The sequence below is a fragment of the Zingiber officinale genome, chromosome 1B (assembly GCF_018446385.1).
Source record: "Zingiber officinale cultivar Zhangliang chromosome 1B, Zo_v1.1, whole genome shotgun sequence".
In the NCBI taxonomy this organism is placed as follows: domain Eukaryota; kingdom Viridiplantae; phylum Streptophyta; class Magnoliopsida; order Zingiberales; family Zingiberaceae; genus Zingiber; species Zingiber officinale.
The window spans coordinates 2,289,505-2,350,452 of NC_055986.1; the positions used below are offsets into that span (position 1 = coordinate 2,289,505).

At 35.9% G+C, this 60,948-nt stretch overlaps 8 protein-coding genes and 2 non-coding genes across 12 annotated transcripts; 7 read left to right on the top strand and 3 right to left on the bottom strand.

Moving 5' to 3' along the window:
• The first annotated feature begins 3,728 nt into the window (after positions 1-3,728).
• Positions 3,729-4,888, top strand: LOC122046630 (deoxyuridine 5'-triphosphate nucleotidohydrolase-like). Its single transcript, XM_042607416.1, has 3 exons — positions 3,729-4,129; positions 4,216-4,307; positions 4,377-4,888. The coding sequence occupies exons 1-3, from the start codon at positions 3,795-3,797 to the stop codon at positions 4,619-4,621; spliced, it is 672 nt and encodes a 223-aa protein (XP_042463350.1). The 5' UTR covers positions 3,729-3,794; the 3' UTR covers positions 4,622-4,888.
• A 2,255-nt stretch (positions 4,889-7,143) lies between these two features.
• Positions 7,144-20,722, top strand: LOC122046639. Its single transcript, XM_042607428.1, has 9 exons — positions 7,144-7,407; positions 7,546-7,607; positions 7,702-7,763; positions 7,969-8,751; positions 8,838-8,917; positions 8,988-9,082; positions 9,157-9,261; positions 20,162-20,250; positions 20,319-20,722. The coding sequence occupies exons 1-9, from the start codon at positions 7,248-7,250 to the stop codon at positions 20,491-20,493; spliced, it is 1,611 nt and encodes a 536-aa protein (XP_042463362.1). The 5' UTR covers positions 7,144-7,247; the 3' UTR covers positions 20,494-20,722.
• Positions 20,723-21,231: 509 nt separating this feature from the next.
• LOC121997336 (protein DETOXIFICATION 29-like) lies at positions 21,232-23,609 on the top strand. Its single transcript, XM_042552068.1, has 8 exons — positions 21,232-21,663; positions 21,750-22,291; positions 22,367-22,453; positions 22,535-22,591; positions 22,678-22,916; positions 22,992-23,110; positions 23,193-23,279; positions 23,411-23,609. Exons 1-8 carry the CDS (start codon positions 21,466-21,468, stop codon positions 23,480-23,482), a joined length of 1,401 nt encoding a protein of 466 aa, XP_042408002.1. The 5' UTR covers positions 21,232-21,465; the 3' UTR covers positions 23,483-23,609.
• Positions 23,610-25,543: 1,934 nt separating this feature from the next.
• Positions 25,544-30,861, top strand: LOC122046649 (adenylosuccinate lyase-like). The gene is made up of 10 exons (XM_042607434.1): positions 25,544-25,798; positions 26,009-26,164; positions 27,380-27,595; positions 27,694-27,876; positions 28,513-28,734; positions 29,163-29,279; positions 29,366-29,509; positions 29,698-29,799; positions 29,938-30,006; positions 30,442-30,861. Exons 1-10 carry the CDS (start codon positions 25,616-25,618, stop codon positions 30,673-30,675), a joined length of 1,626 nt encoding a protein of 541 aa, XP_042463368.1. The 5' UTR covers positions 25,544-25,615; the 3' UTR covers positions 30,676-30,861.
• Positions 30,862-31,385: 524 nt separating this feature from the next.
• Positions 31,386-31,459, top strand: TRNAE-UUC. The gene has a single exon. It is a non-coding gene; the product is annotated as a tRNA-Glu (tRNA).
• A 93-nt stretch (positions 31,460-31,552) lies between these two features.
• TRNAE-UUC lies at positions 31,553-31,626 on the top strand. The gene has a single exon. It is a non-coding gene; the product is annotated as a tRNA-Glu (tRNA).
• Positions 31,627-31,991: 365 nt separating this feature from the next.
• LOC122046658 lies at positions 31,992-34,765 on the bottom strand. Its single transcript, XM_042607445.1, has 2 exons — positions 34,187-34,765; positions 31,992-32,848 (listed from the first exon to the last, which is right to left on the bottom strand). The coding sequence occupies exons 1-2, from the start codon at positions 34,709-34,711 to the stop codon at positions 32,087-32,089; spliced, it is 1,287 nt and encodes a 428-aa protein (XP_042463379.1). The 5' UTR covers positions 34,712-34,765; the 3' UTR covers positions 31,992-32,086.
• A 1,767-nt stretch (positions 34,766-36,532) lies between these two features.
• Positions 36,533-43,225, top strand: LOC122046664 (casein kinase II subunit alpha-like). The gene is made up of 10 exons (XM_042607455.1): positions 36,533-36,904; positions 37,046-37,175; positions 38,490-38,684; positions 39,458-39,615; positions 40,210-40,300; positions 40,379-40,444; positions 42,352-42,434; positions 42,516-42,579; positions 42,649-42,717; positions 42,799-43,225. Exons 1-10 carry the CDS (start codon positions 36,618-36,620, stop codon positions 42,853-42,855), a joined length of 1,200 nt encoding a protein of 399 aa, XP_042463389.1. The 5' UTR covers positions 36,533-36,617; the 3' UTR covers positions 42,856-43,225.
• A 551-nt stretch (positions 43,226-43,776) lies between these two features.
• On the bottom strand, positions 43,777-46,619 carry LOC122046669 (uncharacterized protein At2g23090-like). The gene is made up of 3 exons (XM_042607467.1): positions 46,398-46,619; positions 46,255-46,295; positions 43,777-44,108 (listed from the first exon to the last, which is right to left on the bottom strand). Exons 1-3 carry the CDS (start codon positions 46,468-46,470, stop codon positions 43,989-43,991), a joined length of 234 nt encoding a protein of 77 aa, XP_042463401.1. The 5' UTR covers positions 46,471-46,619; the 3' UTR covers positions 43,777-43,988.
• A 1,193-nt stretch (positions 46,620-47,812) lies between these two features.
• Positions 47,813-52,239, bottom strand: LOC122046677 (mitotic checkpoint protein BUB3.3-like). 3 transcript variants are annotated; one of them, XM_042607479.1, is made up of 9 exons: positions 51,985-52,239; positions 51,764-51,894; positions 51,419-51,501; positions 50,574-50,828; positions 50,133-50,205; positions 49,696-49,776; positions 49,536-49,614; positions 48,954-49,054; positions 47,813-48,109 (listed from the first exon to the last, which is right to left on the bottom strand). In XM_042607479.1, the coding sequence occupies exons 1-9, from the start codon at positions 52,093-52,095 to the stop codon at positions 48,016-48,018; spliced, it is 1,008 nt and encodes a 335-aa protein (XP_042463413.1). In that variant the 5' UTR covers positions 52,096-52,239; the 3' UTR covers positions 47,813-48,015. The 3 variants fall into 3 exon arrangements, with proteins under 3 accessions (XP_042463413.1, XP_042463430.1, XP_042463423.1); XM_042607496.1 differs by having other exon boundaries at positions 51,764-51,856; positions 51,985-52,158; XM_042607489.1 differs by having other exon boundaries at positions 51,981-52,158.
• Between the last annotated feature and the right edge of the window lie 8,709 nt (positions 52,240-60,948).

Consider the following 60,948-nt stretch of genomic DNA (forward strand, 5'->3'; position numbering starts at 1 on the left):
CCAACGGAGGCACGACGACTAAATGCAGTTGTAACCAGAGGCGTAGCTACATGGGCCCGAGGGGGTGCGACCGCCCCCCTGAAATTTTGGAGACAAAAATTAATGCAGTAACTTTTAAAAAAAAATAGTCATAAATTTTAAAATTTTCAAGATTTTTTCACAAAATGTTCAATTAAAACAAACAATAACCCAAACCTCTTTTTTCTCTCTTTCCGCAAACCCTTTTTTTTCTCTCTTGATATTTTTTTCTCTCTCCCATTATCTACTTTTTCCCCTCTCCCCTCTTGTGTTTTCTTCCTCCTCTTAATCTCCTCTCCTTTTTTTTTTTTTTTTTTTTCTCATGTGGTCTTCTTCCACTCATAATCTCTTTATTATTTTTTCTCTAATCTTAATTTTACGCTCAAAATCCTTCACCGCACATTGATGTCGTTGTCATCCACGTTGCTATCGCCGCTATCACCAACACCGTTGTCATTTGCTGCCAGTGTTGTCGTCGTCGCTTTGCCGACGCTCCACAGCAAACACGTTTTGATTGAGGTAAAGTTTTCTTGCTTTATCTCTTTCGATTACGAATTTAAGTGTTGGAAAAACATATAGTGTTAATTTTTTATATATTTACAATTTTATTTGCTAGTTAAGTATGACAAATATTTATAGATATTGAGATCTTATGCATTTAATTTTTGATTTGTTATATGAAGGTGATCAATTTCATTGACGATCGTTCAAAATTTGATCAATTAAATCATATCATTTATTACTTTTCATCATATAATTCACTACAAGAAATCCTGCAATGAACGACGAAATTTAATTTTCGTCACTAATTAACGATCGAAATAAATTATGGTCAGTAATTTAGCGATAAAAATTAAATTTCGTTGTCAATTCCATCTTTATACTTATTTAACATATTTAATTAGCTACGAAAACTTAATTTCGTCGCTATTTTAGCAATAAAATAAGTTTTTGTCGCTATTTTAGCGACTCAATTAAGTTTCTGTCACTAATTAACTTTCTAATTAAGGTTTTTATTCTCAATTTTTCTTCCAACGCCCTAAAATCTTCCTCTCTGATCGACCTTCTCTCCGATCTCTGGCACGCTCCTCTCCTCTCCTCTTCGATCTCTGGCACGGGCATGCATCTCGCCAGTATGCACGATCTTCTCCCGTTCCCTCTCATCTCTTAGTGACTACTTGGCCGTGGCCTCACAGCGAGGTCTTGCTTTGGTTATAGTCTCACAGTGAGGTCTTTCCTTAGTTGCGGAATTGCAGTGAGGTGGCGAGGTTGGACGTGACCTCAATAGTGTGTCGTGGTTAGTTTGAATTCGCCCCCTCTGAATACAAATTATAGCTACGCCACTCTTGTAACGAGGCAACAGCGATCTCTTTGACTAAGAGCATCCACAATAGCTTGAGATATTTCTCCCAAGTATTTGTGGACCCCACTTCCATATCAACTTTCAAATATTTCACTATTCAAATATCTCAACTTTCATAATGAAATATTCCACCATCCAAATATTTATGGGTCTCACTCATCAAATATTCACTCTCAAATATCCTCAATTCTACAATTAAATAGTTCACCAACGACTAAATATTTATAGGGCTCACGATCATTTAATTAACTTACATTTAATTTTAATAAAAATATAATAAAAATATAAATTTAAGTTCATACAAATACAGACATTTTATAAATTTAAAATTAAAAGACAGAGATACACACCATATTTAATTAATAAAATACATAACGATAAACTACAATTAATAAACTAAACATTAAGCAGATAAAATAAACCATAGAAATTCACTACATGTTCAATTTTTTCTTCAGTTATTCACATATCGCTAGATGATCGTGTGTCCATTACGAGGAGTTGATGTGCTTGGATGAGTTGAACAACTTTCTTATTATTATTATACTATTCCAAATGCGCCATTGATTGTTGCATAGCCTGATTCAATTCATCAAGTAGGCTTACTCTTTATTTGCCTTTCCTCTTTGCTGTCTTCTGTCCCATTGGACGAGATCGGATTTCTCTATCATCTATATCAGCAGTTGTGTTAGGATTAAAAGAGTCAGTATGTGCACCTGATGATTCTGATGTTCTTGTTCTTTTTGTAGCCCATCGATCTGAGGATTGAGGAGCATACATAGGACTATCTTTCACAATTCTCCACCCATGCTCATATTGGAAAGTAGCTTTAAAAGTACTCTTGTATTCTTCATGAGCTCGTACCATCAAATCCTCGTCACTCCATCAGCTTGGTCGATCATTATACCATTTATTGTAAATTCTATTGTATCTATATTTTTCAATGAAGCCCAATATGATTTTGCTTTATTCGTAGTTCTCTTTTTAGCTCCCTTAGCTCGATTGGTATTGAAATATGCCACAACTCGTTTCCAAAATGACTCACTCTTCTGGGTATTACCAACTACTGAATCTTCACTCATAATTGTGTAGGCCGCTGCAAGGAGCTTATCATCTACTACTGTCCATACTGTTCGCTTGCTATGATCTTCATCTGATTCGTTGCCCATCTCTAGTATTTGATTTAGAAAAATATCGTCGGACCCTATTTCAGATGAGAATGGAGGGAATTGTGAATCGGGAACTGCATAAGGTGTATTTTTATCACTGTCATCTTCATCAACACTAGCTCTTCTCGATTCATTTGATTGAATCTCTGGTGATTAAAGCTGATTATTTCCATAAGATGGGGCTTGCATGAAATACTGACTACTCTGTCAATATTCTGGAGGATATGTATAAAACAGAGCTCGAGGGTCGCCACTCAAAGAATTTGGATAACTTTGGAAATTATGGTAATATGGTGGTGGGTATGGAAAATGTTAGAAATTTGGTCGTCGATATTTAGAGAGTTGAACAAATCCCTAAAATAATGACAAAATTTTTTATCCATCTCTTTAAATTTTGGTAGGCAATGGGTATGTAAATGATGAAAATAGATGAAAGAAAGGATGTATATATAGAGAGAAATTGAACGTTACCCAACATTTAATTTTTCGAATGTTACCCAACGTTTAATTTTTCGAACGTTGATTCCTCGAACGTGTAATTTTTCCAACGTACGCTTCATTTTTAATGTTTTAATCGTCTGAATTTAATTAATTTTTTTTTTAAAAAATAAAGTCACATATCCACATTTAAGGTGGGGTCCACCAACAATTAAAAAAATAAAACAAATAGTGGCAACCTATTTTTTGTGGGCCCACAAGGGAAAATCATCAGGCACTCATGAGTGCCCAGTGATTTTCATTACCCCCATCAAATATCCCTCACAATAAAGGATATTTGGGAGTGGAGGATATTTAAAAAAATATCCCCTCTAAATATCCCCATTATAGATACTCTAAAATATTTTTAAGAAGCGATACCTTGGAAATTATGATGATGATCATGAAATTTTAGTCGAACACTGCATAGATGATAGACGTCTTTTATCTCTCTAAAATGCACGCAGGAGACATGCTCCATAATTTTTATCAATATTTTCAAAAAATTTGACAAAAGAACTATAAGTGACCCGTTAAAAAAAGTTGATTTGTTAAAAAAACATTAAAAGGCTAAAAATAGAGGATTGAAAAAGTTTGAGAGCTAATTTATTTAGAAAAAAATAGAGGACTAAAAAGCAAATAATTAAAAAAGTTTAAGGGTTAGATAATTTATTAATAAGTTGACACATGGATTCAAATTGAAAAAGGAAAAAACCAAACAACCTTGCCAATTTTTGGCTCCAGATTCAAAGAAGACTGGAAACGGCATGGCGGAAACTTTGCCGCGAATACGAACCCTAATTTTTGGGTCTCTCGATATATATATATCTCAGAAGCCGTACCCCAATTTCCCCCACTTCCCCCTCCCGTCACCGTTCAGAGCCGTCTTCCAACACTTCGCAACAATGGCCTCCATCGACGACTCCACCAACGGCACCGCCTTTGACGTTCATGAGATATCTCCCAAGATCCCAAAGCTCTCTGAGAACGGCGGCCTCCACCGCAAGATCCATCTCCCTCTACTCCGTGTTAAGAAGTTGTCGGACAAAGCGGTCCTGCCTTCGCGAGCCTCTCCTCTTTCTGCCGGCTACGATCTCTCCAGGTATGCTGGTTTCTCATATTTTTTTCCCCCGACGTTTGGGTCGCCGAACGAATCATTCATGCAATCGCTTCACATTCTCGATGCAGTGCGGCGGCAATGGTCGTTCCTGCACGAGGCAAAGCCCTAATTCCAACCCATCTCAGCATCGCCATCCCCGCCGACACCTACGCCCGCATCGGTAATATCATCCTTCCACATGTTCGATGAAATGCCAACGTGAAAGATTATTAAAACCTGGTCCTTGTAGCTCCGAGATCGGGCCTAACATGGAAGAATTCGATCGACGTGGGAGCCGGTGTGATCGATGCGGACTATCGGGGGCCGATCGGAGTCATCCTGTTCAACCACTCGGATTTAGACTTCGAGGTGAAAGCTGGTGACCGAATCGCACAGATGATACTCGAGAGGATTGTGACGCCGGACGTGATCGAAGTTGTGGATCTGGATGCGACTGCCAGGGGAGAAGGTGGATTTGGATCCACAGGCATTTGATGCGTTGCAAAAGTTTGCTCCAACCTTCTCTGTTTGTGGAACTTGCCCTGATTGAGTTTAATGGTGGCCCGTGACTTCCTTGTTAAATCTTGTGATCTGCATTGATTGCTTTTTGTTGGCAAACTGGTATTTTGTATGCGAACTAGCAATGCACTCACTGCCTTTCTGACATGGTTTCTGCTATGCATTCTGACATGGTCAAAAGTTAATTGTTTTGATGGGAATGTAATCCTGATTTGGTGGTATCGATGGAATTTAAGTTGGCTTTAGATCTAATTAAACTAAGCATTAAGAGCTAATTCTATGAAATTTGAATAAATAAAGTTTGTAATGTGTCAAGTGTCAACCGCTTGCTTAGCATTCTGATCACTGATAGAAGGTGCCATGTTCATCACCTTTAGCCACTTGATATATCACTCATATACCTCAGAGCTAATGAACATTAGAAAAACAACTAAGATTCATTTAAAGTGGAACAATAGGACGACTAAGATCCACCAATTAACAAGCCAAGATAGGAGAGTTTTTCATGGATTAAAAGTCATGTTCTGCACTTGCATTTCCACTTCAGAGGTTTGTAATTGGATCTCTCGTCCACAGTGCTCCTGCAGGTGGTTCCTATCAGCTCATCATGCACTGTAAATGCAGGCACCAAGTGATCACGATCAGAGAATAAACAGAAGAAATTAATAATATTCTCTCAGTCACCAGCTGCATGTTCAATTATCTGATCACTTCTTCATTATAATTCTTCATCAGCTTACCCACATGAACTTGCCCGCAAGTGAAGAGCAGCAGCACTAACATGGAGAGAAGGGGTACTCAGTACTCCATGAATTTGACAGCGGCTGTGAACCGGAGCACTAGCCATTTCTCAAATTGAATGAAACAAGGTGAGACTAAATATATAACTGTTGTTTAGTAGTATTGTTGTAATTATTTGTTGAAAAATAACCTGGTGATCGATGCAGTGATGACATGAATAACGGCATGAATGGCAGCGACACAATTAGGTGACGAACAGGAGAAAAATTACAGCTGACACCATTAATGCTTGGTATTTGAGGTCAGAATGTACAGAGGAATATGATGGAAATAAGTTAATAGTGGGTTGCCCGGAGAGAAGGAAGGAAGAAGGCTCAGTGAAGAAGCGCATGTGCAGGGGCTGGATCTTAGCTAACCATTGTACTATTACCCCGCTCTTGTTTTTAATCTTTATAAAAATGTTCACAAATCTTTTCAAATTCTCTGATGGCAATGGCAAAAAGTAATTAAGGTCGTGATCGGCCTTTACAGAACAGTCCCGTACATTTTGAATGGGATAAAGTATGAAAACTTATTCAGTCTTAGTTGGATGTTATGAAAAGTACGTTATTGCTTTCATTTAACATTATTAACTAAAAAAAAAGGAGAATGCAAAAAAATAAATAAAAATAGTGTTGGATAATCTCATCATAGATAGGCACCGGAGATATAGGAGTAGTCCAAATTAAACTTACGAATTATGCTGTCAAGTAGAAAAGAAAGAATTATTTGGGATAACTAAGTTAGCTGAAAAACTGAGCTTCCTTATATGTCAGAGCGTAGAATTTCAAGTGCAGGGTCCAAGTGTAGAGTTCTGACTTCCCGAGTACAGACTCTCGACTTCTAAGTACAAATTTCCGACCACTGAATACAAACTCTCGACTGGAGAGTCCGAGTCGTAGAAAACTACAGAATCTAAGTTACAGACTCCCGAGTGCAAAGTCCAAGTGTAGACTTCCGACTTCTAAAGTACAGACTTCTGAGTACAAACTTCTGAGTACAGACTCTAGGCTAGAGAATTTGAGTTGTAGTAAACAGTAAAGTTCGAGTTATAAATTCCCGAGTGCAGAGTCCAAATGTTGACTCCCGACTAAAGAGTTTGAGTTGCAGAAAATTGCAAAGCTTAAGTTGTAGAAAAGAAGATGTCGAGGTTTGCTTTCAAGTAATTTTTTTTAAACAGATTTATCTTCCTCCGATGGTACTTTGAGGTTATGATGGACGTCCTTTTTCCATGATACAACGGTAGAACTACGTAACAACCAAGCACTAGTTATTCATGATGAATCAAGAAAGTACCCAATTATTATCATAGGCAAATCATCAAGTAGAAATAAACGACAGAGGAAAGATTTAGAGAACAAAGATTGAGGAAAATCTTTGCTATTAGTTTTTTTTTTTACTTTTAGTTACAATCTCCTTGTATAAGAGCTTAGAATAGTACTAATTGAAGTAATTTAGTTGGTGTATTCAGTTAGATAAATTTTACGATGACCAGTTTGACATTCGACATATATAGATATCATCTTGATACAGTGTAATCTAAGTCTGAGATTTACATCCCCGCACAAAAGTAATCTACTAATCTCCAAGTAGATCCCATTTATCAGATTCGACGGCCTACGATTTACCGCTCGATGCGTGCTATGCGGAAGTTCGTTGTCTTCGCCAAAGGCCGCTCTAACGGCTAGTTTTTTTGTCACATGAAAAGCCAACCGCATTCCTTTTCAGTCGTTCTTCGATCTCGCTCGATTGACCTCGATCTCGTTTGTTTGTCTCACGGTTACGATCTCAAGTTCTCTTGATCAATTCGTTCCCGGTTGGAATGGAGAGGCTCCGATTGGATTTGGTTAAGGAATCGGAGGTACCGACCAGCGAAGTGGGCGACGCAGTGTACGAGGAGATCGAGGCCCCCAAATTCGTCGACTTCACCGTCCCAGACTCCTCTCCTCCGGACGACCGCTCCTGGTTCTGCTCCCGCGTTGGTGATCTCTTGCCTCAACGATTCATATCAACTAGAGTTTTCGATTTTGTTTACCTTGTCGGAAGATTCTTCTTTTCCCCGGATATCTTCCATTCTCGTTGTAATTTTATTTAATTATTATGGCGATTGATGTCTATAGGTTGTGATCAAACTCACGAAGAAGTTGATCCTGATGCTCTCCTCAGAAGCTTTCGGCTTAGGGTTTGACTGTGTCATCCCCTTTCTGTCATTTCCCCCCTCTTTTATAGTTTTTTAGGTTAATAATTTACAATTTTTCTTTCATAATGAATCGCAGGTCATGGCAGCAAGAACCCCCAGTGCGCGTCGTCGAAAAGCATGGGATCGAGAAGCTCCAAGGTCTGGATTCTTCATATTTTGTGCTTGTTTTAATACCCTTGTACAGTAGAAAATTATGTTTAAAATTCTCATGTGGGTCCAAAATCTAAAACGAACCAGAGATTATAACAGCTTGATTCCAAAATGCCCAAAATCTGCCCATGCAAAATCCTTAAAGTGTAGGATTTGTGGGACTGAGCATTGCAACTTCATTTGCTGAAAATAGGGCTAAAACCAAGCTAAAGGACCATCCCATCTTGAGCTTGAGGTCAACCCCCAGTGAAGCTATGGCGAGAGCACATCATGCTGCGAGAAAAGGAGCAGTGACAACGTCAAAAATCCAAAAACATTTGACGAATCAAGAGGGATATCGGAGTATGAGACATCCGGGGGAACCAGTGGGTGTAGTGATGGACAAATCCGTGGTAAAGTCTTTGTTTGTTGAGACTGTCCCTGCTGCTTCAAGTACTATTACTAACAAGGAAAAACCAGAGAGTACTTCCACATCCAAATGTGAGCCTTCTGTAACAGAGGTTTGTATTAAAATGAAGACTGTCAAAGTTGCCAAATGCACGAAGAATGTGCCCAGCAGGTATCTCTGCATTACAAAAAATCCCAAGACCACCAAAGATGCTCGAGACTCTGCACAGACTTTGGTAAAGGCTCATGAAATTAGAAGTAAGATGAAGTTGAAAAGCGAAGCATCTTCAAAGTTATGCAATCCCTTGAATGAATCGGAAGTTGATAGAGAAATGGATTGTAATGTAGCTACTAATGTTGACAAACAATTTCTAGCTATCAATGCGGATAAAGAATGTCTGAACCCAGGTGAAATGTACTCAATAGGTGTAATAAAGTCAACAACAATGGATAACTGTCAGAAAGATATGAAGCTCAAAGTTTCTTGGATTCACTCTTCCTGCAAACCAGATAGTGGAGCTCAGAAAGTAGAATTGATGACTGAGGTAGATGATGATAAAGAAAATGCTCCTAGCACCAACAAGGAAAGGTATTTGTAGTTTTGTTTTAACTGACTTCTACTTCTTTTCTCCTCAAATTGATTAAGGGGAAGTTGACTTATGTTTTTATTGACAGAGTTGTGAGTTCAAACACTCGAAATCATGCAAGTAAGAACATCATATCCACAATCAGAGAAAATGTTCCCCAGAAGGCAGGTTACAGTTTGCCTCAGTATAAAATAGATAGTTGCAATTTCAGTGAACAATTGTGTATTTATACAGGCAGTTAGACCTCAAATCAATTCCACTACTGAGACTTCTGACCGAGGGAAGCATAAAAGGACAATTACAAATCCAAGGCCTTTTAGACTAAGAGTTGATGTGAGTCCCTTTGTCTTTGAAGCTTTAAAATAAACTTTGACGGATAAGGTTAGAATTTAGTTATGTTTTGACAGGAAAGGAGAATTCTTAAGGAAGCAAACCATGAAAGAAGGCTTCTGGTAGAAGCACAAGCTCAAAAGAAAAGTGAATCCAGTCTCAAGCATGTAGAAATGATCAAGGTTAGTAGTTGGTTGTTCTTTCGTAAAAATTATTTTAGCTTCTTAGCATATGAGGGTGAGTGTACTTCATTTGATTAGACCAAACTTAGCTCATAAAGGGATGGGTAATATTTGACACAAGAATTAAATATTATATTTGTAATACTCCCCTTCATGTGTGGTGAGTAAAATTCATGTCCCAGACACAATACATTCATTGATGAGATAGTTCTTTTTTCTAACACATGTAGGATTTAAACCTTGAACATTTTGCTATGATATCATGTTAGGATTGATTGACCAATCATTTGTCTCTAAAACCTGAGTGGCTAGAAAAGGGATTGATTACATATTTGTACGTTAATAGTAGACACGCCCAATTTTTAGACAATATAGTGTTGGGCGCTATGATAATACTTGCACATTATCATTGCACATCCAATCATTGCCCCTCTTTCAACGCATCACATTGCACTGCATAGGAGTACTTTGTCAACAATATAGATTCTTTAGCAAATTATCAAATCACGTAGGTAAACTTGCATATTACCCAAATCACGTACGTGACTTTGGAAATTACCAAATCATGTATCTCCTACCTTTTTTACCCCTCGTCCATGTCATGTGCTTGTCTGAAGTAGGAAAAAACAACTACATTCCGAGCCATCACAAACCGAACGACATTTTCTTACATCACTGACCCTCCTACAATTTGGCTTCTTCACCTCCACCGATGTCTTTGGTCTCCGACACTTCAAAGTTTGGTTCATATCCCGACTTCTCTGTCCCGGAAGCTTCAACGTCTGACTCTGGTTTCACCACCTTCACCACATTAGCTCCTTCTCGTCTCGCTGCATTAGCTCGTCCTTATCCCGTCGCGTGGCCTCTAGGACAATACTTCCATCCAACTACAAATTCTGCTTTTTGATTTGTAATCTAGCTACAAAATCAGTCATCTAGGACAATGTCGAATCATTCATCATCATCTCCAACGGTAATAACTTTTAGATTATAAGGTTTTTTTCAGCAATTTATGTGTTTTTTAAATTTTCATTTATTTTAATACCCTCATTATAATTGAATTTAACTTAGTTTTACGAAAGTTATGTGATTGAATTGTCTTAAGCACCATCATTTAGCTACTTCATGGAGTTTTATTTATGAAAACACATTATTTAAGGACAATCATCAACTAGGACTATTGTTTACCATTGGTTGGATTTGTATAATCATCTACACATATGCATATTTAGTTGTCATATATGGTTTATATTTAACTTTGTTAATACTATCTAGATGAATTGCCTAAAACATACGTAGTCTAAATAACGTATTTTGTTTCTTCTATTTCATACTTTCTACCTATGTGATAAGGATCTCTTAACCTAAATAGATTATATTATTTCTAACCTACCCATTATGTGCGTATAGATCTCATTATGTTGTTTTGCTTAGTTCATCAACTTAGTTTAACTTATCTCAAAATTTAATATTTTTTAGATTATATGTTATTTATTTTTTCATTCATTGTAATTCCCTAATTGTTCTATAGTTAGTGACTAAATTTAGTTTAAATTAGTTTTACAAAAGATATTTGATTGAATTTTACAAAGCTTGATCGTTGTTTTGTTATACGGTAGGAAATTAAAAAAATGACATCAAGTTTTGCGAATGAGGTCCAATTATCAACTTTGGAGGCAAAGTTATATTGGATGAGTAAGTTAGGACATTTTATAGAATTTTGTTTTGAAACTTCCACAAAGGGAAAGGGAAAAGGTCATTCAGAAATTATTCTCCATAAAAAACATATTAGTGTTATAATCAGTACCCCATTTGCATCATTCCTCAACATACCATAAATTTGATATTTAGGGGATTGCTGGTGAACATATTTGAGAATTGGGATTTAGAAGCACAAGTATTCAAATTTTCCAACATGGCTGTGTCCTTCACAACCAAAGATGGATTCAAATGTTGCTTGGAATCCAAGATACAAGCAAACATGTCCAGATGGATTCCAATGTTGTTTCTGGTGCATTATTTGAAAGATTTTTTTTTACAAGAAAAGAACTAAATCGATACAGATTGGAAAATCTACTAAGAATATATTCTCTCAGAGTGGATTCAAATACGGATGTTTTACTATTTTGTAAATTTTATATTTTTTTATATTTTTTCTTCTGTTTTGTTTGCTTCTAGTACATATAAGGTACCTTTAAGGATTATAGATATTGTCGATGATTTCAACAACCTAGAAAGATATAATTGAGTTGAGGCAATATATAATTATAGGCTCCTTAACTCTCAATATTTGCATCAAAAATTCCTAGCTCTATCATCTGTCTTAAATGAAGAGATCTGTTGGTCTACTTGCGGTGAGTCTTGATTAGTTAGTTAATTTATTTAATAAATATGTAATAGTATCTAATTGTTGAATTATGATACAAGCTTGGTTTCTTGAGCATGTCCATATTCAACTGGCAAACGTCGTAATACCGAGAATAAGTGGAGGTCTAATTATTCTCATAGAAATAAAGTAAAGACTAAGTTAGCAGGAGTTTTACATACCCAGGTAACCATTATGTGTATTTAAACTTATGCTAAATGCATGTTATATAGTTAAAAGTTTTTAATTAATTATGTATCGTTATTGATTTTGTAGATTATTGTTCATATTCTCGTTATCCCAAGGGAGTTTATTTACTTGGAACCTCCTCCCTATCCAATTTGAGTCTACACCGCAACGAAGTGAGACATCGATTGCACAATTTCATATAAACTCAGAGGAAGAAGTTGAATGTTCACATTGCATTGAAAAATAAAAATAAATCCAAAAGCTTACCCTCGAGAATGAAACTTTAGTTAAAGTTAATCAAAAATTAGTTGTCATATTGGAAAGGGAAGGTTTTCTTATCCAACTAGTTACTCTGTAGAAGATCCTCATCCTGACCTTGTTTTAACCAATGTGGCGTGGATAGGACGTGATAGAAATCGCTATAACCTCAATGTCACTCCTAAAGATACACCTATTGGCTAACATTGGTCCTAGTTAGGAAAAGGATCAGGAGAGAAATAGAAGAGAGTGAAGGGGGTAACTTGGTGATAAAGTTTTAGGAGGATGATTTTGATATGCAAGAAGAGGATAAAACTATATTAGTCACTACGAGACTGATGATGAAGAAGAGACCTATAAAATAAAAGGAAAGGAGAAGGAAATTAACACTATGAGATTGAATGCTATTAAAGTAAGTTAACATTTATGCAGTAATATTTATGTTGTTATTAATTGCATTTTTTTTAATTTGACTTTTTCTTTTGTTAAATACATTGAGTTGGATTTATTTGCAATATCTCAAAAAAAGATTAAAAGAAACAAAAAAAAACGAGAAGAAGATGTGGCTTACCGTAGAATTCCTTTAAAATTTGAGATGACCTACTTCTGAATTTCTATGGGAGGAAGGCTACTACGCATCAACAATAAATGCCTTCCTCACATGTGTCTTAGGCAACATATTTATAGACGGGGAAGTAATTGACTCTTATATTTCATTACTCTTTAGGAAAGTGTTATCGTCTAGTAGGTTGTATAATAAATCCATATATTGCTCAACCAGATTCAATGTAAAAATTTAACTTCATATTATAATTTTTTATTATGTTTGTGATATTATTGCACTAATTTACTATTATATATTAAATTTTGCAGTCAGCATACGAACATTAATGGGAAACAGCTTATATCAAATTATCAAAACAAATCCAGTTTATCGGGAAGTTAGTTGTTTTTATAACAATAAATATTGATCGTGCACATTATCATTTAATGGTCATGAATACCGAAGCAAAAAGTGTTCTACTATTATAATTCCTTGTCCTACAACTCTAAATATGATGTACATTTTGCAGAGCTAATTAGTATTAATTCTTTAAAATTTATATTCTAGCATTATAATATTTATTATACCTTTTTAGGAATGTTTTTGTTTATCCAATGCTCGCAAGTTTCTAGATTGAAAATATTTCAGTAATACTAAAGGAAATGCATGATGGATTATAACGCAACACTACAATTAGAACAACACAATACAACAATTTTAAACAATCCAATACAAGAACAACACAACACAACAATTTTAAACAATCAAATACAAGACCAACGCAATACAACAATAACAATCAATATTAACAAGAATCTAGACTAAAAAATTTCGATACCAAATAAGTAGATAAATTATCAATTTACAACAAACAAACATACTACATCATTTGATATACAAGAAATACAAACATACTACAACACATTAATAACAAGATTGACGATCCATTTTACTTTGAATTTACAAAATTTATTCCTAATGATTGATGCTGTAACCTTCACTCTAAATTTATGAATGTTTTTTTTTGCATGAATTTCATATTAATATTATACAAAAGATGTCTGATATATTGCATTACGAAGAAGGCATAATCATTCCTGCAGCATCACAAAATTAAAATACTAACAAAAAAAAATACAAAGGCAATGTACCAATGAAATTTACTAATAATGTAATAATTTACTTATGATAATATTTGTTTATGACAATCTATTTAGTAGAGGTTTGTCTAAAGACTGATAATCTTGTAATCCATTGTGCATTTCCTTTAGTTTATCATTGAGAAACATTTTTAATCTAGAGACCTATGAGATAGACAAAAAAAAATTCATAAAAAGATATAATAAGTATCATAATATTAGAATATAATTTTTAAAGAATTAATACTGACTAGCTTTGCAAAATATTCATCATATTTAAAGTTGTAGGATAACAAATTATAATGGTAGAATATTTTTGCATTGGTGTCGATCATTAAATGATAATGTGCACGATCAATATTTATATGTATAAAAATATATCTAGCTTTGCTTCTTGATCAATCAGATTTGTTTTGATAATTTGATATAAAGTTGTTTCCCATAAATGTTCATACGATGATTACAAGATTCAATATATAATCATAAATTAGTGTAATAGTATGACAAACATAATAAAAAATTATAATATAAAGTTAAATTTTTACCATGAATCCGGCTGAGCAATATATGGATTTATTATATGACTTACTAGACGAGGACACTTCAATATAAGCGTCAATTATTTTTCCATCTATAAATATGCTGCCTAATATACATGTGAGGAAGAGATTTATTGTCAATGCGTAGTACCCTTCCTCTCATAGAAACTCAGAAGTAGGTTATCTCAAATTTTGAAAGAATTCTATCATGTAAGCCACATCTTCTTCTCATTTTTTCTTTTTTGTTTCTTTGAATATTCCTTTGAGATACTGCAAATAAACCAAACTCACAGTGTTAATTTAACAAAAGAAATAGTCAAATTAAAGAAAATACAATTAATAACAAACATAAATATCACTACGTAAATGTAAATTTACTTTAATAGCGTTCAATCTCATAGTGTTAATTTCTTTCTCCTTTCCTTTTATTTTATGGACCTTCTTCATCATCAGTCTAGTTGGTGACTGATATAGTTTATCCTCTTCTTGCATATTAAAATCATGCTTCCTAAACTTTATTTTTAAGTTACCTCCTTCATCCTCCTTTATTTTGGTCCTCTTCGTACTTTGGAATAATGCTAGCCAATTAGGTGTATCTTTAGGAGTGACCTTGAGGTTATAGCGACTTTTGTCATGTCCTCTCCTCATTACATTAGTTGAAATAAGGTCAAGATGAGGATCTTCTGCAGAGTGGCTAGTTGAATAAGAAATTTTTTTCCTTTTCAATATGACAACTAATTCTTGATTAACTTTAACTAAAGTTTCATTGAGGGTAAGCTGCTTTTGGATTTGTTTTTACTTTTCAATGCAGTGTGAATATCCAGTTTCTTCCTCTAAGTCCATATGAAATCATGCAGTCGATGTTCCACTCCGTCGTGATGTAGACTCAAATTGAACAAGGAGGGGATCCCAAGTAAATGAACTTCCTCGGAGGTAGCAAGAATATCAACAATAATCTACAAAATCAATAGCGATATATAATTAATTAAAAACCTTTAACTATATAATGGTTACCTTGTAGGTCAGACTGTGCTAACTTAGTCTTTACTTTATTTTTACGAGAATAAGTAGACTTCCACTTATTCTCGGTGTTACGATATTGCTTGCTAGTTGAATATGGACATGCTCAAGAAACCAAGCATGTGCCATCAATTAACTAACTAATCAAAACTTATAGCAAGTAGCAAATCTCTTCATATAAGGCAGTGAGAGGATAAAGCCAAGAGTCTTCGATACAAAAACATCCCCAAATATTAAGAGTTGAGGAGACATATATATCGCCTCAGCCCAATTATAACTTCCTAGGTTGTCTAAATCATTAACAATATCTATAATCCTTAAAGGTAGCTTATATGTATTAGAAGCAAACAAAACAAAAGAAAAAAGATACAAAATATAAAATTTATAAAATAGCAAAACATTCATATCTGAATCCGCTTGGAAAGAATATGTTCTTAGTAGATTTTTCAATCTGGATTGATTTAGTTTTTTCATTGAAAAAAATCTTTCGAATAATGTACCAGAAGCAACATTGGAATCCATCTGGGATTCTAAGCAATAATGTTACATCTTTTAGTGGCAAAAGGCGACTACGCTTGCCCCCAGCGCCCCCGCCAACTCGTCCCAGGGTCAACACAGAAGAGGTAAATTACGGGTGGTTACTAGCCTTTGGAATAGTGACTGGCGCAGAAGAGCATCCACAATGGTTGAGAGTATTTCTCTCAAATATTTATGGTCCCCACTTCCACGTCACTTTTCAAATATCCTACTATTCAAATATCTCAAATCTCACAATGAAATATTTCACCGTCCAAATATTTATGGGTCTCACTCATCAAATATCCTTAATTTCACAATCAAATATCTCACCAATCAAATATTTATGGTTCCCATGACCATTTTATTAACTTACATATAATTTTGCATTTAAATAAAATTAATATATATTTTTAATATATTTCGTTTATCATTTATTCATAAATAATTTTTTGGACATTTATTCAATATAATTATTTTAATATTAATATTTTATTTAAATGAAAACAATACAACATCAGGCGTACACATTTTTAAAAAAGAAACTACAACATATGAGTTCAAATATTTCATAAAATTAAAATTAAATAACTAAATATTTCATATATAATAAATTAGTTATTTACTCATCACGATGGCATGTTTCCCAAATGTGTTCAACCAAATCATATCGAAGTTGATAATGCACTTGAATATCACGTAACTCGGAATTTCTTCGAATGTATTCAGCAAATTCACTGGTTGAGCCATGATTCACTGTGATAGTATCTTGTTCTTCGCGATCCGAAATCGATATTGCATGACTTTCGTCCTCCACAATCATGTTGTGTAAAATAATGCACGTATACATGATTTCTTTGCATTTATCCATAAACCAATGTCGCCCTGGACCTCTTATAATTGCCCAACGAGCTTGGAGTACCTTAAATGCCCGCTCGACATCTTTTCTTGTCGCCTCTTGTCTTTCCTTAAATTTCATTCTTTCGGATCCTGAGGACAGGAAAAACTCTTGACGAAAGTGGCCCATTCTGGATATATATCATCTGTTAAGTAGTACCTTTTGTATATTGTGTACCTTTCACAATAAAATTAACTTTTGGTGCATTTCCTATCAAGACGTCATTAAACATAGGTGATTCATTAAGCACATTGATGTCATTGCGAGATCCAGCAACTCCAAAAAATGCATGCCATATCCACAGATCGACAGATGCGACTGCCTCAATCACAATTGTTGGATAGCCATGATCGCCTCATGTGTATTGTGCCCTCCACACAACTGGACAATTTTTCCAAGCCTAATGCATGCAATCAAGACTTCCTAACATCCCAGGGAAGCCATGCTTTTGTTCATGCATTTCAAGCAAACGAGTTATGCCAGTTCCATTGGGTTTTCTTAAGTACTCACCTCTGTATATTTGTATCATGCATTGACAAAAGTTGGACAAGCATTCGAGGGCAGTTGTTTCACCCATTTGTAAGTACTCGTCAAATTGGTCGGCGGAACCTCCATAAGCCAGTTGACAGATAGCTATCGTGCATTTTTGAAGCGGTGACAGACATTTTCTCCTTGTTGCATCTTCCCTCCATTTAAAAAATCCACTAGGATGATTTTCCAAATCAGTGACTATAAGCAAAAATAACTCTTTTCTCATTTGGAATCGTCTTCGGAACATATCATCGTTATACACCGGCTCAACACAGAAATAATCATTGACAAGTTCAGTGTGTCCAGCTACACGGTCTCTGCTAATTGTCCTTCTTTGTGTACTCCCATGATAATCTTGCACGAACTCAGCCACTCTAAATTGATTGCGCACTACCATCATGAATAATACTTCACCGGAATTTGATATTGTAGGGCTCGTTGTCTCTTCGGGAATATTATGACGAACTTGAGAACTTTCTTCACTAGAATTTTCGTCGATATTTGAAGAGTTGAACAAATCTCTAGAATACAATGAGTGGAATTGTTATCCATTTTCTCTAACAATGATTGGAATTGTTATCCATTTTCTCTAAATTTTTGGTATACAATGAGTGTGGAATTGATGAAAATAAATGAAATGAATGATGTATATATAGGAGAAAAAACGAACGTTACCCAACGTTCGAAAAAAATGAACGTTGATTAACGTTCGTTTTATTTTTCTAACGTTCATTTTTTATTTATTTTTCTAACGTTCATTTTATTTATTTTTCCAACGTTCCTGTTTTTGATTTTTTTTTTCCAATGCTTATGTTTTCGAACGTTGGATTTTGTTTTTATTCAACGTTCGTTTTTTTTATAAGTTAGTTTGTTTTAATATTTTTTAGTTTAATTAAATTTAAAAAAAATTAGGTAGCCCACCATTTTGGTGGGCCCCACAAGAGGGGAATCACCAGGCACTAATTAGTGTCCGGTGATTTCCAATCCCTCCTCAAATATCTCCTACAATGGAGGATATTTGAGAGTTATCCCCACCAAATATCCCCCATTGGAGATGCTCTAAGGGAGACATATACCTCAGCGACATATACCTCAGCTATGCCGAGATTCGAACCTCAAATTTCATGGTGACAACACCTCATTCGCTAGCCACTAGACCGTCCCGAGAGGACAATAATGTTACATCTTTGGTTGTGAATAACATAGTCATGTTGAAGAATTTGAATATCTTTGCTTCCAAATTTCAATTATCAAATATGTTCACCAATAATCCCCTTAGATGTCGAATTTCTGGTATGCCGAGGAATGACACAAATGAACTACTACTCATCCCTTTCCCTTTCCCTTTCCTTTTGTGGAAGTTTCAGATCAAAATTCTATAAAAATGTCCTTAACTTACTCATCTAATGTAAAATAAATAACATATAATCTAAAAAATATTAAATTTGGAGATAAGTTAAACTAAGTTGCTGAACTTATTAAAACAATACGATGAGATCTATACGCATATATGGGGTATGTTAGATATGATATAACCTATTTAGATTAAGAGATCCTTATCACATTGTAGGTAGGAAGTATGACATAGAAGAAAACAAAATACACTATTTAGATTAAATATGTTTAGGCAATTCATTTGGATAGTATTAACAAAGTTAAATATAAACTGACAACTGAATATGCATGTGTTAGATGATTGTATAATTCCAATCAATAGTAAACGATAGTCCTAGTTGATGATTGTATTGAAATAATGTGTTTTCATAAATAAAACTCGATGAAGTAGCTAAATGACAGTGTTTAAGACAATTCAATCACATAATTTTCGTAAAACTAAGTTGATGAACTTAAACTAAGTTAGATTCAATTATACTGAGGGTATTAAAATAAATAAAATTTTTAATAACACAAATTGCTGAAAAAAAATTATAATCTAAAAATTATTACCTTTCGACATGATGATGGATGCTTCGACATTATTCTATATTAGTGATTTTGTAGTTGGATCATGAATCGAAAAGCAGAATTTATAGCTGGATGGAAGCTTTTGTACCAGAGGTCACGTGACGGAACAAGGATGAGATAATGCAATGAGACGAGAAAGAGCTAATGCGATGAAGCAAGAGTTGGACCTCGAAGCTTCCGGGAACAGTGAAGGATATGAACCGGACTTCAAAACTGTCGGAGAACAAAGATACCGATGGAGGTGAAGAAGTCAAATTGTAGGAGTGATGCAGGAGTTCGGTTGATGAAGCATTGAAGAGGACGTGATGGAAACGTTGGGATTGGAGGGAGAGTTAGGGTTTTGCGATTTTGCTGATGAAGTAGGACTTCGGTGTCGTCGGGAGTTTTTTTATCGGAAATGATAAAGTAGTTCGGGATGACTCGAGATGTAGTTGTTTTTTCCCCACTTCAGACAAGCATGTGAAGTGGACTAGGGGTAAAAAAGGTATATGATTTACCTTCGCGGTTGGGTAATTTGCAGTAAATTCTTTCCCACTTGTCCGTCCACTAGAAATAAAACTGAGCACAACTTTAATCAGCACAACTTCCTGGATAACTGCAGAGACGGTGTGGTGTTTGGAAGGAGCGGACGTTATAAATTTGAATACAAGTTGAGTCCAACTTGAGACCAAACTAGCTCAAGCTTATTTTCACATGGAGTCCACAAGCCCTCCTAATTAGATCCAAAATGAATGCCAAAGACAATGAATGCCAAAGCCTCCTGATAACTTGGCTCCAGCCCAAGTTTTGAACAAAAACAACAATTAGACTAGACCCCTAGAATGACAGTGTATTTATTGGGGTGTTAAAATGAAGTTTGATAATGAGACTTTGAAGATACAACTTTAAAGGAAGTGATATAATAATATTGTTGGGAATTCTGATTTTGGTTTTCAGGCAGTAATAACCAAGGAGAAATCCACTAAAAAGGTCCAGAGCAGGCCTCTGATGAAGGCACCATCAAGGCAGACATCCAAAGACAAAAGGTTCACGTCCTCAAAATTGTTACTCTGTGTAGATAAATTGAACTATTAAACATATTTCATTGCTGCAGTGTGACAACATTGAGGAAGCCACGCGATGCTAAACTAGGAAGAGATAGCAGCAAAACTGAGAATCATGGTGTTACATCAAAAGGCAGAAGACCTGCAACAGTTCCACGGGAACCAAACTTCCATACGATACATCTACCAAGAGGTTGCTCTAAAAGGGCGGAGTGGAAAAGTTGATGAATTTGTTCCAAAAAATTCAAAATTCCTTTGTACTAGAGGCATCAAATCCTTTTCACTCAACGGTTCCATTGAATATTTCCCCTGTACTCTTCAAAAAACTCTTTCAACTGTAAATTGTTAAATGACTTTCTAATGTTGGATCACGTGTTAAACTACGGGAAGGAGATTACAAAGTCATGTATTTTTATTTGCCTTAAAATGGGTAAGTTATGGATCAATGAGCCCTAAACTTGATATGCTTATATTTTATACATTCAAATTTATAATTTTCATGGAATACGAATTGCTGAATGTGCAGATATGGTCAGGTGGCCGTGAAACAAGTATGCAAATAACCATATTTTCCTCCCAAGTAGTTCCAATTAGGAGAGGTGGACTGACAAAGAGAAAACTAACCACAAAATGGGACTCAATACCTACTACGATGCTGACTTCAAAACATACTGATGAATCATTATGATACCATCTCCAAAAGGTAAAGGAGAACTTGTTGCATTTGACTTATTGATACCAGCAAGGAAATTGTTAAACAAAGTAGCAAGTAGGTAGTGGGGTTGGGTTTGGTTGGTGAAGGTTTGACTAAGGCAACCAAACAGAAGATAAAACAATGATTGGGTCCACTTAAATGATCATTATGTTGAAACAACTCACAAACTATGCCAGTCATAAAGGAAGAGCTAGCCTCTTTCATTTGGATGATGCTGAAACATATTATCTTAAGTTTAGTTGAAATTGAGATATCCTGGATTGAGACAAAGGTCAAAGTTTATTTACCAAACCAAAATTTGCCTATTGAGCAATTCGTCAGCAACTCCACAATAAAATACCATTATGCAATTCTGGTTGGTGATCTTTTTTTTTTAACATAAACAAATAAGATCAGGCTTGTTCAAGTGCTAGCTTCAATCTGCAAGTAGAGATAGCATCAATCCAAGAGTGATGTCCTAAAGCATCGAATTCAATTCAACCATGGAAAGCCTCTTGTTCAAGTGCTGGCAAGAAACAAAGAAGACATGGCGCATAGCAGGGCCGGCTATTCTTGCATCCGTCTTCCAGTTCTCCATTGGCTTTGTAACCGCTGCCTTCGCCGGTCATCTGGGCTCCGTTCAACTCGCTGCGGTCTCGGTCTCTCAGAACGTCACCGAAGGCTTTGCTTATGGAATTCTGGTATTGATTAGTATCAGTCAATCTGGCTACTTGTTCAAGTGTTCATCATGGCATTTTATAGAATGGAAACTTGTTATTTCTTGCAGTTGGGGATGGGAAGTGCCTTGGAAACCCTCTGTGGCCAAGCTGTGGGCGCAGGGCAACTTCGCATACTAGGAGTCTACATGCAAAGATCATGGGTCATAACCCTCGCCACAGCCGTGGTCTTAACTCCCCTCTATGTGTTCACAGCACCAATCCTGAGACTGCTGCACCAACCCAGTGACATTTCAGAAGTAGCAGGCAAGTTCTGCATCTGGGTCATCCCGCAACTGTTTGCTTATGCCCTCAATTTTCCCCTTCAGAAATTTTTCCAATCTCAGAGAAAGGTGTGGGCCATTACTGCCATCTCTGGGACAGTTCTGGCCTTCCACATCCTCCTCAATTGGATATTTGTGGTGAAGCTTGACCATGGATTACTAGCAGCTGCCATGGTCGGGAATGCCTCGTGGTGGCTCATTGTCTTTGCACAGATGATATATCTCTTATCCGGATGTTTTCCAGACTCATGGACAGGTTTCTCTGCGCTGGCATTCCAAAACCTGTCTTCCTTCTTAAAACTTTCACTTGCCTCTGCCATAATGCTGTGGTTGGTATCCTCGACTCGAAATCTTGATGAAATTTTATAATTTTCTAAAGTTTAACTTTAGCATTTTGGTTGCAGCTTGGAGCTTTGGTATTACAGTGCAGTGATCATTATGGTAGGTTACTTGAGGAATCCAGATATTGCAGTTAGTGCTATTTCGATAAGGTAAATTCTAATTTTTTGGGAAGAAAATCTTGTAAATTTGATTCTTTGATTCAGCCACAGCTTGAGCCTCTCTTTTGACAGCATGAACTATCAAATCTGGACACTTATGATTGCTCTTGGTTTCTATGTGGCAGTCAGGTAGGAAACTACTCGATCATTTGAAACTAGTGCAGTAAGTCGATTGACTCATTGAAAAAGCTACATGTTTGTATTTCTGGTATCAGTGTGAGAGTATCTAATGAACTTGGGGCTAACCGACCAAAAGCTGCAAAGTTTTCAATAGCTATCATTGTCACCACATCCACCTTCTTCGGAGTCATTTTCATGGCAATAGCTTTCATTTTCAGACAGCAATTGCCAAAGTTTTTCACAGATGAACCAGATGTGATCAGAGAAGCATCCAAGTTAGGGTACTTTCTTGGTGCTCTAATTCTTCTGAACAGCATTCAGCCTGTTCTCTCAGGTACTCTCCTACTCGATCGGCACTGAAGTCAAAAAAACAAGATCAAGAACTGATTTTCAATCTCAAATTTTGCAGGAGTGGCCATAGGAGCTGGTTGGCAAACCTCAGTTGCATTTCTGAACACAGCATGCTATTACCTCTTTGGATTGCCATTTGGAGCTATTCTGGGTTTCACGCTTAAACTCAATGAGCTCGTAAGATTAAGGAAAAAAGAGAGTTTTTTTTTTCTCATGATATTAACATCTAAATATAATCTGTTTTCAATTTTTCCTATAGGGAATTTGGATTGGGATGTTATGTGGAACCCTGTTGCAGACTGCTATTTTGCTGGTGATTACATTCAGAACTGAATGGCATAAAGAGGTACCAAACGATCAATAGTTTAATCTGTATCAGTTGACTTTTTGATGAACAAAATGAAAAAAATATATATCTATTGCAACAAAAACTTCTATGTTTAATTCATTGATAAGATTTCCAAAATACTATCGCAGGCTACTAAAGCAGAAGAACGTGTGAGAGAATGGGAAGGAGGAATAGAATTGTCATCGGCTCCACAACACTGAAAAAATGGGGGGAAAATGTTAAATGCCACGAAGAAAGAAGTTGAGATCTTCCTGAACACTAAGGAAAAATGTCATCTTATATTCTTTCTGACAAAAAAAAATATATATAATCTTAATAATTTTTAAGTGCCATTTTTCAGGGATGTCTTTGCTTACATATGCCTTTCGGGTGTAAAATAATATATATAATTGGAGAATATTTTTTTTATATTAATATTTTAACTACGATATATTATTTTACTATTTAATTAAGAATTTAAATTTTTTAATAATTAATTTTGATAAAATGTAAAATAAAATTATATTAATATATTTTTTCAGTAATTTTTTTTATTCTTTTTAGTCGTACATGATGGATAACATTTTGAGAGGAGAAATTTTTATAAATATTTTAGTGATATTATAAAATGAAATATATCTTTGATCAAATATAATATATGTTTTTATTAATTTAATATTTGATATAAAAAATTAAATAATTTTTTAATGAAAAAGAGTATGTTACAGTAACTTGTTATTCCTCAATTATTATATGAGTTTGACATACTTTACCAAATTTAATTTATAAGTATGAGATATTAATTTATATATTCATATATTATATTATATATAAAATGTGTAGTGGCATAATATGAAAAAATAATATGTGATAACGTCTTAAATGATGAGTGTAAAATAAGATAACTGGAGAATATATTTCAACATGAATTAATATTTTTTTTTCTATATTATCAAATTTTAACAAAATGATGATCTATCAAGAAATATCTCACGATTTTTATTTATGGAATGGAAGCAATTCTTTATTGCTGGGTTCTTTTTATTTCATTGAAAAAATCAGAAAATATTTTTACATAGTTAAATACATCCCTATACAATTAGTAAATTTACAATTATAGAATTAAAGAGTTAATAAAAAGTGCTATTTTTTTTAATGTAGGGCAAAAATAAAAAAGGCTTTCCTTATTTTGGGAATGTTCAAGTTGACATCCTATTTATATTTTCAATCTAAATCTTAAACATAAGTTGCTTTGGTTTTGGTCCTCAATTATAATTTTATAACGGTTACAATTAAGGTAACGTTTAGTTTTTTCTTAAAAATTAGAATGAAAATGAGAATCATATTATTATAAAATAAAAATAAGTATGAGTATTGATATCATTCTTAAAAATAATATTTGGTTAGTTGAATATTTTCTATTGAAATAAACTAAATTTTTTTTATCCGAAAATAAGAAAAAAAATTATATAAGCTAGAAAGTTGAATGTCAGTGAAAAATATAACTAGAGAGAATGATGAAAGAGAAAATATGATGATAAAAAAATAAATAGAGAAAAAGTGTAATGAGAGAAAATAAGGAAAGAGAATAGATGAGAGAGAGCATGGTAAGAGAGGATGAGGAGAAAAAAAATGTGATGAAGAGATGAATAAAGAGAAAGTGCGATGAGATAAAATAGGAGGAGAGTATATGACGAGAGAGATTGAAGAGAGAGAAAGTATAATGAGAAAAAATACGATGAGAAAAAAAAGAAAGTGTAATGAGAGAGAAAGTACGAGGAGAAAGAAAGTGCGATAAGAGAGAAAGTGTGATGTGAGAGAATGAAAAGAAAGGAAGTGTGATAAGAGAAAAGGAAGTATGAGGAGAGAGAAAGTATGATGATAGAATGAGGAGAGAAAGTATGATGAGAGAGAATAAGGAGAGAGAAAGTGATATAAAAGAAAAATTGAACAAATATATTAAGGGTATTTTTATCAAAACTTAATTCTCATTTTCATTCTCATTCTCATTCTCATGAGGAGGATGTGAGTTTCATCAATACCTAAATTTTTAATTTCATTATAAAATTTTAATTTCATTACTATTAACCAAATATAAAATTTAAAAATGAATCCATTTATTTATTTTCAAACTTTTAAATCAAACCCCACCTAAATTGTCACATATAGAACAAAAAAAAAATATATCACTTAAATAATTGGGGAAAAAGCCTCTAAAAATAATATTTTTGAAAGAAAAAAAAAACACACAGGGCCCGGCTGCCCGACTGCCCGTCTGCTTATAGGGCTGCCATCGCCGCGTCTGTCGCCGCTGTCCTGGTCTGGACTCTAACCTTTTTAGACCTCATCGATCAATGGACGTATTGGCCTCCCCAACCCCAAGAGCTTCCCGGGTTCGAGGCGCCTGTCCATCCCTCGCCGCCGGGAGTTCCTCACGCTTAAGGCCGAGTTTTCGCCCTTTCCTCGTCAAGTTCGGTTCGCTGCCTCCTCTACGGTCGTCACTAAAAGTGTCTTCTCCGATTTCATCTGCTGAAGAGGTAACTTTCTCTCGTTTATCGGTTGGGCAATTCTTCAAACAGAAAGTTTGCTCCTTTTGAGTGAAAGGTCGAGTTTTTCTTTTGTAAAATCGGTTTGGACCATAGTTTCCAAGAATAATGCTGTTGGACTGCTTCGTTTTGTTAGTCGACGCGATTAGATTTATTTAGTTTATGTAGTCTATTAATTATATGGGATCCTACTCACTTCAGGCGGAGAAGAATGACGCGGCTGATCTTGCCAATTGGGATTTGGCATCAGGTACAGTGTCATTGTCACCATTAGATGGACGTTATATGCAAAAGGTGAAGGATTTGCGGCCATTCTTCAGTGAATATGGACTGATCCGGTACCGGGTTTTGGTTGAGGTTGGTATTCTCATTCAACAAGTTCCGTAGCCTCATCCTTTTGTGGTTAATTGCTCTGCTACCTTTGAAGCTTGATTATGTTTTAGTCTACAATCTAATTGATAATATTATGACATAACCTGCTCTAAAATTAAGAACCAATTTTTAACTTCAGATAAACAACCCCTAAGAAGTGTGTTCATTCCATTAGTGAATGAGACAAACATTCGGTCAAGTGCTATTTTCTTACTGCTACTATTGGTCTTAGTAAAAACAGTAAGAACATATTTGAGTTGAAACCATTTTGTTGATAGATGGGATTATATGATTTCAAGTTTATAATTTTGTCAGTTACTCTGATTTTGATATGTCCCCAATATTTTTTCTTGATATGATCATCTTAAAACCTTACTGCTCACTAGATCAATAGGTCCCTACGGAACAAAGATGGAGGCAATGCAAACTCTCTTATACTTGTCCAATACTTCTTAGAAAGTATCAGATTTCTTTGTTAGGAGTTCCTATACAATTTTTAGAGCATATGTTAATGCAATGCACATTATAGAAATTTTATCCGCCCCATAAATGGCTTAAATATTATATCCATTGATTAGATCAGTGACATAAAAAATTTGTTTTTGAATTTATGTGAATTTTCTCTTCATCGCCATGGTGCATGCCAAATTACATTGTTGAAATTGTACTTTAGGAGACACTACTGTAACAATTGCTCTCTCTATTATGTCATATTTTACTTCTACAAATATATGCCATATTTATATCCTTCATGTTGATAATTGTTGTTATTGTTAGTTCTTCCTAGTGCTACTTGTTGCCCCATCAACAAGCTTTAATTGGTTTGATAATTTTATAAAATTTTAGAATTTCTGATTTTTATTCAATAAACATTCATTTATTGTTTTGATGTTTGAAAATATATGTATAAAATAGATGCAAAAATTGTTTTTGTAGGAAAAAATGTTAACAGGCAGTGGTGCCTATGCTTAAATTAAATTAAGTGAAGCTACAAGGGGCAAGGCTAATAAAATGAAACCAACCTAGATCAGTAGCACTTAACATTATGAATATTAAGTCGTTTAATTGGGTAAATGTTGAGCATTAATTTGTTTAGATACACAAATGACTGGCAATAGCTACGGTTTAATTGCATAAAAATTATTTGGTAGATTTCTTTAGTTGCTCTTATTTTGAAGTCATTCAGTTGGTTATCTGCAGGTGAAATGGCTACAAAAACTCTCTCAAATCCCTGAAGTTGTGGAGGTTCCACAGTTTAGTCAAGATGCTCGTCTTTTTCTGGAAAGTATTATTGATAATTTTGACATAACTGATGCTATAGAAGTAAAAAAGATTGAGAAAATAACTAATCATGATGTGAAAGCAGTGGAATACTTTTTGAAGCAGAAATGTAAATCCCATTCGGAGATTGCAAAGGTTATTCATTTATTTCCTTTTATTGTTTTTGTATTCTAACTCTTAGTTTATGACAATGCGTTTTATGACTCTTGATTATTATTGTATACTTTTTTCAGGTGCTTGAGTTTTTCCATTTTGCATGCACATCTGAGGATATAAACAATTTGGCTCATGCTTTATCACTCAAAGAGGCTCTGAGTGATGTTGTTTTTCCAGTCATGGTTGATCTGTGTAAAGAAATATCTACTATGGCTAAGGAACATGCACACATTCCTATGTTGTCTCACACACATGGCCAGGTACCATAGAGGGCATTGTAGTTTCTTTGTCGTTTGTTCAAGATAAGTTGCATTTGAAATTCTAATTTTTGTTGCCAATCACTGTTGGTTCTTACTGCACACAAGTTAACTTAGATTCCATTGTCTCACTATAAATTGTAGTATAATCAACAAGTTAATGATCGATTATTCAAATATGATGCAGTGTTGAGAAACTTGATGTTACACCTCATGCCACTTATGTACTGCCCAGCCAAGAATTATTTGCCATCATAGTTGCCCAATTAGATTCTCCGTTTCTTCAAATTTGCAATTACACAAGTGCCCTGTGCCCCTAAAATTTTGGAGTTCATTTTGCCCTAGATGAAGTTTCAAAAATAAGAACAATTTATATTCAGCCAAACTCCTATTCTAGAAAAGTGCATACAAGTTTCATGGTTCATATAAATAATGTTTTAGAGCTATAATTTCCATTTATTTATATGTTTCACTACTTTTTTTAAAAAATAAGAGGCCTAGAAATTAGTTGTTATAATCATGAAATACATTTCTAATTTTTGTTTTGATATGACTAGTTAATCATGTTGGCATTACCTCTTTTAAATGGTTTATTTAAAGTTGAATGGATTTTAACCTTTCTTTTTTGGTCAATTTTAGCCAGCATCACCTACTACTTTGGGAAAAGAAATGGCAAATTTTGCTGTTAGACTTAGTGAGAGAGGAAAGGCTTTCTGTAAAATTCGGATACTTGGGAAGTTTGCTGGTGCAGTCGGAAATTATAATGCTCATAAAGTTGCATATCCTGATATCAACTGGAAATGCATAGCTGCAGAGTTTGTACAATCTTTGGGAGTAGATTTTAATGCTTATGTAACACAGGTATTTTTTGACTGCATGAACATGTTCTCATCTACTGCTAAGGATTGTGTTCATTGATTTCTTCACAATGATATGATATCTTGTTGCTGGAACACATTGATTTCTTCACCATGCTTATGTAACTGCAGTTTTTACGAGTGTTGTCTTTCTGATTCTGGTCAAGGAAGCTTGTAATTAACACCATAGTAAATTTATTCGGAAGGTATACTTGGATGGATTAAAAATGGGTGTTAGTTCTTAATAAAATCCAACTTTGAAACTCCTAAGAAAGGATGAATATGTAGCATTGTAAGGTTTGAAATTGCATACTTTTTTTTTTTTACTCATTTAAATGTATTTCTCCTCGATTCTACTGTTTACTCATTCAAGCCATTAATAAGAGCAGTTCATGTGATTCTTGGGATTTATTTTTTTCTTTCCCCATGCAGATAGAGCCTCACGACTATATTGCAGAGCTTTTCAATAACATCATTCAGTTTAACAACATCTTAACTGATTTTGACAGAGATATCTGGAGCTACATATCTTTAGGTTACTTTAAACAGGTAACATGGTTATAGAGTTTAGAGCTTGATTTTTTGTTTTCCTAACAAAATGGATTGGTGAAGGATATCTCTAATACTGCTTGCAGATAACAAAGGCTGGAGAGATTGGATCTTCCACTATGCCTCACAAAGTAAATCCTATAGATTTTGAGAATAGCGAGGGTAATCTGTGCTTGGCTAATGCTATTTTATCAGCCTTGAGCATGAAACTTCCCATTTCACGGATGCAGGTACTTCCCATTTTTGTTCGGCAACTAAGATGCATACTTATGGGTATCACAACATTTTTGTTAGTAAGAACCAAGAGTTAACATGGACACCGAAAAGTTAATATCATTTAGTATTTTTTCATCCAGTTATAATGATTATGGAGGCTGATCTTCCTTCTATGATTTTTGCTACGTATTGTGCTCAACAGCGTGACCTGACGGATTCGACTGTCTTGAGGAACTTAGGTGTTGGATTAGGGTACTCTCTTCTGGCTTATAAAAGTGCATTACAAGGAATCAAGAAGCTCCAGGTATATAACTTGCAATTATGATCTTTAAGAGTCACCGGACGACCTTGAAGGATTGCAAAAAGTTTTCATCTGATTCAGATTGCCTGCGAGGATCATGTGAAAATCTAGTTAGTTCTGAATTGAAATGGTGCTTTGCAGGTGAATGAATCTCGTTTGAATGAAGACTTGGACCAGACTTGGGAAGTCCTTGCGGAGCCTATACAAACTGTAAGACATGCAAAATTAATCTTGTATTTCAACATTTCAAACAAATCATAGAATATGAATATCAAATTTCAAAAGTGCCACATGATTGTTTTATGATGTTTAGGGAAGACACTATAACATAGACTTGGTTTTCTATTGAAACTAAAGCAACCGGCAAGATTTTATCAACTCTTTTTTTAGCAGCATCGCTACATTGTAACAATAAGCCACTTGAAAGAGTTGATGTGTATCTCTCACCATTAGTTTATCTTTTGCAAAATTTAACTTCTATAGTAACTCTGATACTTAAATTAACTACAGAGAAATCAAGATGTAAATCTTCCGTTGATGTTTGTACAAGCCTATGTCACCAATAATACTTGGATTAATTACTCAAGCTCTTGTTATTGAATAAACTTAAGCTGGTGTGCCATTTGACGATTTTTGTATCATTAGGTGATGCGAAGACATGCTGTTCCTGAGGCATATGAGAAGCTGAAGGAATTAACTAGAGGAAGAGAAGTCTCCAAGCAAAGCATCAGAGAGTTCACTGAGTCCTTGGATTTACCTGAGGAAGCAAAAGCAATTCTCTTGAACTTGACTCCAAATTCCTACATTGGAGAAGCGGAAGAATTGGCCAAGTCTGTGGATGAGGCAGTGGATTTAGTAAATGGATTTAAGCTCCCTTGAGCCATCATTCTCCCGTGTTTTAGCATTCAACAATCTGTAACTTTGTATAATAAATGCAAATTAATCTTGTCCTTTTTCTTCTCTAATAACAGGCAAAATCTAACTTTTTGAGTGAAAATTCTGAGTGTTTAATTGAAGCTCATGATATCATGATATTATGTTTACGAAATCTTCAACTTTGGCAGAGTTCATCTCTCTCTTTTTTATGCTTTCCGGAATTATTATATTTTCAGTGTCTTATTAATGTTATTAATGTGCACACTGTTCTGATGGTTCTAAAAGGAGATCTTCATGCCCCCTGTACTATGGTTCGTGCCCCCTGTACTATGGTGCAGCGATAGGGTATCCAGGTAATCATCCAAGTATTTATAGTTCGAGCCCTAGTTATGATGAATTTGTAAAAAAAATTTCTCTAAATGAGGCATGCAATTAAAGGATGTTGGGCTCTTGTGCTATTTGTTACGAGCGCTTCCTGATTTATCTTGATAGTCGATAGAAAATTTCTATGGGATCGGATCGATCATTCCAGGTTCGATGTTAATTAATTTTTTCAAAGAGATCTTCGTAAAAATTTATATTAAGGCCTCCTTCCAAGTTTTATTCCATAACCTTTCCCATGCGCAATGTGGCTTTGGCGAACAACTATTTTTATTTCGAGGTTAATATGAAAATTATTGAATATCTTTATTTATTAAACGAAAATTCCCAATTCCATTGTCGTCTAGTCCGGTTAGGATACCTGGCTTTCACCCAGGCGACCCGGGTTCAAATCCCGGCAATGGAACTTTTTTTTTTAATTTGACTTTAACAAATAACACTATACAGGGACCTGGAATTGAAAGATAATATATTAATTATAGACAAGAAAATAGCAACATCCATTGTCGTCTAGTCCGGTTAGGATACCTGGCTTTCACCCAGGCGACCCGGGTTCAAATCCCGGCAATGGAATGTTTTTTTTTGTTTTCCCACCTTCTGTGTACTGTTTTATTCAACGGGCTAGAAATGCAGGGGAGCTGTCTTATTTTAAATTGATTTTTTAAATATACAATTATTCAACGAACTAGTGAAGTTCTACTTTACTTTCTATGGTACTCGTCTCTCAATCATTCATAATTTAATTTCTAACTATGACTTATTTACAGGTGCATTACCTTTTTCTTTTTTGTTTCAATATATGCAATTTTAACTATGGGATACATTGGAGGAGAAAATGTATATGGGAGATTAATATAAACAGACATTTATATATTTATGAGAAATTTACTTTAAAATGCTATATATAGAGGATCCAATTCAACTTAAAACATAAATCATAAAATAAAACATTTTGTTTTTTTTTTAATTCAAAACCTTTTCTGCTGCCACTGAAGTTTAAAATACAATAAACAGGAACTGTACATCTCCCTCCCTACCACTTCACATCCAATGTGAGAGCCTCAGGAGGTACAACAAGAGAAGGCAAATTTGTGAATGAAATGTTGGAGAGCAGGCTGCTCCAAGAAATAGAATCTGCGATGATATAAGGCTTCTTCAGATTTTTGACAAGCACAGGCCGTAGCTTTCTTTCCCCTTCCACTCTGGCTGTAGTTTCCAACCACACTTGGCTAACCTTTGGTTTCTGTTTCCAGTTTGATACCTTCTCTGAATTCCCGTTGTCATTGCTGACATCGTTCTCGAGCTGCAACTGGAACTTGACTACAATCTCAGAAGTAATCTTTGCTTTGGTAAAGCGTATGGATGTGTTGTGGTAGGACATGCTGCCTAAGAAGCCTCTCAGGAGTTTGTCTAACAGACCCAACTTCGAACTGACGGCGCAAAATGAACAAGATGAAATCTGTTTTGCATGGTCTTCTCTGTAACATCTTACCGGTAGCAAGTCAATAGTATCATTGGCTAGGAATGCAACTTCTATGTTTTCGAAAGAATTATCAGAGCTATAAGCCAACACAGATGCTGGTCCTATGACATTGACAGTCAGAAGAGGTGCACATGTGGAGTAGCCGAGTTCCCAAAACTCACTATGGTCTTCAACGCGAGAAGTTAAGCTTCCATTAAGTGAAAGTCCAATATCATAAGGATGAGTCAGAGAGATTCCTTCAGCACCCTCTATTTTCACCTTGATGCCACGGCCAATATTTATGTGCCTTATATCACTGAGAGTGACGTTTGACTGCAAAAGAATAACATGTACCAGATTCTATCAGATGAAAGTCCAATATCAACGAGAATTTTTGTTTCATACCGCATAGAGGGAGGAGGGTCTCTCTCTGTAAATGCAAAAGAAGTACTGCAAGTTCTTCAGTATACTACACAAATGTGAACACAGAGTGAATAATGATTAGCATGCCAACAACTCCAGATGAACGTTAGTTACTTAACTGGGATTACATTTACCTTTATCTTACCCTCATTCAAGATTTATAGGCCCAAGCACAGGATATTGATCAAGATAAATACATTGTGAAGTCAAGTCACATGATGATGTGGTTGTTATTGGGAGTGAGACTTAAGTTAATATAGAATGATGAAGTTAGTTGATGCAGCACAAGTAGGGATCATGGCCCTGAGCCAAAAGTTACAAAGGTGTAGATGCAATTGGATAAATCTGTCTGTCATCAGTTGATGATCTTGTAGAAAAAGAGAGAGAGAGAGAAACTTCAAATACATAATATCATTATTGAGGTCACATGGTTTTGCCCAAGTTGCATCATTAGTCCATATAAAATAGTGAAAGTTTTCTAGTTTAATAGTCAAAAGGACCATGCACTGAATGCTTGTATCATGGGCGTAAGCATCCAAGTTTCATGGGTATTTTTCTATATACAATAGGAATATGGAGAGGGAAAGACAAGCAAATATCTCAAATGGCACTGTCTTTTATCATCTATAGATCTTGTGCTCTCTCCTCTTCGACAAAGACTAGCTAACCCACTAGCAATATGACTCTAAGTAATGGGGGATGGATCGAGGATCAATCTAATGATTTTATTCTAGAACAACTCTACTCTCATATTCCAAAAAAAAGAATAAATTCTTTATTTTGGTAGCTTTTTAATTCTCATTTGTTCATATAATAATAGTGATTGAAAGACGCAAACTTCTTCAATCCCACATTTTTCTTGTCAGCAAACACCAAATCATCTGGTAATTACATGATAAAGCATAAAATTGGCTACCACGGCTCAATTTTTTGATTCAGCAGGCAGGCATAATAAATTGGTCTTCGCCGGTATAAGCAATTCAAGTAGATATAACAGTAGCTACCAATCTACTGACTCACCTATATAGCAAGATAAACAACAAAGTATCAAAGTACAGGGGATGAAGCTATAAAGCATTAAATAGCATCACGATAAACTGAATCAAATCAACACAAACAAGATATCACTCAACAAAATCAAATCTTGTAGAAAATCACAGACACAATAGGCCATTGAATCCGGATCTCATTAAACAAAAAATGAAATTTGTAAGAATTTGAATATGCAAAAAGGGATTAATAACTTACCGATGTCAAATGAAGTGACATCCGATCATCATCGCCTACATCACTGCCTACTCTGAGTTCAAGCGGTCCAATCAATTCGAATCCCCTGACGGTCGGCCTGAGTCCTGCCACAGCATCCCCAGCGGCCACATCCGATCCAAACTCAATAACCGCGCCATCCACCTCGTTCCACTCAACGTCCTCATCGTAGAACTTCAAGATCAGGGCTCTCCGGCCGACTCGGACGTGGAATTGGTATTTCTGTCTCGAGCCGACCCTGGCGCGCCCTCCACCCAAATCGACAACCCTCACCTTGGCCTCCGGTTCCCACAAATCCCTATCCACGAGCGCTCGGACCACCTCCCTCAGGAAAGGGCCCGGGCCCGGGGGCGAATCGGGCGGCGGGGGAGCGAGGGTGGAGGAATTGTAGAGGACAAAGAAGGAAGAGTTGAAGGGAAGAGAGAGGGCGTCGCAATCGGGCGAAGCGGCGGCGAAGAGGAGGAGGAGGAAGACGGCGACGAGCGATAGAGATGGTCGCGTGGCCATTTGATTTTCCCCAAATCGCGTTCTGTTTTAGGTAGTAGCGACGGGATTAAAGACGGCGGTGGAGTCGCGGTCATTTCGCGGTATCATGACCTTATCCCTCACCGCCACTAGAGATTAGTAAAGATCAGACGGCTAGGGACGTACGATACTAGAGTTTTCAAAAGTCAAACATTTTTATCTGAATGCATAGATTTCACCGAATCATAAAATAAAATATTTAATCCAACATTGAATCTAGATGATTCCAATCCAACATTGTAGCATTGCTGATTCATCTTGCCCCAACGATGAATCAGCAACGAGAAGAGTGATTGATGATTGTGAATCTTATAACTTTTAGGTCAAACTTGAAACTCACTAGGCCAACGACCTTGATCTTCTCCCAAGGGGGAGAGGAGGTTAACTCGGGCTCTATAAATAGCTTCCTAATCTGGCATAGAACTATAATAAATCGTTTACGTGATAAATAAAAGATGATAGTTTGTTTGTGTCCTATCAATTTATCTCTAGATCAATAAAGATGAAATAAATCACAGACGATTACTAACCAGTAATACAGATGACAAGACATGGAAGGAGACATGCTTGTATAATAAATCATTCGTGAACAAACATGAAATTTTATTCTAGAACAATATTTGTGAATCTTAAATTAAACTTAAACTTAAAAGAAATAAACTTAAATAATTATTGATTCGGTGTAAGACGGGACCCGCTCAGCAAAAGGGTCAATGACATGAGGATGATCAAAGTCAAGACGGTCAACATCTAGATCGTCATCGTCCGATCAGAAGTAAGAGAACCTGATCGGATATCAATACAGCTCGACTCCAAACCCAGCTTCCGACGCTCAGAAGACCAAGTATCAACGAATCCAGATGCCTAGCAGTCAATCCGCTCGGACTTGCCTGAAACCTCAGAACCAACAGAACCAACAGAGTGGAGTCACAATCGAGCGGACAGTGGAATGATGGCCGAGCGGCTCTCCCGCTCGTCCCAAGGGCAAGTCGCCCTGATGGCTGAGGGCAGGCCGAGCGGCTTTCCCGCTCGACCCCAGGAGGGGCAGCCGCCCGAATGAAAGAGGATCGGCCGAGCGGCTCTCCCGCTCGGCCCAGAAACAGACAAAGGGAGTAGATGATGATATCCTTCTGGGAACCAGTGCCGCCGACATGCGACATGGTTGATGACATGGTCAGGTAGAGCATTATAAGACGGAAGCTTCCACTGTTTTGTCAGAGATATGTTCAGGTTGTTAAGGTATGACGTCAGAGACGCTTTTCTGACACATCTTTTTAGGGTATGTTTTGAGAAGTGTGCATGCCTCAGAAGCGTGCACGTGCTCTCTAGGAGTCCTATATAAAAACCCCCAAGTTTCGATGGAGGTATGAAATCTTTACCGTAGCTATTGTTACGTTGTTGCTTTCACTTCTCTTCTTTGCTTGCTTATTTCTACCGTAAGTGATTGATTGGAGCGTTAGAGGGCCAACGCCGGTGAATCCCTTCCTGACTCGGCACTGCCGTCTTATGATTATAAATTCATCTCATCGGAGATCCACATACATTCAACAGAAACATCCATTGCCTCAACTCTCGAACATGATTGATCATTATTAACAACTTAATTTATTTTATACTCGATGATTTAATTTAATTATAATAAACTTGATTATTTACTGCCTAATGCATTTGTTTTTTTTTTAATATGAATCTTATTTTTTTAAAAAATATGAATCTTATTAAATTGTTATTTTTAACAAATAAATAAATATAATTTTAATACGATGCTTATTTATAGTTATACGCAATATTATCTATGACAAGCAAGTCTCCGACTCTCCGCCGACCCGCCGCCACTTTTTTCCCCACCTTTATATTTTCCTCCTATTTCTCTTCTATTTGTGTTCTTATGACCTTTGGCTCTCTCCGTTCCTCCCGTTTCCTCCTCCCTCGTCGCCTAGCAATCCAATCCTTCCTCCATCTGCCTGCCCTCTCTACCCTCGTCCCCAGCTCCATTCCCGACCCTCTCCTCGGACTCCTCCCCCGTCCGTTCGCCGCCGCAGCAGCCATGGCGCAGAAGATCGGCAAATCCGTCCGCCGGCCAGGCGCCCCCTCCCTCGCCAGGGTCTATGCCGACGTCAACGTCCAGCGCCCCAAAGATTACTGGGACTACGAATCGCTCACCGTCCAATGGGGGTAAGGGCACCCGCCTCATCTTTGTGCATCTTCTCGCCCTTGGCCATGATTTGAACTGCTCTTTTTTTTTTTTAACCTATTTACAACCGTCGAGTGTTTCTCGGTTCTGAGGATTCGAGGATTTGTCGATTGCTTTCCTAGGGAACAAGATGATTACGAGGTCGTTCGGAAGGTTGGGAGGGGAAAATACAGCGAGGTTTTCGAAGGGGTTCACATCACGAATAATGAGAAATGCATTATTAAGATTCTAAAGCCAGTCAAAAAGAAAAAGGTATCAAATTTGTCGGGTTTCATGCTGCTTTATCTTTGAAAGAGCTTTTTTTTCCTCCCTTTCTTTTAAAGAGCAAATTTGTGAGCCACAACTATGGTTTATAAATTTAACTACATGTGTAACTACTATCGTTTTACCGATGCATTTTGTTATCAGTGGATATCCTTAAATTCTCTAATCACGATATATTGGACAACATAAAAAGTAGCATTTATTCATAAGGCTAATGATCCATGCTCACCTTTTTCTTAGACGCAACCAAATAATTCTAATTACTTTCTAAATGGCATTATCTGTTTCATTTTGTTGTTAGTGGATATTCTTAATCTCTTCTAATCAATTTTAGCTTTCATAACACCAAATTTATTGGGGAGCCGTTTCATTAAAAAAAGTAGCATTCAATTAATTTAGAGATCCTTGAGATTTGTTTGAATTTCATTGATATTTGTCCATAGACTAACTTCCCATTATTAGTTCTTGCTTAGAAGCAACCAAATAATTTTAGTAACTTGCTAAATGATTTGTTAATTGAATAATTTTTTATTATCTGATTAAGTTCATTCTTTGAGTTTGGTGGATCAGTGTATGGAACTCGTGAGATTACATTTGCTTCAAACAGGATGATATTTTTCCTATTTAGTCAGCAGCAAGGACTCATGCGTGGCACCCTTTCATTATTAAAATTTGTCTATGAACAAACTTTCTAAAAGTCCAATTTATGCTTTGAAATAAGTAGGTTAGATAATACTAATTTGGATGATGCTACTGAGTTTAGTAGTGATTAATGCAGCTTCATTTTAGAATGTAGATTTATTGTAATCAGAGTTGATACATTCTGACTCTATGCCAGGAGTATCTTGACAGATAAATTTGTCTATTGCAGTTAGGGGCTAGTGGGTTGGATATGATCAAACAGATGGGCCTTCATACAGAGCTTCTGCTAGCTATCCAACCACACTTTTTACTTGCACTAAATAATTTGATTGTTCATAAGACAATTGTGGTCACTTGCCTATCTACCTTCATGGAATATTAGCTGAGCAATATTATTAATCCTCACATCTGTGATTGAACATATCTATTACATGTTTGTTAACATTGCTTGGTTGTTTAGACTGGATGTCTAATATATTTCTCTTTTTAAAATCTCTTCTCATTAACATGGTTATCTCAATGATTTTTATGGTGTTTGCATTTGTATTCTCTGTTAGATATGGAGGTAGATTTGCTCAATGACATCATACTTCTATTTGCTATCTGCAATTCCATTCTTTACAATGTTATGATATATATGATTACTTTCTTGTAATGCAGATCAAGAGAGAAATAAAGATATTGCAAAACCTTTGTGGTGGACCCAACATTATCAAGTTACTTGATATTGTCAGAGATCAGCAATCAAAGACTCCTAGTCTGATTTTTGAATATGTCAACAACACTGACTTTAAAGTTCTCTATCCAACATTATCAGATTATGATATTCGATACTATATTTATGAATTACTAAAGGCAAGCTTATCCTTCTGTTTCACTGAGCTAAATGATGTTATTTTTTCAGTTAAAATGATGTGATTAATTATCACAATGATATTAGTTGTGATATTGGTATATTATAATATAATTGAAGTGTTTAGTTCAATCAAGTTTCCAGGAAGTTGTACTTTTTCATATGCTATTTTCCCCTGCCTTTCCATGTTTATATAGCTTTCAAGTGGGTTCTTGATTGATTAGCTGTTATACAGTTGAGAATATCGAGTGGTTTAATCAATTGGAGTAAACTAAGATTATATTGTGCATGAAAATCCAATGCCAAATAGTTGGGATATGCAGATTTTTTGTTGTTAATTGTAGTTTGCTTCATATATTTCGAAGTGTTGACACAATTATTAACTTCTAATTACTACAAACAAGGTCCAAAATTAGTTGTATTTGATTCATGTTGATAGTAAAGCTAAACTAAAATTGTTCTTCGATCCTCTCAAGTATTCTTTCTTTCTGACATTTGACAATAATGTTTTGTGTAACTATAGGAATTAAATTGCTAACATATATCCATACGTTTTCTAGATTAGCAGTCTGCTGATTTATTTATTTATTTTCAATCTTTTGATTTGTTTTCATTTATAACTCACAACATCAGCCTTTTAATCTATATAATTTCTGAAAATATTAGATTTGTGTCTACATGTGCATGTGGCCTTGTTGTGTTTTAGTTGACACCTTTTAGTAAATTAGTTTAGAACAAGTTTGTTTGACTTTAACTTTTCCAGGTTCTTGTGTAGGCTCTTGATTATTGCCACTCCCAAGGCATCATGCATCGGGATGTTAAACCTCATAACGTTATGATAGATCACCAACAAAGAAAGCTTCGTCTTATTGACTGGGGTTTGGCTGAGTTGTATCACCCAGGACAAGAGTACAATGTGAGGGTTGCCTCAAGGTATGACGCTATTAATTGGTTCCTTATTATTAAGTTTGCATCATCTCCTTTCTTGTTGCAAAATGAAACCAATTTCATCATGTGTTGGCTTATCTGTAGGAATCCAAACCTTTGGTGCTAGCTCCATTGATTAATGAAAGTTAATCTTGTCATTCATTGGTTGGGATTTGGAAAACACAATGAATGTGACCAATTCTCAGGGAAAATCTTTTCTAAAGGAAAAACAATGAATATGTCTTTGGAGTTCTACTTGTCTTCTTTTGCATGCATGTTCTGATCGAATTTAGAAGAGCAATGAATATGAAACTGAAATATTTGATATTTATTGCATTGCATATAAAATTTCCCTCATTAAAAGTAAGGCACTCACAGGCAATACATATGGCTTTTAGATTTTGCGGAGCAATACTGAACTTAATGTTTGTACTAAGCTTCATTAGAGCTCTGACAGAAAGATTCATAGAGCTCTTGCTGAATATTACAATTTAATTTTGATGTTAATAAATGACTAAAATGCAGTAATATAGATGGAAAAGAAGGTTTACAAGAATTACCGTCATCTTGGATTAGTTAATAAGGAGCATTTTCCTGCAGGTACTTCAAAGGCCCAGAACTCCTTGTTGACTTGCAAGATTATGATTATTCACTTGACATGTGGAGCCTTGGTTGTATGTTTGCTGGGATGGTATGTGATAACTGCCATATCATTCTATTGTTATGGTATGCCTGTTTCCATCTGCTTAGCTAGACTCATGATTGACAGATTTTCCGTAAGGAGCCATTTTTTTATGGACATGATAATTATGATCAGTTGGTCAAAATAGCAAAGGTATGCTTTTAGCTTTAAACTATATGTGGATGTTAATTACAGTCTTTAGTCGTGGGTAGATGGTGTACATTTTATGTTATATATTGGCCTTCTTCAGAGTTTTCAGATATCGTTTAACTGACGCAATAACCAATCATCTAAGTTATCTTATCTCTTTTATTCCTTAACACCACCAAAGAAGTTTTTTTTAAAAAAAACAAAAAATTGAAAAGGTTGTTGCCTTTGTCATGTTATCTTCTTATCATATCACCACAAGAAGTTTTTTACTCTGTTGGCTTATAGTTGTTTCGTGCTTGAAAGGTTGTTTTAACTTTCTAAAAATGCATTGAACATCAGTATTTGAAGCTACGCCTTATTTAATTCAGAAACTGTAAGAAACAAACTAAGGTGGTGTTTGATTCTCTCCTAGGAATCGGAATGGGAATGAGTATCATAGTATTATGGAATGGGAATGGACATAAGCTTGAGTATCATTCTTAAAAATAATATTTAGTTAGTTGAATATTTTCAATCGAAATGAACTTAAATTTCCTTTTTTACCCTTAGAGAAAAATAAGAGAAAAAATTAGATGGGAGGGAAAGTTGAATGTGAGAGAAACATATGATGAGAGAGAATGATGAGAGAGAAAGTGTGATGGAAAAAATGAAGAGAGGGAAAGTATGATGAAAGAAAATGAGGAGAGAGTGCATGGTAGGAGAGATTGAGAAGAGAAAAAGTATGATAAGAGAGAAAGAGTGATGGGAAAAAAATTAAGAGAGAGAAAGTATGATGAGAGAAAATGAAAGATTGAGGAAAGAGAAAGTATGATGAGAGAGAAAGTGGGTTGAGAAAAATGAAGAGAGAGAAAGTGTGATGAGAGAAAATGAGAGATTGAGGAGAGAGAAAGTGTGTTGAGAGAGAAAGTATGATTAGAGAAAATGATGAGAGGGTGATGGGAGAGAATGAAAAGAGAGAAAGTGTGATGAGAGAAAATGAGGAGAGAATGGTAAGAGACATTGAGGAGAGAAAAAGTATGATGAAAAAAATGAGGAGAGAGTGTGTAATGGGAGAGAAAGTGTAATGGAAAAGAATGAAGAGAGATAAAATAAGGAGAGAGAGTGTGTGATGAGAGAAAATATAGAGAGAAAATGGTAAAGAATGTGTGATGAGAGAGAATGAAGAGAGAGAAAGTGTGATGATAGAATAAGGAGAGAAAATATTGTGGCAAAAGGCGAATATGCTCGCCCCCAGCGCCCCCGCCAACCCGTCCCAAGGCCAACACGGAGGAGGTAAATCACGGGCGGCTACTAGCCTTTGGAATAGTGACTAGCACATAAGGGAGGTATTTACCTCGGCTTTGTCGAGATTCGAACCCCAGACCTCATTGTGGCAACACCTCATGCGCTAGCCACTAGACCCATCCGAGGGGACAATAAGGAGAGAAAATATGATGAGAGAGAACAAGGAGAGAGAGAGTGTGAAATGAAAGAAAAATTGAACAAATATACTAAGGGTATTTTTGTCCAAAACTTAATTCACATTCTTATTCCATCAAAATCCAAGGGAGGGGGTGAGTTTCATCCATACGCAAGTTTTTGGGTTTCATTCCAAAATCTTAATTCCATTCCTATCAACCAAAAACAAGGTTTGGGAATGAATCCATTCCCTAATTTCCAAACCCCTAAACCAAACGCCACCTAAGAAATTATTATACACATAATCATTTATGATGGTCAGGTTTAGATTCATAGCTTCCATGAATATTGAATCATCATTTGCAAAATGCCTTTGCAATATGGTGGAATAGATGTTTCATGTTGGCTTTGTTCAATCAACTTGTTCTTGATGGTGGATACAGTTTGCTTCCACCAGTTAGTCTGACTCACTGCTCATGCAAAACTCAATGAGGATATGTACTGTGGTTCAGGTGCTTGGAACAGATGGATTAACTGTGTATCTCAACAAATACCACTTAGAGTTGGATCCACAATTCGAAGCACTTGTTGGAAGGTTCTCAATTCTATTTTTGTAACCAAGCTCCCTCTCTTCATGTTGTGTATTGTTCCTTAAGTCATATTTCCATTTTCACAGGCACAGCAGGAAGCCATGGGCAAAATTTATAAATCCTGACAACCAGCATCTTGCAGTTCCTGAGGTGTGACCTGTTAGATTCACAGGTTCCAATTCAACATTTTCCTTACCTTTTCATTTCTTCCCTTCATAGGCCATTGACTTTGTGGACAAGCTGCTTAAATATGATCACCAGGAGAGGTTCACAGCAAAGGAAGCGATGGTAAATGCTCTTTCTTGTAAATTCTATTGCTCCATAATTCATAGATATGCTTTCTAATGCTAACCGTTGCGTATCACCCAGGACCATCCTTATTTCAATCCAGTTAGGAGTGCCGAAAGCTCCAGGATCCGTACTTAAACATTCAAGCTGAATAGTTTTCTGTGTCCGTTAAGTTTATTGTAATCACTGTTGTGCATTTTTGCAAATTCTGTCCACGGTTGTTGAATCACATGGCATGAATACCGGCACTTATTTAGCCATTTTAGCTATTTTGTTGAGTGATCTACTGTTCCACAAGTTATCTTCTTCAAGCCTAAGTTGAAGCAAGCAGTCCATTATTTTCATCTGAACAGCACATTAGCAACTCAGATAGTTTGACAAATTCGTCTTTAATTGAAACAAGGATACGGTTGTATGATCCTACTTTCAATTGTTGTCCTTTATTTTTTTGTACCAACGCTCGGTATACACTTACATGCCAAAATACTACACTATCGTTATGAAGTTATATAGTGTTCATTGCACCGCCATGACATCTCTGATAGAATAATCCTGCTTATTTCTTAAGTTACATTATCACTGTCAATGGCTTCTTTTCTTTTTCTGAAGTTACATTATCACTGTCAATGGCTTCTTAGCTAAAGGTGATCGTTAAAGTTTTTGCATCACCACGTCATTCATGCGTGTTGTTGATCTAAAGTTTGCATCACCTATCTTTATTTTGCCTAGTTTTTGCACCTCACGATCTTAGTCTTATTGTGAAGATGAGCTGGAAAGTTGTCTGACACCCCAAAAGTATCTATTATTTTACAATTATATACACCAAGCCGCTTTATGATTGCTTGCAAATGATAAAACACTACAGGATAGACTCGCATAAACACTCAGCTCATTGATTGTAGATGAGAGGGAATTTGAGCTTCCAGATTTCTTTTTAATGATTTCAGCTTATCCTATAGATGTTGGATTTACAAAAATCTCTATCCAATAGGCGTTGATTGTATGATATATCTATGTTGTCTGACTTGGATCTCGAATCTTCATTAGAAGCATCAGAAATAGCAAAATAACAGTTTAATTTCCAAAGAAGTATACGCTCACTTTCATAAATGGTTCACCACACAACAGACGGATGTTATTTCATAACGATGCAAGACACACGAATAGAGCCATCCAATAAAAGATTGCACCTATGACATTTCCATGCAGCAGCGGCGTTCACCATGACTAGTCTTAAAACTACACAGGATATGCTTCCTTTGTTTTGTCAACTAGTTCTTGAGGTGGGGGAAGCACTGGTACAAATCAGACTTTGGATGCTTTGCTTCGGCATGTTCCTTGCACTTGACTTCCGAGGTGGTGCACATGAATGTTTGCATGCAGACCTTGCACTGAATTCAAAAGTCAGGGAGAAAACAAAAGGCACAAAGTCAATCAAAGAGCTCAAAGGAATTGAATTGCGTTGGCAAAAGCTAATAAATCAAGATGCAAACGTGAAGCTAGTCGCCAAGGCCTCCACCGCCATATTGGACTGGAACTAGGAATATATTGCATAAAAAAAAAGGGAAGAAAACATAGAAGAGGCGAGATAAGAAGAGAAGCATATCATGCCTAGCTCAGAGAAGATTGCAAACGTTCAGAATCATACAGAGAGATCCTCTCCATACAGAGACAATTTATCTTTAATTTTAGTTTTGGGAGTGTACAACAAACATTCCTTCATACATATATATCTGCCAAACACTAGGTCAGTTTGACATACGAGAATGAAGGTCAGACTATGCCAACAAAGCCATATACTCTCTAAATGTCGTGATGGACTCATCAAGCCCAAACAACTTAAGTGAATACAAACCAGCTGTTTCTAGAGCAAACTAATTAGGCCCCCAACTCAAGAAGAGCAGGGGCTCATTCATAATGATCCTTTTGCATTAATGAATGAATCAATCAATTCATCTGCTAATGCAACAGAAGCAGAAAATTATAATTGTGCGTTTCTCAAAAGGAATCCATATGAGATAGCTTGCCCAACTAGATCTTAGGATCTCAAACTCTATACCCCACCTCATCAAGATTGGATTGGGCTGAAAAACAGATCGCACGTATAGAATCTATGAATAGAGCAAGCAGTCATATGATAACAGGCACACAGCTTAAGTTACCCACTCGACCCCACCTGCTTATTCATGCTAGCAAGAAAATTCTTAGGGTGAAGCAGAGTGGAGATAGACAAGGGAAGACATTATACTAAAATCTGAATGTGATAGCAACATTATAGTTCTTACCCACTAAACAATTCCAAGGGAATTGGCAGAGGATTATACACCCCGTCCAGTGATGCAGAGAAACGCCAAAATGTCCTGGAACAATTTCTACTAAGCTGGTTTGTGGCTTTCCCTGGCAATATCTTCATTCATATTTCCAGCCCCTTTAGGTGTTATGTTAATCTAATGTTATGTCATTCTAACCTAGTGTTTGACCAACCTGACCTACTTATTTAGTTAACATGGCCCTAATTTATGTGCCAATCTATTGGTTTGAGAGATAAACACTCGAGATAATATTCTTTTCAGTTTCCTAACTATTACAATTCTGCATTTGTGGAGTGCCTGTTTGTTACTCCCTTTGTTCCTCCCTAATGCCAGTATACCAGGTTTCTCTTAACTACCAACCCCAATGCAATATGCATAATGAAGCCCTGGGAACAAACTCAAACTCACAAAAACTCATATGGAGGAAAATTCATAAATTGAAGAATTATCCATTAGGTGGGGGATCTAAAACCCTTTTATAAAATCAAACAATAAGACCAACTCTCTAAAGAGAAAGTCTATCATACCCTAAAAGTACAACAAACACACAAAAACTAAGACAACTTTTAAAATTTTAACAAACTGTAAATTTAAAACCCTAAAGATTTTAACATAAAACTCCAAAGTTAACCCCAGATTTCATACCACAGCAATCCACTCATCAGGACAGCAAATCCCAAACTCTATCATGAAATCAGTGTTGATAATGCAAAATCACAATCCATAACAATCCAAGAGACTCTTGGCTTCTATATCAGAGCCAGAGGTAAATCTGTAAAGGTGGATTGTCCTTATGAAGTTCAACTGAATATGAAAATAAATCAAAAATGGCGCGGAACAGCTTTTACTTTGATAATGGAAAGCTATAACTTTGCTTAATCTCAAAACTATGGCAAATAAAACAATAAAGTAGGTTTTAAAAAGAAATTAGCACTCTCCCAAAGGAACCCTAGGTCCCTAACCCCAATCAACACAAAGCCGAAATAGATTGTTTTATCTTCTAACCGTCTCAAATCCACAAAACCCTATTTATGGAAGGATAAGGACAAATCGAAAAAACCTAGAATCAATTGCGATGGCGATACCATGAAATCCAAAAAACCGACCAATCCGCACCAATTCCATCTAGTGTTAAAGTCTCCAGATTTCCAATCAGAGACCCAGCAAGAAATTTTGAAACAAATCAAAACACAAACAAAAAATCATGTCAAAGTAAAGAGGTAACCTGGATGCTCATGGCCTTCTTGTTCGTATCCAGTTGGCTCCCTGCACGATAAAATCGAAAAGGAGCAAAAACACAATCGATTAAGCAAGCGAAATATAAGATCCATGACATTCGATAACCATATTAGAACAGAATACAAATACCCTTGGAGGCTTTGTTCTTCTCTATGTTCTTCTCGCGTGCCATCTTGGATTTCTGGCCATTGCCGCCACCCATCTCCGCTCTCACCGCACTTTTTATCCCTCCGCCCTCTTCTCCTTCTCCTCGCGATGCGATGGAACGAGGCAGAGAACGCGGCGTGAGGGAGAAGAAAGCGAGGGGCTTTAAACACTTGAGACGGCCGACGGCGCTGAGGGTCTCGATAATTTAGAGATGCTTTAAATAATTCTAAAATTTGGCCATCTAAAACTCGCCATTTTACAAGACAGTCATCAAAAGTTTACAATTACAAAAATACTATTAATATTGTTAAACTGTCTCTTTTCGACCTCGATTATTAACATTATTAAACGTTATTACTTCTGCTATATATACTTTAACAGAGTAAAAAAGGTCCCCAATATTACGGTGTCACGGTAAAATATTCAAAATATTATTTAAACGCTTATGATTTGATGATTTATTTGTAAGAATTTTTTTTTTAAATAAAGAACGTAATTAAAAAGATACTAAACTTCTGAATTAATCACATGTACTTCTTAATTTATTTTGGTAGTCGGAATTAGATAGAAATAACACGTTCTCTAAAGAAACAATTATCTACAATTAAATTCAAAGTTTTTTTACAGTTTTAATACTATAAAAATGTTCAAATATATGAATTAAGATTTTAAAAAACCTCTGCCTATTTTCATTTAAGAATAAATATCTCTGATTTTTATTGTTTTGGACTTATCATCATTAACTAAATCATATTTTATTTACTTAGTTTTTTTAAAATATATTAATAATATTGACGAGCTTATAATTATATATTCCCCAGCTTAATCATATATTTTTTTCTAACCAGCCTATTATTATATTGGCGAGGTCTAGATTTGCAGAATCTAGATAAAGTAGAAGCAAATCTTATCATCCTAAGGAGGCTTAAGGACTTGTAAAGTCAACGAAGCATCTAATATTATGGACATGAGTCGTAGGCAGACGGCGACAACTCCGCTCTTCTAGTGGCCAAAAGGCCAATGTGCCACAGACTGTAATCCATTAACATCAATTAAAACCTTCAACTTCCACCTGTTTTATCTCATGGTTTCAGATTGGTAAGTGGAGAAAAAGATGCAGACATTTCTGACCTTTCATTGTGTGCCACTTCACTAGAAAAAAATAAAATAAAGATCACTGAATTTTCAATTTATGGAGTTCATCCAGAGCATTTATTATTCGCGCAAATCAAAGCAGCAGCTTTTGTTTTTAGTAGAACACACACCAAACTTTGATATGGAGTCTACTAATTAACATAACAAAAGAATAGTAAAATTAAATGTGATGAAATTTACCTCGAATCGACCATGATATTTCGGCAGCATTACAATCGTCACATCATTGCCTCAACATACCATTTAATTAAACTTCCATAGTAACGTAAATTATCATCTGTGCAAAAATGATAGTCCAACTTAAAGTTTTAAACTACAACAGAATGCTTTACAGCGTACCAGTCTACAACAAGCTTAGTGTGTTACAACTTCATGTTTTAGTATACAAGTTAACTAGTTTGTCTTAAGACAACAAGGCTGCTCTCACTGAGCAAAATCTTCGTAGTTACAACATCGGTTCCTCTGCTGAAATATTAGGTAAACAAGATTGTTTTACAATGTTCTCCATTGAGCTGATGAATATTTGAGGGGGTTCTTCTCTGTTGAACAAATAGCATTAATAAGATTCTTGCTGTTACTTGCAACCGTTTGCTATTTCCTTACTATTTAGGACCTAAAACCTTAGCTAGTTCCCAGATTCATGTCAATAAATGGAGCTTCTACCTTTGTCAACATGCAAGAGAAATTAAATTAACAGAAGAAACGATTAGCAACTGAACGCATTTCTTTTGCAAGGACATCAATTCTCAGAGACAATCTGTAGCATAAAGTTATTAAGGCACTGATGCAAAACTTTCTATAAAAGGAACCTAATGGCTTTCTTTTAACTATCTGCAAATGTTCAATCTTCAAGTCGAGATCTTTTCATGTCACGGTGCTAAGTGAATAAGAGGTAGAAAATTCAGTGCCATGGAGGATGCAGAATAATAATCAAAGATGTTAAAATGCTAATACTAACTACTTGCAAAATATTAAGTTATTAGGAAAGGGCTATTATACGTTTATGGTTCGACATCTAGCATCTGAAAAGAAATGCTCATCCGTTGGATAGACTAAACTGGATGATATACCTGTATTGCCCAATGTACTATCACTTTTCCTGAATGAATGGTTAGTTTTCTACATATGCAACATAAAGCTGACCATTTTGATTATCAGGTCTATTCAGTCATATCAGATAAACTTAGTATTTAAAAAAAAAAATCCTCCTTGTAATATAAAATATCATCGAGAATATCCAGGAATATTTTGACTGATCTATAATTCAGAACTTAAAAAAATGAAGCAAAATCAGGCTTTCAAATTTGCACTCGTTTACATGATTCAGGAAGATATTTGTATAGTACTGTTTGTAGGGATGATAACTGAGTGTAGGGAACTAACACTTCATTTGCTTCCTGGTACGTGTAGCTGGATGAAATTGCTAAAATCTCACCACTATGGTTGTATGATAAAGATGAGACACTGGAAGGATATCTTTGGAGCTGTAAGAAAGACAAAAGATTAGGAGATCTTAAAATAATTGAAGAATAAACCTAGACTGAAAACCAATAATTAGGAGGATGGTGTTTTCTTGTATTTAGGGTCGTTGTCAAACCATAGTGGTTGAAAAAGAAACTATTTGATCATGAAGCTATTAAATGTCCCTTATGTACAGTACAATAAATGATTGCACAGTTGCGCAAAGGGACATTATCTTGTCAAACTCAGTAAAGGCCAGTCAATTTACAGTACCACAGCTCCTATCAAAGAACAATTAAAATAATATAGTGTATACATTGTCAACATATGATGTTACTAAGAGAAAAAAGATCTATGGATAGGCTAAAGCTAAAATCCATAGTGTTCATCCAGAGAAATGACTATAGAAGAATTTTCATAAAGAAACTATTAATCTTTGCCAACCCAGCTTGCAGAATATGAACTCGCACAGTCGCACTACAAACCCACTGTACAATGTCATACCTCACAAAGTCTCTTCTTGCTTTGCAGATCCCAGACAATAGCATAGCCTTCATTATCTCCTGAAACAAAGGTTTTAGAGCTGTAGAAGAAAAAAATCCTATCATGTCACCAAATTATACAAACTGGGAGAAGTATGGATTTGAGCAAAGAACATGTGTACCATGGATGAAATGCTATGTCGTTTATGGCAACCATGTTATATCTTCCACTTCTTGATTTTGGATGGCATCTGAAGATACACCTACATATCCGACAAAAGTTAATGTAGCACAACCAACAACAACATTCAAGCCTTATCCCATTAGGTGGGGCCGGCTAAAAAGTGAATGTAGCACAAAACAATGTAAATTCAACAACTGATGCTGGCTGCTCTACACTATAACACAAATTTACTTAAATCAAGAAAAAGCAGGCATTTAATAACTTTTAACATTTTGAAATTCTAAATGTTGAGACCAAGACCTGATGATACTACTATAGTAAACATAAGACTGCAAGCAGAACAAAATTCTCATAATTAGCAAATAAAATGTTAAGAATTGGAAGAAAAGATATAATAATATGCTAATAGCCAATTCAGCAAGAAAGAAAACTAACCTCATCTCAGATGACTTGGAAGGATCAAGATGCTCTAGTGCAACACAACCATCAACTGAACCAATTGCATATCCTGAAAATGTCTATCCTTGCTTAATATGTTCAATTGTTTATAGAATAATGAAAAATAGCAAGGCATTAATGCACTAGGATTAAGAATCATATCTAGAAAAAACAAATCTATGACAATTACATGTTATGGCATAAACTTTAAGTTAAACAAATCGATAGCTTATTTTAGCATTCCACATGAGTAAAATGATGTTTCTCTTCACTAAGAAGAATGTAGTTATTAGTTTTATCATGCATAGGCAATTAAAGTAGCAGGAAATATGTTGTGTCATACAACCACTACATGAATTCAATAAATAGAAAATTATGCATTCTCGTAGTCATCATCACATAATTTATCAAAAAGAAGAGATTAAAAAAAAGCAGTACCTTCCTTGTCAGAAAATGAGCGAACACATGTTATTTGATAGTTCATTGGGGATTTTTTCATTTGAACTGTCCCGCTTAAGTTTCTCAAGTCATAGGTGCTAATCATGTTTCCAACAGCAGCTATTAGATAGAAATGGCAAAGTGACAGAGACCATACATTTGAATCTACCTCTTTTGTGCATCTGGTACTCCCATTTTTCATATGCATATCCCAAAACATTAATTTCTTGTCTAAACCAGCTGATATAAATTGACCTGAAATCCAGAAAGCAATCACAAATAGCTTACTGATTGTGAGGGATATAGTTATTTCAGCACTCTTAAAGAAAAGTGTACCAGAAACAGTTAAAAAAAATTCAATTTGTAACCATTCTGTATCATAAGGTTCAGAATGCCAAAATCATTATCCTTAACCATAATATACTAGGTGCTAAGTTGGAATACACTCAGAAAAGATCTCAATAAATCATGTACTCTAGTATAACAAATTTTGTTATTCGACTAACCTTTAGATACCCGATGAACTAGACATGGAAAATTATTCATTCTTACTATCTCAAAAGGCAACATGATAAGAAGTCACTTCTCCACAATCAAGGTTAAGGAAATATGCTGATATCCAATAGAATTGCCAGCGTATTGCATTTGCTATTGTGTGATAGTAAGGATCCAAAAGTTAATTTTCATTCCTTTCTTTTGGTAGGAGGTAGCAATTTTTTTCTGTTTATTATTCATTGAATAAATTGGACAGCCTGTAAAAAGTCATTACTAAATTCTTGTCCACAGTAAACTATCAAGAAATGAAATTTAAGTAGAAAATATACTGGAAACAAATAGTAGCTTACCAGTTTCCTTAGAATGGTCAATGCAAGTGACTGAATCATCATGATTTCCCACTAAATTTTGGGACTCTGAAGAGAAGTCGTACCTGTTGTAAATATCATGCGTCTAGTCAACATAATAACAGCTTCATAGGATGGTCAAAATTTCAAAGTGCGTATAAGAAAATAGAAACTCAATATTTCTCATTTCCAAAAAAAAAATTCAATTATACATATACCATATCTACATTTGTCTCAAAGTAGTCATCTTTCCCTTTAAGTGAAAAAGAAGAAATGCCAATGTTTTTTTTTCAGCCCTTAGCATCTCGCAAAATAAATTGTAAAAACTCAAGCAAACAGCAAGCTTACCTCTGAATACAACCGTCAGAACTAGCTGAAAGCGCAGCCCTTTCATCCTCAAAGCAGCAATCCAGAAGTGCTCCATTCGAAGATGTTTTAAATCTGAGGACGTCACGATCCACATCATACAGCCTAATAATCTGAACCACCACAAACACCGGAAATCTACTATGTGCCCGGCCAATAACAGTAGAAAGGAAGAAAAAAAGAAGATTGAGCAGGGTACCGACTCCGTCCCAAGAGGCGACCAGGAGGTCATTGGTTTGCGGCGCGAATCGGATCCTAGAGATGGCGTCTAGGATCGATTCGGCCGGGGCCAAGGCAGACCCCTCCAACATCATCAGACGTCCGAACAAAATTGATTCGTTCGTCGCGTCCTCGAGGTAGATTAGAGAACGAAGAAAGCAAGCATCACCCCGAGAAGAGAAGAAACCCTAGCTTGGGTTTGGGGGCGGATGTCGTCGGTTTCATATTCCCGCCAAAACGGTCTCAAACTGGTTCGATTAAGAAGAGCTAGATCAAGACCGGTCCAACTGAAAGCCGATGGTTCAACGATATGGCCCTTCGCTCGTCCAAGAGGAGATAACTGGATCCGTGTCAAAGAATTAACGATAAATTTATATTTTTAAAAGAGATAAATTACTTCAGTTCATTTTTATCCTGATCCATTATTACTATTATTATAAATATCTTTAATCAAATTACATCTCTGATATTTTTTTTTTTACTCCCTGTTATCCTTCGTTTTACACTTTCCTTCCTAGGGGTCGATCCCTTGCGCGCCAGGAACCCACGTGTCAATCAAGCACGTGAGGGGAGTCTGAGTCCATATCCTCTTATCCGTAATCCCTAAGACCATCTTCAATGCACATCACTAAATTTGGTACAATTTTCATACCAAAATGGTGCTATTTCAACACCAAACACTATTTCAACTCCAATCCATCATCACCATATCACACCAAAAAAGAATATTCTTTAGAATATTCTATAATTCTTATTAATTTTTTTATATGATAATTATTATATTTAAAATGAATACTTCTTAATATTTGATATTTTAAATTTTTTAAAATTTAGTATCCAACTGATTAATATATATATATATATATATATATATATATATAATTTTTATTTTTAATTTTATTATATAATTACTCAGGCATAAATATATTTTAAAAATATTATAAAATCATACACAATTAGAATAAAATATTTTACTATTTTATATTTAAAACAAACAAGGATACTTAATTGAAAATACAATATTACAAGACTTTAACTTTCAGAATTACTATATTGTTCCCATAAATGCTCAATTGAACTTGATCTCTAACCCGATGATGCGTGAATATATTCGCAATGAGTAAATTAGAATTATACAAAAGAGAATGCAAGTACAAGGATCTCATTCAGCTGCACATCAAGGAGAAGGATCTCAAACATCTCAAATATAGGGAGAAGGATCATAACTTAATCAATATCAAGGTGAAGATCAAGAATATCAGAATCCTACGAATATTTTTGGGCAATTTCATAATTATTTTAGCGGAATGGGGAGTGATCTTCCTGAATATTAGTATTATAATATTATTAAAGTAATTTTAAGTTTATGTGTGCTTTATTAGTATCATTTGTACCATGTACTTGTTTGTTAAGCTTAGTTAATTATGTTTTTAAGTTTGTATTAGTAATATTTTAATTTAATGTCATTACTATCTTTATTTTGTATGTCAATGTAATGGGTAATGTATTGTATATTTATGCATATCAAAAAATTTAATATTTTATTGTATTATGTTTATGAAATTAGTGATAATTTATAAATGTAATTATAATTAAAATATATTAAATAAAATTTAAATAATAATTTTAATAAATTAAATATTTACAAATATACATAATAAAATTTAAATATCCTATTAAATGCACTTAATTTAAATTTATAATAAATAATAATTACATTTAATTATACTATAAATAAAGAAAAAGAAAATAATAATTATTAATTAATTACATTTGATTTTATAATAATATAATAAAAATAAAAATAAAAAAATCTCTCCATCACCAAATATGGTGATGTGAATAGTGCAACACCAAATATGATGTTGCACTATTCACATCACCATATTTGGGATGAGTTTTGGTGTATGGGTTGGAGCAATTTGGTGTCAAATTGACACCAAATTTGGTGTTTTGGTGATGGATTGGAGATGCCCTAAGGGATTGGTGGATTGGTGATGGATTGGTGATGGCATCTCCAATCCATCACCAAAACACCAAATTTGGTGTCAATTTGACACCAAATTGCTCCAACCCATACACCAAAACTCATCCCAAATATGGTGATGTGAATAGTGCAACACCATATTTGGTGTTGCACTATTCACATCACCATATTTGGTGATGGAGAGATTTTTTTATTTTTATTTTTATTATATTATTATAAAATCAAATGTAATTAATTAATAATTATTATTTTCTTTTTCTTTATTTATAGTATAATTAAATGTAATTATTATTTATTATAAATTTAAATTAAGTGCATTTAATAGGATATTTAAATTTTATTATGTATATTTGTAAATATTTAATTTATTAAAATTATTATTTTAATTTTATTTAATATATTTTAATTATAATTACATTTATAAATTATCACTAATTTCATAAACATAATACAATAAAATATTAAATTTTTTGATATGCATAAATATATAATACATTACCCATTACATTGACATACAAAATAAAGATAGTAATGACATTAAATTAAAATATTACTAATACAAACTTAAAAACATAATTAACTAAGCTTAACAAACAAGTACATGGTACAAACGATACTAATAAAGCACACATAAACTTAAAATTACTTTAATAATATTATAATACTAATATTCAGGAAGATCACTCCCCATTCCGCTAAAATAATTATGAAATTGCCCAAAAATATTCGTAGGATTATGAGATTCTTGATCTTCACCTTGATATTGATTAAGTTGTGATCCTTCTCCCTGCATTTGAGATGTTTGAGATCCTAAAATAGTAAAATATTTTATCCTAATTGTGTGTGATTTTATAATATTTTTAAAATATATTTATGCCTGAGTAATTATATAATAAAATTAAAAATAAAAATTATATATATATATATATATATATATATATATATATATTAATTAGTTGGATACTAAATTTTAAAAAATTTAAAATATCAAATATTAAGAAGTATTCATTTTAAATATAATAATTATCATATAAAAAAATTAATAAGAATTATAGAATATTCTAAAGAATATTCTTTTTTGGTGTGATATGGTGATGATGGGTTGAAGTTGAAATAGTGTTTGGTGTTGAAATAGTACCATTTTGGTGTGAAAATTGTACCAAATTTGGTGATGTGCATTGGAGATGGTCTAATTCTCTCTTATTCTCTTCCATAATTTATACGTTACTTGAAATTAGGTTAAAATTGACTGTGGTCTATCTGAGTTCGTCTTCCCATCCATATTATAATTTAGAGTCGAGATGATGTTGTCTGTGATGGGCAGGCCACCCCCTACGTGGCGCTAGATAGTCCACCCACCTCTGGTGATCTTCAGTCGCCTGCCTCGACCTAAACTATAACCTGAGTGGGAAGGTGAACCGAGGAGAAATCACAGACAATTTTGATCGGACTCTGACCGCAATCTGACATACAAATTACGAAGGGACCAAAAGAGGACCATGAATTTATAGACTAGAGGATCCGGGCTCAGAGGAGTCACGTGCTAGTTTGACTTCCTAAACTTTTCATTATATATATTTCTGATCTCTCCTCCCTATTTGATGTTATATATAATTAATTTTTTTATAAAATTTAAATCCATAACTTACTAACTTAGAATATCATTAATAATAAAAAAATATAAAAATATAACCGTACACATATCATAATTAATAAATTGTTTTTCACTGATTACAACTATAGTGTGATCAGATATACGCAATCAAGTTGGCTCGAAGTTGATAATGCAGTTGATTATCACGTAGCTTACAATTTTTCCGTAAGTATTATTGGAATTCTTGGGTGGAGTATTGAAATATTTGTGATGGAGAATTTCCTTCGTCATTCAACCAATTGACTATTATATCTTTCTCATTTTCAATAATCATGCTGTGTAAAATAATATATGTATATACGATATCATTCAAATTATTCTCATACCAAAATCGTCCTGGACCTCTGATCATTATCTGTTGAGATTGAAGTACCCCAAATGTCTACTCGTCATCCTTTCTTGCGGCATCTTGTTGGTCCTTAAACATTTTTCTTTTGGGATCCTAGGGCATAGAAAGCTCTTGACGAAAGTAGCCCATTCTGAAAGATCTCATCGGCTAGATAATGTCATTTTGTATATTGTGTATTGTTAACTATAAAATTAACCTTAGATGTATTTCCTTGTAAGACGTTGTTGAATAAAAGGTGATTCGTTAAGTACATTGATATCATTATGCGACCCTGCAATCTTAAAAAAGGTGTGTTATATCCACAAGTTCGTATATGTCACTACTTCAACCACAATTATTGGGATGCCATGATCTCTCTGAGTAAACTGGTCTTTCTAAGCAACAGGGTAATTTTTCCACTATCAATGCATATAATGCATACTACCCAATATGTCAGGGAAGTCGTGTCTCTACTCATACATTTCAAGCAAGTGTTGGATATCAACAACATCAGATCTTCTCAAATATTGGGTCTCGAACATTTTAATTATACATCAATAGAAGTTGAATAAGCGTTGGCGACAGCTGTTTCAACAATCCGTAAGTACTCATCATAATGATCAATAGGGACTCCATATGTTAATTGACGAATAGCTGTTGTGCATTTTTGAAGTAGCGACAAATCTTTTTTCCCCATTGCATCGACCTTCTATTGAAAATATTTTGAATGATTTTTCAAGATATCGACTATACGAAATAATAACCCTCTTTGCATTCGGAATCGACGTTGAAATATGCCATCAGGACATACTAGCTTATCAAAGAATAATCATTGAAACGATGAGCATGTACGACTTTACAATCTCTATTCTAATGCATGTTCTCTGTGTTCTACCATAAGAAATTTGAGCTCTTTGATGTACCATTTGTTGCTACTCATATAGCCGGAGCATTCTTTGTTCATCAATATCCTCTATGATGTGGTGATAAGGGAGAGCCCACTTGTCACGGGTCAATTGACACGGTGTCGATCAAAGTCAAGGCGGTCAACGTTAGACTTACAGTTATTCCGATTTGCAAAGGAGTGACCGAGTGGACATCACCTGGTCGGTCGGGGTATCATGGCCCGATCGACAGGGAAACGAGCCGCTTAAATCACCCGTCCGGCGCAAGGAATGACATTACACAGGAGGAGACAAGAAAGCAAAAGAGAACACGTCATCTATCATGAAATATAAGGAAGCTAGGACGAAGAAGAATACTACATTTATCATCAATGCACGGAAGTCAAGACAAATAAACCTTCCTTTGGCAATTAATATCATTAAATAAGGGTAGATGAACGATCATAGAAAAAGGTATAAAATGGTACGCCAGGTATGAGGAAGGCAAGATTTATCATTTTTCTTGATTACTCTCTCTTCCTGATTTTGACTTGAGCGTCGGAGGGCCAACGCCAGGAACCCCTTCCCTGATTTGGTTTTATTTTGCAGGATCAAAGTCTTCTTCCCATTAGCGGTCAACCTATCCCCGACTTTCCAGCTTCCTTCATTCGGACAAGATCAATTTGACGTCGTCTGTGGGAACGTTGTCTGCATCCGAATAAGAAGATGGAAGACACTGGACAACTCACAACAGTGACACTGACGCAAGAGGAACTCGATGCACTAATACAAACTCGAGTGACGAAAATATTGAAGCAACAACAACAAGTGTTGGCCGATCGGCCAATGCATGAGTCCGCTGCCTCTGCAGCAGGTTAGCAGACTGAAAGAGAAAGAGAAGATCGAGCGGATCAACTTTTCGCTCGGGAGACAAATAGGAGATCGATCGGCTCTTATGGGGGCGCCCGTAATGCGTCAATCCCCTTCAACTGAGCGCTATCATAGGTTCCCCCAGTAGGAAGAGGCCGAGCGGATAGAGACCGGGGATCATCCTCGGATGAGGCACCCGTGCGGGATGCACGAAAAGGAAAAGCGCCGAGGGAAGATGACTTGCCCTAGTGGGCCAATCAATAATTTTCGGAAGGGATCCTAAATGACCCTTTACCGAAGCATTATACCCTATTGATGATCGGAGAGTATAATGGAACAATCAATCCTGACGACCATTTGACCAAATTTGACAACACGGCCATCCTTCACCAGTACACGAACGGGGTGAAATGTCGAGTCTTCCTTACTACTCTATCTGAATCGGTGCAACGATGGTTCAACACAGTTGCCGAACGGCTCGATCTATAGCTTCAAGGACTTCCAAGTGGCATTCCTACACCAGAAGACTAGCGTGAATTTATTCTCGCTGAAGCAAGGGCCCCGAGAGGCCCTGAGGGCCTACATCCAGCGCTTCAATCAGGTGGCGATGGATATTCCAATAGTCTCCTTAGGTAGCATCTAAGCGGCATCAATTGAGCAGTCATCAACCTCCTAAAGGGCCCTGGTTGGGAGCCCCTTCACACCAGGAGACTAAGCCACATGTCGTACAGCAGGTGGCGACCGCTCATCCAAGAGGCAAGAGGTGGACACCAATGTTTTGCAGTTTCCACCAGTCAACAACTCACAACACCAGGGGTTGCTATGACTTGGCAATTAATAGGCCAATTTCGTGCGGATACCGCCGCCGATCGCTACTTCCAGTTCGGTGTCATCGAAGCTGATCTGCAGAACGAAGGAAGAAGGAAAGGATGACCGAGCCACGCTACCACTATCGGACTGAATCCTTGCCCGAGCCTCTTTTGAACGGACCAGACTGTCCGCAATGGAAGAAGAGAACAGGAATAATGCTGCTCGAGGGGAGATAGAAATGATCGCCGGAGGACCGACTAACGGAGATTCTAACCGAGTAAAAAAGTTGCATGCTCGACGACTCGAGATACATGCTGTTGGCTACAACAACGAAAAAGCTAAGGGACCCGAGATTAGTTTCATCCCTAAGGATTTGGAAGGAGTGGAGGTCCCCCACGATGATGCATTAATCATCCAGACGGTAATCTCTAATTATACAGTCCATCGTACTTTTATTGATACAAGGAACTAGGTAAATATCATATACCGGAAGACATTCGATCAATTGCAAATTGACTGGAGTGAACTGCTGCCAATGACGACTCCACTCTATGGCTTCACGGGCAACGAAGTATTGCCGATCAGCCAGATCAAGTTAGCTATCTCACTCGGAGAAGAGCCCCTGAAGCGGACAAGGACCACAAATTTCATAGTGGTAGATGCACCCTCGGCCTACAACGTTATTTTGGGCTGACCGACACTCAATGAGTTCTGAGCAGTGGTGTCCACCTACTACCAGAAGATCAAATTCCAAGTAGATGGTAAAGTAGGCGAAGTCAAAGGAGATCAGTTGGTCGCTCAGTGTTGTTATGTCGAGATGGTCAGAACGAAAGCAAGAGCTGCTCAGAAGACCCCTTGCCTGGAGGCGAACATCATCATTGAAAAACCCCTCACTTTGATCTATGAAAAAAAGAAGAAGTTCATATCCACCCTGACCGTCCGTAAGTAACTACCTTCATTGTTGTCGATCTAGAGGACGAGAGAAAGAAGGGACTGGTAGCTTGCCTCAAACAGAATCATGATGTATTCACTTGGACGACACACAAGCTTTCCGATATTTCACCGAGTGTGGCTCAGCATGAGCTACACGTTCGACCGGACGCTCGGCCAGTAAAACAGAAGAAAAGGGACTTCAGCGCGGAGCAAAACTTGGTCATCCGAGCGAAGATAGAGAAATTGTTGGAGGCCGATCACATACGGGAGGTACAATTTCCGAGCTGGCTTGCTAACATCGTACTGGTCCCCAAGTCGGACAACAAATGGAGGGTCTGCATAGACTTTCACGACCTGAATAAAGCATGCCCGAAGACTTTCTATCTGCTACCTTGGATAGACCAAATGGTGGACTCTACGGCCGGATGCGAGTTGATCTGCATGCTCGACACATACCAAGGTTATCACTAAGTGTCGCTCGCCCGAGAAGATCAAGAAAAGGTCAGCTTTATCATGGCCGACGAAACATTCTGCTATGCTTTGATACTAGCTTGTTGGAGACTCCGCCCGTACTTCTCCTCCCATCCAATCATCGTGATTACAAACAGTACCTTGGGAAGAGTCCTCCTCAACCCAAAAGCATCCGGTCGGCTGATCAAGTTGACCACTGAACTAAGTGAGTTCGATATTTAATATCAACCCTGAATGGCGATAAAAGCTCAGGTCTTAGCCGATTTCATCACAGAAATCCAGAGTGATGAGCTAGAAGCAACTTGGAGAATATATGTTGATGGCTCTTCCACCCGGCAAAGTAGCGGGATCGGCATCCTACTCATTTCTCCAAAGGAAGATCAAATGTAACTTTCCGTTCGGCTAGATTATCACGCCACCAACAACGAGGCCGAGTATAAAACCTTGATAGTCAGCTTGTAAGCAGCGAGGCATGTCAGAGCCACAAAAGTCCTCATTCACTCGGACTCCCAGTTAGCCACCCAACAGTTGGCGGGGGCGTTCGAGATTAGCAACCCCGACTCAAGTTATATGCAGAAGCCTGTCAGAAGCTAACGACAAATTTTCAAAAAGTCATTGTCCAGAAGATTCCTCGATCAGATAATCAAGCAACAGATGAACTAGCTAAGTTAGCTAGTTCATTATCACCGGTTGTGATCAGTCAGCCGATCGAATAGATTTCTTTGGCGGCGCATATTGACCAGATGGAGGGAGTTATCTTTACGAGCGACTGGAGAACACCATTAATCGAATTCCTTCGATCGAGAAGTACGCCGGTCGACCAGGAAGCAGCGTGTCTATTGAAGAAGAGGGTCGGATAATTCGCATTGGTCGGAGATCAGCTGTACAAAAGAGCCTTCTCTAGGCCTTTGCTCAAGTGTGTTGGACTAGAGGACGCGACGTACATCTTGCAAGAAGTACACCAAGGCTCCTGTGGGAGTCATCCAGGTGGTCGTTCACTAGCTCGAAAGA

What these genes read in the sequence shown, in the direction of transcription:
- LOC122046630 (XM_042607416.1), top strand. Translation starts at nt 3,795, where the DNA reads ATGGCGGAAACTTTGCCGCGAATACGAACCCTAATTTTTGGGTCTCTC. An exon ending in GCCGGCTACGATCTCTCCAG is followed by an intron (nt 4,130 to 4,215) that starts GTATGCTGGTTT and finishes TTCTCGATGCAG; the next exon opens with TGCGGCGGCAATGGTCGTTC. An exon ending in CGACACCTACGCCCGCATCG is followed by an intron (nt 4,308 to 4,376) that starts GTAATATCATCC and finishes TGGTCCTTGTAG; the next exon opens with CTCCGAGATCGGGCCTAACA.
- LOC122046669 (XM_042607467.1), bottom strand. Translation starts at nt 46,470, where the DNA reads ATGGGTGGCGGCAATGGCCAGAAATCCAAGATGGCACGCGAGAAGAAC. An exon ending in GAAGAACAAAGCCTCCAAGG is followed by an intron (nt 46,296 to 46,397) that starts GTATTTGTATTC and finishes TTTATCGTGCAG; the next exon opens with GGAGCCAACTGGATACGAAC. An exon ending in AGAAGGCCATGAGCATCCAG is followed by an intron (nt 44,109 to 46,254) that starts GTTACCTCTTTA and finishes TTTTGAATTCAG; the next exon opens with TGCAAGGTCTGCATGCAAAC.
- LOC122046639 (XM_042607428.1), top strand. Translation starts at nt 7,248, where the DNA reads ATGGAGAGGCTCCGATTGGATTTGGTTAAGGAATCGGAGGTACCGACC. An exon ending in TCAGAAGCTTTCGGCTTAGG is followed by an intron (nt 7,608 to 7,701) that starts GTTTGACTGTGT and finishes AATGAATCGCAG; the next exon opens with GTCATGGCAGCAAGAACCCC. An exon ending in CCTAGCACCAACAAGGAAAG is followed by an intron (nt 8,752 to 8,837) that starts GTATTTGTAGTT and finishes TTTTATTGACAG; the next exon opens with AGTTGTGAGTTCAAACACTC.
- LOC121997336 (XM_042552068.1), top strand. Translation starts at nt 21,466, where the DNA reads ATGGAAAGCCTCTTGTTCAAGTGCTGGCAAGAAACAAAGAAGACATGG. An exon ending in GCTTTGCTTATGGAATTCTG is followed by an intron (nt 21,664 to 21,749) that starts GTATTGATTAGT and finishes TATTTCTTGCAG; the next exon opens with TTGGGGATGGGAAGTGCCTT. An exon ending in CGCTTAAACTCAATGAGCTC is followed by an intron (nt 23,111 to 23,192) that starts GTAAGATTAAGG and finishes TTTTTCCTATAG; the next exon opens with GGAATTTGGATTGGGATGTT.
- LOC122046664 (XM_042607455.1), top strand. Translation starts at nt 36,618, where the DNA reads ATGACCTTTGGCTCTCTCCGTTCCTCCCGTTTCCTCCTCCCTCGTCGC. An exon ending in GTTGTATGTTTGCTGGGATG is followed by an intron (nt 40,301 to 40,378) that starts GTATGTGATAAC and finishes CATGATTGACAG; the next exon opens with ATTTTCCGTAAGGAGCCATT. An exon ending in TTCGAAGCACTTGTTGGAAG is followed by an intron (nt 42,435 to 42,515) that starts GTTCTCAATTCT and finishes CCATTTTCACAG; the next exon opens with GCACAGCAGGAAGCCATGGG.
- LOC122046677 (XM_042607479.1), bottom strand. Translation starts at nt 52,095, where the DNA reads ATGATGTTGGAGGGGTCTGCCTTGGCCCCGGCCGAATCGATCCTAGAC. An exon ending in TGGTCGCCTCTTGGGACGGA is followed by an intron (nt 51,895 to 51,984) that starts GTCGGTACCCTG and finishes GTGGTGGTTCAG; the next exon opens with ATTATTAGGCTGTATGATGT. An exon ending in GACATAGCATTTCATCCATG is followed by an intron (nt 49,615 to 49,695) that starts GTACACATGTTC and finishes TTTCTTCTACAG; the next exon opens with CTCTAAAACCTTTGTTTCAG.
- LOC122046649 (XM_042607434.1), top strand. Translation starts at nt 25,616, where the DNA reads ATGGACGTATTGGCCTCCCCAACCCCAAGAGCTTCCCGGGTTCGAGGC. An exon ending in TTAATGCTTATGTAACACAG is followed by an intron (nt 28,735 to 29,162) that starts GTATTTTTTGAC and finishes TTCCCCATGCAG; the next exon opens with ATAGAGCCTCACGACTATAT. An exon ending in CTTTAGGTTACTTTAAACAG is followed by an intron (nt 29,280 to 29,365) that starts GTAACATGGTTA and finishes TACTGCTTGCAG; the next exon opens with ATAACAAAGGCTGGAGAGAT.
- LOC122046658 (XM_042607445.1), bottom strand. Translation starts at nt 34,711, where the DNA reads ATGGCCACGCGACCATCTCTATCGCTCGTCGCCGTCTTCCTCCTCCTC. An exon ending in TGTCACTTCATTTGACATCG is followed by an intron (nt 32,849 to 34,186) that starts GTAAGTTATTAA and finishes ATTCTTTTGCAG; the next exon opens with TCAAACGTCACTCTCAGTGA.